General features: G+C 38.2%; 1 protein-coding gene and 1 pseudogene across 2 annotated transcripts; one reads left to right on the top strand and one right to left on the bottom strand.

Annotated features, from left to right (window-relative positions):
• Nucleotides 1-29,245: 29,245 nt before the first annotated feature.
• On the top strand, nt 29,246-45,260 carry LOC118578763 (interferon-induced very large GTPase 1-like). Of its 2 annotated transcripts, none has more exons than XM_036179964.1 (3): nt 29,246-29,326; nt 32,922-33,053; nt 37,586-45,260. In XM_036179964.1, exons 2-3 carry the CDS (start codon nt 33,050-33,052, stop codon nt 44,887-44,889), a joined length of 7,308 nt encoding a protein of 2,435 aa, XP_036035857.1. In that variant the 5' UTR covers nt 29,246-29,326; nt 32,922-33,049; the 3' UTR covers nt 44,890-45,260. The 2 variants fall into 2 exon arrangements, with proteins under 2 accessions (XP_036035857.1, XP_036035850.1); XM_036179957.1 differs by having other exon boundaries at nt 32,918-33,053.
• A 7,386-nt stretch (nt 45,261-52,646) lies between these two features.
• LOC118577054 lies at nt 52,647-59,479 on the bottom strand (annotated as a pseudogene).
• Between the last annotated feature and the right edge of the window lie 12,610 nt (nt 59,480-72,089).

Here is a 72,089-nt window from a genome sequence, read left to right as displayed (position 1 = left end):
GCAATGTGGCTGCTATTGCTACAACTTGATAGTAAGAGGGATCAACATCCATACATGCTCTGATGTAGTCAGAAATGCTCCCTGTTTTCCTTATTTATCTCAGTAGAGACTGGCAGGTCACAGTCATTTTCATAAGCCAGTTGTTTCAAGATTATATCTCTTGCTTCAGAGCTGGGGACTATTCTCTCCACAGCTTCCATCAGTCTGGCAACAAATTCTGTATATGGCTATTCTGGATTCTATGTTATATTAATAAGCCCTGTGGTATTAACATCAGCAGGGGGTAGGCATTTTCATGCTGTGAAGGCTGCTGTACTAATTGCTTTTAAGGCATCCTGTGATAATTTTAATTGTTCAACTGTATCAGCATATCTCCCTGTGGCCATGAACATCTCATAAGTTAATCCTCTCCTTGTTGGAGTTCTGTCTGTTTCCTGCCTGGCTATTTCCTCATATTCAGTCTGCCATAATAAGTAGGTACCCACTGCTAAACAGGCCTTGGCTACTTGGAACCAATCATAGGGAGTGAGCCATTGAGATGTTAGGCTGTCCTATATGGTGATGGTATATGAGGCAGTTGGCCATAAGTAGCTATTGCTTGTTTTATTTCTTTTAGCAATTTAAAAGGCAGGGGTTCCCATTGGGCTTTGTCCCCTGTGCCTAGATCTATCACAGGGAAACAAACATCCTAGTGTTTCCCCTAGGAGACAAGCCTGTCAGACCACTCCAGCAAAGCCCACTGGCACCTTTTTCTTTTTCTGTTTACTTCTTGTTGGGAGCTGAGTGGGGTGTATATTAAAACACCGTAGTGTGATGCTGTCAGGTGTTCGACAATGCATTGTTCCTTTTCCCTTTCTGTTTTCTCCCTCTTAGGTTGCTTCATCATTGCTAGAATTATCAGGTCTCCCCTCAGCTGTGTTCTCTAACTCATAGCAACTGGAATTATGTTGAGGTCTTTTATCCACTTGGACTTGAGTTTTATGCATGGTGATAGATATGGATCTCTTTGCATTCTTCTACATGCTGCCATCTAATTATGCCAGCATCATTTGTTGAAGATGCTTTCTTTCTCTCATTGTATATTTTTGGCATCCTTGTCAAAAATAGGTGTTCATAGGTATGTAGATTAACGTCAGGGTCTTCAATTCTATTCCATTGATTCATGTGTCTGTTTTTATGCCAATACAAAGCTGTTTTTTATTACTATAGCACTATAGTATAGCTTGAAGTCAGGGATGGTGATGCCTCTGGAAGTTGCTTTATTGTACAAGATTCTTTTGGCTATTCTGGATTTGTGTTTGTTTGCTTGTTTCATAGAAGTTGAGTATTGTTCTTTCAAGGTCTGTGAAGAATTATGTTGAGATTTTGATGGGAATTGCATTGAATTTGTAGATTGCTTTTGGTAAGGTTGCCATTTTTACTATGTTGATTCTACCTATCCAAGAACATGAAAGATCTTTCCATTTTCTGATATCTTCTTCGATTTCTTTCTTCAAAGACTTGAAGGTCTTGTCATAAAGGTCTTTTGCTTGTTTGATTAGAGTTACCCCAAGATTTTCATGTTATTTGTGGCTATTGTAAAGGGTAATATTTCCCTGATTTCTATTTCAGTCAGTTTATCATTTGTATATAGGAGGGATAATGTTTGTTTGTTTGTTTGTTTGTTTGTTTGTTTTTTAGTTAATCTTGTATCCTGCCACATTCCTGAAATTATTTATCAGCTATAGGAGTTCCTTGTTACAATTTTTGGGGTCACTTATGTATACTATCATATCACCTACAAATAGTGAAAGTTTGACTTGTTCCTTTCCTATTTGAATCTGCTTTATCTCATTTTCTTGTCTTATTGCTCTAGCTAGAACTTCAAGTACTATATTGAATAGATATGGAGAATGGAAAAACCTGTCCTGTTGCTGATTTTAGTGGAATCCCTTTGAGTTTCTCTCTGTTTAGTTTTATGTTGGCTGTTGGCTTGCTGTATGCTACCTTTATTATGTTTATGTATGTTTCTTGTATATCCTGATCTCTCCAAGACATTTATCCTGAAGGGGTGTGGGATTTTGTCAGAGGCTTTTTCAGCAATTAATGAGATGATCATGTGGTTTTTTTTCTTTCAGTTTATTTATAAGCTGAATTACATTGACATATTTTCATATGTTGAACCATCCTTGCAACTCTGGGATGAAGCCTACTTGATCATGGTGGATGATGTTTTTTATGTGTTCTAGGATTTAATTTGCCAGTATTTTATTGAGTATTTTTGCATCAATGTTCATGAGGGAGATTGGTCTATAATTCTCTTTCTTTGTTGCAACTTTTTGTGGTTAGCATATCAGGGTAACTGTAGCCTCATAAAAAGAGTTTGGCAATGTTCTTTCTGTTTCTATTGTTCAGAACAAATTGAGGAGTATTGGTATTAGTTCTTCTTTAAAATTCTGGTAGAATTTTGAATTAAAACCATCTGACCCTGGGCTTTTTTTGGGGGGGTGGTAGGGGTTATAGGTCTATTTAAGTTGTTTACCTGGTCTTGATTTAATTTTGGTAAGTGCTACCAATCCAGCAAATTGTCCATTTCTGTTAGGTTTTCCAATTGTGTGGATTACAGGTTTTTAAGTTATGATCTCATAATTCTCTAGATTTCCTCAGTGTCTTTTGTTATGTCCCCCTTTTCATTTCTGTTTTTTTTTTTTAATTTGGATGTTCTCTCTCTGCCTTTTGGTTAGTTTGGATAAGGGTTTGTCTATCTTGTCGATTGTCTCAAAGAACCAACTCTTTGTTTCATTGACTCTGTTCTCTATTCAATTTCTCTGTATTGTTCCCTGTTTCAGTTTAATAATTTCAGCCCCAAGTTTGATAATTTCTTCTCATCTACTCTGCCTGGGTAAGTTTGCTTCTTTTTGTTCTAGAGCTTTCAGGTGTGCTGTTAAGTCACTTTTGTGAGATTTCTCCAAATATGTTATATAGGTACTTAGTGCTATGAACTTTCCTCTTAGCATTGCTTTCATTGTGTCCCATAAGTTTGGGTATGTTGTGGATTCATTTTCATTGAGTTGAAGTCTTTAATCTTTCTCTTATTTCTTCCTTGACCCAGAGGTGGTTCACTTGAGAGTTGTTAAGTTTCCATTAGTTTGTAGGTCTTCTGTAGTTTGTGTTGTTGTTGAACTCTAACTTTAGCCCATGGTGGTCTGATAAGATACAAGGGGTTAGTCCAATTTTTTAATATCTATTGATATTTGTTTTTTTTAAAGCTGATGATTGTCAGTTTTTATCTCTTGAGCTTATAATTTATATTTCTATATTCCTGAATCCTTCAGATAGCTATACTATCTTGCTTTGTAGGTCCGTTTGGTTGGAAAATCTTTTCCCAACCCTTTATTCTGAGGTAATGTCTGTCTTTGAAGTTCAGGTATGTTTCTTCTATGCCTCAAAAAGATGGATCCTGTTTTCATATCCATTCTGTTACCATGTGTCTTTTACTGGAGAATTAAGTCCATTGATATTAAGAGATGTTATTGACCAGTGATTGTTAATTCATGTTATATCTTGGTTTATGTGGTGCTGATGATAGTGTGTGTTTCCCTTCTTTGGGTTTTACTGTAGTGTTTTTGTGGATGTAACTGAGTTCCTTGGATTGGAGTTTACCTTCTATAACTTTCTGTAGTTCTAGATTGTGGATATGTTTTGTCCTATCCGGTTTTGTCATGAAATATCTTGTTTTTTCTCTCTAGGTAGATTGAAAGTTTTTCTGGGTCTGGCAACCATGGTCCCTTAGTATCTACAAAACATCAGTCAGGACCTTCTTGGTTTTAAAGTCTCCATTGAGAAGTTGGGTGTACTTTTGATAGGTCTGCCTTTCTATGTTCCTTGGCCCTTTTTCCTTTGCAGCTCTTAAAATTCTTTCTTTATTCTGTATATTTAGTGTTTTGATTATTATGTGGCAAGGGGCCTTTTTTTTTTTTTTTTTTTGGTCCAGTCTATTTGGTGTTCTGTAAGCTTCTTGTATCTTTATAGGCATTTCCTTCTTTAGGTTGGGGAAGTTTTCTTCTATGATTTTGCTGAATATTCTATCTGTTCCTTTGAGCTGGAATTACTACACTCCTTCTTTTATCCCTATTTTTCTTTGTTTGGTCTTTTCATGGTGTCCCAGATTTTCTGGATGTTTTGTGTTAGGAATTTATTGGATTTAACACTTTATTTGACTGGATGAAACCATTTCCTCTATCATATCTTCAACATCTGAGAGTCTCTCTTCTATCTCTTGTATTCTGTTGATGATGCTTGCATCTGTAGTCCCTGTTCAGTTCCCAAGTTTTTCCATTTTCAGAATTCCCTCAGTTTATGTTTTCTTTATTGTTTATATTTCAGTTTTCAAGTCTTGAACTGTTTCCTTCACCTGTTTGATTGTTTTTTTCTTGGCTTTTCTTTGCTTTCTTTAAGGGATATATTGATTTCTTCCACTTTTTTGTTTGTCTTTTCCTTGACTTCTTTAAAGGAAGTTTTCACTTTCATTTCCTCTTTAAGAACCTCTATCATCTTCATCAAGTAATTTTTGAGTTTACTTTCTTGTGTTTCAGCTATATTGGAATGGTCAGGTTGTGCTGTTGTAGGATCATTGGGTTCTGGTGGTGCCATATTGCTCTTTCAGTTGTTGAATGTATTCTTACACCATCATTTACTCATCTGTTCTTCCACTGGTGTGGCTTGTTACCTGTGCCTGTTCTTCCAGCTGTTGTGGTTTGAACCTGTGCCTGTTTTTCCAGATGGTGTGGTTTGTGCCTGTGCCTCTGTAGTCTATTGGGGTTACAGAGAAAGGCTGGCCATGGGTAATGTGCTCTGGTGCTTGGAATTGGGTAGCAGGTTAGGTCTTGGTGGGATCCTGTACAGTGGATAGCAGGGGTAGGGGCACAGCTTGGAGGCAGGTATCTCACCTGCCTGCAGTCTGGTGGGGACTTCAGGAGTATTTCCTTCAAATAGAATTTTTGCTACTGCTAATATAGTGACTACCCAACCAGTGAATGTATTCCCTAATGGGAAAAGATACACACACAGCATTTATAAAACTTATGGGCACAGGTTTTAAATATCTAATTAAGCAAAAGGAAAAAAAATCCGTACCTTTCTAAGTCACTTTTTTTGTAGCTGCTACTGCCATCAGATCACTCTGTAGGGAAACACTGTGAAAAGAAAATCAGACGTCAGTTTCATCTTGGTGTATTGAATTGACTATAAAAATGTAATAGCCTTTAATTATAAATAATGTAGTTATGTCTATGTTTTCTTTCTCCATGTCTTAACTCTCACAACCATTTAAAAGCACACTTTAATCTTCTAATTTTGTCTACCTAATTAAACCACCATTGGACAAACTCTCCATACAAAACTCTTTTTCATATGGAGACATTTTCTTTTTCTTTAACTTTCTTTATCAAAAATAATACTTTATATCTATGTTTTATATGTTTTTTGTATTTGATGGATCATTTCTCTGTTGTTGTAGTTGTTGTTGTTACTGGTTTTTAAAAATTAGAAAGAACTGATTTCATTATAAGCATATTTTAAATGAAAATCCATACTGTGTCTGAAACATAAAACATGTGTTTTGGTATCTTAAATATCAATATTGCAAAACACCTGTTTAAATTAACCATTTATTAAAGATTTAAGTCATTTTAATTTTGGAAGTTTCTTGTTTGAAAGATTCTTTGCATCTGTGTTCACAAGGCAACCAAAAAGCAAGATCAAAGTCTGGCATGTCTGTCTTCATTTAGTGCCTGCCATCTTCCTATGGAGCTAACTCTATACTCCTGTAAGTTAGGTTAAATGTTAATTACTCACGGAAATCTGGACAGGCTTATTCCCCTGAAGGAGATGATTATCCATTAGAGAAATCTGTACCCTGGAGAAGAAACTATCCTCTCTGAAATCAGCCCATTTCTCAAACAATAGAAACTTCTTCCACCATCTTGAAGATCCAGATTTAAGACAAGGATCAAGGAGATAACATCCTGACCAGAACTGTTCAGCTATACGTACCCTTTAACTTTGTATCTATTTTATCTATTTCAATTAAAAACTTTTATCAGTACCCTAAAAGAAAGATGTTGGGCTAATGGACCTCTTATTTGCTCCCCCAGCATGGCTCCACTGATGAAATATTTTCACTCTATCCCACTCCATTTCTGTCTCCTTAATTATAATAATGGTAAAGGTGACAAAATGTAAATGGTTGGGGCTTTTAGAGCTGTTTCATCTTGTTAAATACTAGTTTTACTAAACAAAGCTAAGAAGATTTGTGGTTACAAATGGGAATTTTTAATGTAATATGTGATACCTTCTTCCCCTGGGTTTTATTTTAAGAGAGGCCAAAATAATCTTTTCCTTTTATATAGCATTTGTTCATTAGGAGATAAATAAGAGTCAAAGGCAGAGAAAGCCTAGGAAACTGAGGTTTAAAGCAGATTTCTCAGTTATTGGATGAGAGTTCTAGCACGACCATTAGGGTGTTTGGACATCCAATCACCAGACTAGGGTCAGTTCGGGCTTTCTCTCGACCATTGCGAGTAGTCTACAGTGGAGGTATCATTGTGGATTTCTGGGGACCTCTCTATCACTTTGCTTCCCAGGCCCCAGGTGGAGCTCCAGGAGTCCAATTGTCAAGAAAGAGGAGGGATTGTAAGAGTGTGAATTGTTGAGACCAAGATTGGAAAAAGCACAGGGACAAATAGCCAAACTAATGGAAACACATGAACTATGAACCAAAAGCTGTGGAGCCCCCAACTGGATCAGGCCCTCTGGATAAGTGAGACAATTGAATAGCTTGAAGTGTTTGGGAGGCACCCAGGCAGTGGAACCCAGACCTGTCCTTAGTGCATGAGCTGGCTGTTTGGAACCTGGAGTTTACACAGGGACACTTTGCTCAGCCTGGAAGGAGGGAACTGGACCTGCCTGTACTAAATCTACCAGGTTGAGCTGAATCCCCATGGGAGTCTTTGCCCTAGAGGAGATGGGAATGCGGGGGTGGGGGAGTGGGGGTTGGGGGGGCTGGAGGAGAGAGGACAGGGGAACCCATGGCTGATATGTAAAATTAAATTAAATTTTAAAAAGGCAGATTTCTCAAAATTATTCTTTCATTCTAACATAACCTGTAATTTTTAATTTCATTTTTTAGTGTTTAATACCCTTTTACATAACATTTATAGAGCTCCTGTTAAGTTCTGTAAATTATATATTTTTATCATTTCTGTTCTTTAGTTGTTTTAAATTTTTAATTAAAAGCAAAGTGTCCAGGTATGTTAGTCCAAGTATTTTAGTCTATTGCCTATGACTTCTTGTTGTGCCCACAAAAATAAACCAATTTAGAAATATTATGCTTCTCTATTGAGGGAGAAAGGATGAAGAAATGTTACATTTAGTAATGTCTCCATTTAAATAAAAATGCTTCACACTGGAATTCACATAATTAAAAAACATAAAACCAGTCTGAGAAGCAAAATACATGCCTTTTTTCTACACATTTCCCCTTTCTTGAATTAGATATTGTAATGGTATCCAGAGAAAAAGACTGAATGCTAGCAAATTAAAACTGAATAGTCAGAAACCAAAATGGCTTTCAAAACTAACAAAATGGACCTTAAACAAAATACTTTCAAAGCAAACCAATAGAAGCATCCAACAAATATGATTCTAAAACCAGATAGGAATAAACACATTGACCATTAGCTAACCAGGAGAGGTCTGAGCTACGAAAAGAACTCACCACCATCCATCTAAAGAGCCAACACTGGATAGTTGTGCACAAGAGACCTATGCTGACCTCAAAGGACATAAGAGATTGTTTATTTTGGAACCAAATATGAGTGTCAATTGCCTTGAACATAGGCATTTGGTTACCTTAAATTCTATGTTTCAATATGATAATAATTTCATTACTTTTTCTAGTAATAGAAAAAAATCTCAAGTCAACATATTTCTTAAATACATTGGTGGGTAGAGAAGTAGGCTGGTTACAGCAAAGCAGGAAAACCTATTATAGGTCTCAAATGCTATCTGATGACTTTTTTAGCTTTTGGATTTCTGAAAGCTAGTCACCTGATAAATGAATATATTCCAAAGTTTCCACCAGCAGACACACAGATATTAGATCAAATAGAGCACTTGACAATGAATAACTATTAAGGGAACCACAGACAGTGCAAAATAAATTTTAACCATGCCTTGGAACTGCAATAGTTCATTCTCTCCACAATCACTGAAGTTCTAGTCAGTTATCAGTCTTTATAGAAGGTTCAGGACAGGGTACAGCTTCTTTTCAAGGAAGGTTTTTTTCACACCAATGAAGCAACTGAAGATATTAATAGAATTAAGACGAAGCCTCCCCCACAAAGAAAAGACAAATAGATGTCCAGCTCCAAAGGGAAATAGTGTATACCCTCATGTAAAGAGCTGTGTCTGAGCTGCAGCTGGTGGTCAGGAGCCAGCAGCCTTGAGGAAGGAGCATCTCCCTAACCACCTGGTGACTAGAGCATGTTCTCAGGAGATAAGTAAGGAAAAAAGAAGGTGGGAAATGAGATACACAGTTAAGTACAATAGAATCTGACAGAAATGATTAAGGAAGCAGAAACACAAGAATTATGACATTCTAAAGCTACTGCACTAGTATGAATCAGTTGTAGACATGTTACTGGGATGCAAGGTATATACTGTTACCTTCTTTACACCAAACTCACGAGAAAATCTTAATGGAAGGAAATAGATTCCTTCAAGGTATGCCTTGAGGAAAATAAAAGAGAATTTTCTATTCCAAAGCTGTGGGGATCTGGAGACAAAATATACCTTTGAAGGGTTTGTTTCTAAGTGAACCATATCCTCCAGCTAGGCCTTACCCTAAAAATTACAACTCCAAGTACCAATATCAATGTATTCTAAGAGCCTCTTAGCAGATAGCCCTTTGGAGGCAGATTAGAGCAAACTGTAATATATATGTATGCATATATGCTCTATTTTATCTGGTGTTGTATCTAATGTGTTAGCTCTCTAACAAACTCATCAGGGTTTTATCTTATGTTTTCTTTAGAAGATTAGAGTTTTATGCTTTATATTTAATACATTTAATTAAAATTGTTTTTACACTGGCATATATTTTATTGATGGCAATGAATTTCATAAAGATAGTTTTATTATATTTTATTAAAGTGTATCATGAACCATAGCCACCATATTTACTCTCAGTATCATCCCCCATTTCCCACTCCACCTACCACTCACCTCTTTCATTCTCAAGCTTTGTTTCTTTTATGTCAAATACACATACATACATTTATGTATGTAAATATATATATATATATATATATATATATATAATTTGAGTTCAGTAATCTATAAAATCTAAAATCCACAACTGAGACAAAATTTGATTTTTTTTTTCGAGTCAGGGTTTCTATGTGTAGCTTTGTACCTTTCCTGGAACTCACTCTGTAGCCCAGGCTGGCCTTGAACTCACAGAGATCCGCTTGCCTCTGCCTCCTAAGTGCTGGGATTAAAGGCGTGTGCCACCACCACCCAGCAAAATTTGATTTTTGAGTATATCTCATTTAATTTGATATTATGACATTTAATCCTATCACACACACAACATACATATCATCTAGAGATCCAATGATAAGCAAACTATAATCTATAGAACCACAGAGGTTTGGTATAGTGTAAGGGACCAGGGGGGATGGATAGATCGTCCTAGGAATGGAAAATATAATAGATAGTTATGGACAAGCAAGGGCGTGGGAGGGGAGACAGGAACAGGAGGACCAAGCAGGGAATGGGAGGGAGACAAGGAAGGGTATACAAGGAGAGATAGCTAAAATTAAAGGTCATTTGAGGGGTAATATGGAAACCTAATACAGAAGAATCTTCCATATATATGAAGGTGACCTAACTGAAATCTCAAAATAATGGGGGAGATAGAGCCTCAACTGGATATCTTTTGTCCCCAATTGAAGCTTCTGGTACCAGAAGTATGTTACATCTAATTGAGTTGTCAGCCAACAGGGTCTGAGGGGAACTCCTAAACAACCCAGGTTATTGCCAAAGCTATAGTTTGCTCTCCACAAACTGACAGCAAGTCTCTACCAATGAAAAGATCACTTCCATAAGTTAATGAATATGGAAAAGTCAAGCTGGTGCCTACCTAGAGCCCCTACAGACTAGTGTTCTTGATACAAGAAGGTATTCTGCATGCCACCAAAGACGAAAGGTAAACACCAATCAGGCTACACACCCTTCAATATAAAGTGGTGTCCTGCCTGAAAGACATGCTGGTGCAGTAGTGGCACAAAGCTTGCAGGAATAGCCAACAAGAATCTGTTTTAAATTAAGGCCCACTCCACAAGGTGGAACCCATAAACAACACTGCTTAGAGGACCAAGAAGCTGAGACTAGATAGTTCAGAGATCTAGGGTAAAACCAAATATTCCTGTTCTACTGAAGGAAAGTAGGAGCAAAATGAGTCTTAATGATATTCTGCTATACTCATAGATCAGTGCCTTGCTCAGCCATCATCAGAGACGCTTCCTCCTACAACAAATGGAAACAAACATTATGCAGAGAGTGAGAGACCTTGAAACACTCAGTCCTGAACTGGATGTCTTCAGCAGGTTCCTTTCTTTGGAGCTCAGGGAACCCTATGGAAGAAGAGTAAAAAAGAGTGTCAGCCCAGAGGTAATGGAAGACTCCAAGGGAGTAAGGCCTTCTAAATCAACAGGATCAATGCACATAGGAATGCACAGAGACTAAGGCAGCATGCGCAGGGACAACATAGGTCTGCTCCACATGGGGCCTGAAGCTGAAAGAAGGGGAACCCAGAAGCTATTTCCGATCAATAACCACTTGCAAATGAAAATTTAGCTTTATCCAAGGGAGTACCACTGGGAAATCAAACTACTCTTAAGGGTGGATTGCATGCCCAGCAGCGGATGGCCAGCAGAAAATGAACTCAACAGTGTCTTTGAATGTTTCTTGTCTCATATTATTGTGTTACAGATATTTGTTTATTTATTTATCCTACAGGTCCTTTGTGTACATATTTTGGTTTCCTATTCTGGACTTTTATGGGATTCCTGAGTGTGTGAATGAGTAGGTACCTATGTCTATATCTGTTTCTCATGCCTTTTCTTGGGCCCTTTTCCTTCTGTTTGTTTTTTCCTGTTCTAATTTGTTCGTTGTTGTTTATCTTATTATATTTTATTTTATTTTGCTATTATCCCTTAGATGCCCAGTTGTTTTCTAAGACAGAAAGGGGATAGATCTGGATGGGAGGTGAGATAGGGAGGAATTGGGGGTAGTAAAAAGAGAAGATATTGTGATCAGGATATATTGTATGAAAAAAAGTCTATAACAAGAAGAAAAAATAGACTAGAAGCCATTCATGCTATATTCTGGTGATTAATATGGCTGTGTCATACTGTGCCCCGATAATTTGAGAAAGGTTGCAATGAATGAGAGTTTGGTGGGGGAATTTCAAGATTGCATGGCACCTAAACTGTGCAATGGTTACTAGTCACTGCTCTTAGGACGCTGTAAAGGGAAGAACAGAAAGAGAGGGGAAGTGTGTGGTTTGTCAAGGGATAGGGTGTCAGCAACTTTGTAGTTGTGGAGAAGATGTGCAGAGAAAACAACTGTAGTTGCTATATTAGTGCCATTAAGAACTCTCCCACTGTGCATGGAATGTGAATGTGTCCTGAAGACAAAACCTTACACATCCAAAGCTGCAACTCTTGGAAATGCAAATTCATTTGAAAGAAGAGATCCTGAACTCTGAATCAACCTTGAATGTGTTCAGCTCTCAAGGTTCACAGAAGCTATTACATACATGATAGAAGCAGGACAGACCATACCTCAGGCTGAGACCAGAATGAGGCAGCACTATCCCCATGGTACTGTCTTTATAAATGAAAGGCAAACTGAAAGAATTATACTTGTAGAAACTTTCTCCAAAGTTCTAGAAAGCTGCTAAGGCCAGGCAATGTGTGGCAGTGAAGGAATTCCTTCATAGAAAAGCTATGACTTGAAGCCGTGAAAGCAAAGGCCAAGCAGTAAACTAAAAGTGCACTCTTTCCTTCATCCTGTGATTTTTCGGTTGATAGTTCTTGAAAATCACATTTAGGTCCTTGCAAGGTGCTCTTGGTTCTTTCAACCTTTTCTCTGGATAAATTTAGTCCTTGCTCTAGAAAAATAGGTCTTTTGATGACTGTGGTGCTTCTCCTGAAAGAACTGGAAACGGGCCTTCATTCTTATAAAATGTGTAGTACTCAGTTCCTTGTGGTTGACTCATAAGAGATGTGGGACCTTTTTCAGGGGCTTAGGGGAGTTTATATTCCTTAAATATTTGCTGACATTCCAGGATGAAGGTCAAACACTGTTTATTCTATTAGCCCTTTTCCTTTCTTTGACTGTGCCCTGCAACTTTCAGTTACCAAAACAATAAGGAAGCCAACCATATGTGATTTGACGAATTAGTGATGAACCCAGACCTAAATAGCTAGGTTAGGCACTCATTTCTAATAAATCAATTAAAGGAGCACATTGATAATGGAAAGCAGAAAAGAAAACATTTTCAATGTGGCCTCATTGGGAAGGACAAAGAGATCCTGTGACTGTCTTAAGTCCACATTTAAGGTCTCAAGATGAGGGTAAGGTTAAGGACAACAGATAGCCATGACTAATCAGCCCTGTCAAGATCTGGTCTCAAATTCATCCCAGTCTCTCAACCCCAGTTCTTCCCATGAGGTCCTTTGACAATGTATAAATCCTTCTTGTAAATCCTTCTCCAGGGGACTAGTTCCTTCTCTGTCTGTCCTCAGGTCCTCAGCCTTTCCTTTTCCTACCATGAGATGGCTAGAGAAATTTCAATGTCTTGGGATCCATTGTTTAAATACTCTGATATCCAAAGAGCAGGTTCAAGTGTCTCTTTAAATTATTTTCAGTCCTGCAAAGATGGTTACACATTCAAACAAAAACAGCACACTGAAACATGAGTCAAACTTGCAAAAGATCTCATATCCGTCCTTTGTGGAATAAATGGCAAAAAATTCTCATATCCTCACACGGACAATTATTTTCTTCTTAAAGTTGCAATAAAAACTTAACACAGTATACTTTATCATGAAATTTTAAATCAACCAAAGTCTCATTGTCTCTCCAAAATTATATATATATATATATATATATATATTCCCACCTCCACAAAGAATAGATGAATTTTCAGCATGTTACCTATCTATGGTAAATTTATTTTATTCAGATGCAAAATACAATAAAGGACATAAATAGTATCCATCTCAATTTGCTATTATTATGTTTTCACTATTTTATAATAAAAATAAAATACTTTAAAAATGATCTTATTTTTGCTAGTGCTGTGAACTTACATGAAATTGTTAGAGACAGAGACAATAATTATATCTACTACACTTAGCCAAGGTTTCTGAATTCCACATCAAAAGAAAAGGCAAATTTGTATCTATAAAGAACTTGTGTAATTGTGATCCTGATTATTTGAGGATTACTTATACATTGTATGTTTGTGCTCCCTGAATATGTACTCTTTCTAAAAGCAAAACTTGTCTACTGTCTTCTAAGCTAAAATTGTTTGTGGTGGTATTGTGTTCCCCAAAATATTGTGCACGCTAATAAACTTATCTGGGGTCAGAGAAGAGAACAGTCCCAATATTAAACATAGAGGATAGGCAGTGGTAGCACACACCTTTAATCCTAGCATCCCAGAGGCAGAAATTCCTCTGGATCTCTGTGAGTTCAAGGCCACATTGGAAATAGCCAAGCATGGTGCCATACATACTGAAATGTTTTCCTGTGGGTGTGGTATACATGTGGGTGCAAACATCTTGAAAGTATTTTTCTGGCTACAATTCTAGGTTTGTTTCTTCCTTCTTGGATTCTTTCTTTTCCTGGTGTCTATATTAAGAAAAAAATATTATTTTTCAATGTTGGTACCTCAACAGACACTAACTGAAAAGCAGAACTAAGTTGAATTAATTGAATTAAACAGAATTGGGGCAGAGAGGGGAAAATGCATAAAGAAACACATTTTAGTAAAGCAAAGCCAAGATCCAGCTGCACAGACAGGAGAAAACATTGTGTCTCTTCCCTGTGGCTTCCAGGACTCTACCCATTCAGAGAAACTCTTCTAAAACAAATAATAGAAATTATTAGAAAGTTAATATTTAAAAATAATGTAATGCTGAAAGATATTTTAAAATTATAGTAGCAATAAGATTTGCTTAACACATACAACAAAACAAATTTAGAGTCTGATTACATAAACTGGTGATAATTTATTTCAGATCACAACTGGTTTCACTATGTCTTAAATGTGATTTGGCAACAAACAGTATTATACAACTTTGTCTTTAGAATTCACATATTCCTTAATTCTTAAAATACACTTGAAATCATGTTTGGGCTTATTAATATGTTTTGTGAAACAGTAGCATTCAGAAACATTTTTGTGCATTATTAAGAGACATCTAATCAAATAACATAAAAGCATGTATTTTAGAGGAACAAAACTATCCAAAATGAATGCTGTACTTAAAGTACATTTTCATCTAATATAGATTAGTGACATAGAGGAAATAATCTTTAAGCACTGGAGCCTTAAAATAATTAAGGATCATATTTTTGTGTGGATTTAAATACTTTGAAATGTTGGACATTAATCATTCTTTTCTTGAGTATTGCTGTGTTTTGCCTTCCCATGGTAGTTTATACATAAAATTCCTAAACAGAAATTTTATTAAGGCAGTTGTTTATGCAATATCATGAATATATGTGTGTTAAATTTTTTGCATTAAATTTATAAGGAAGAGATTTTTCTGTTCTTGATAAAACTACAAAATATGGCAGTCTCTATAAAAAACCAACATCCCGGAATCAAATAGCTTTTAAATTGCTCTGCATATAATAGACAAAAAGGAATATGTTGTTAAATGCTTTAATGAATAACAGCATGGTATGATTTTTTTCAATAAGTCTTAAATTTGGAAAGTGAGAACAATTATTTTAATGCAAAAAGCTAAAATGCTTAGAAAAAATAGTTTACAAAAATAGTGATTAATCAACAAATGTACTCTTGATTCCTGACTGAGAGCAATCAAATTTCTTGTGGTTTAAGAGAGAGAGACAGAAACCAAGAGAGAGAGTGAGGGGGGAGAGGGTGAAAGAGAGAGAGAGAGAGAGAGAGAGAGAGAGAGAGAGAGAGAGAGAGAAGCAAAAGCACTTCTGAGAATTGTGGTTTCACTGAGAAATGAAACTGAATGTCTCTTTGCAATACTGAGGTATGAGTCATGGAGGGATCTGTCAGCTGAAGTTCAAAGAAGAAAAGGCAAGTATTTTAAACAATGTTTAATGCTAAACATTAAACAATTTATAAGACTAATTAGAATTCCAACAATTGTAGATAGTTGGGATTATATCCCAAGGCCAAATCATCTTGGGATATTACAGTCTCTAAATAGCCAAATGCTGCCCACCTTTGTGCATATGACTGTTAGGCAAACCTGAACAGGTCAAAAGCCCCAGCAAACTAAGACTAAGAATTTTATCAGATGGTAGCTGAAGCCCATACCAGAAATTTTTCTGCTGTGCTGGAACACATTCAATTCTTCCACCAACGTGTTTGAAAGTGCCCTGATTTATATTTTTTTCTTTACTTTATTACAGAAACCTCATAAAACTAAGGAAACACAGTTTTTAGGATGGCATGACTCTTTGTTAATGGTCCTGGTCACTTATATTTGACTCTACAATAAATTATCTCATTCCCTTTGATCTGGGTATTATGTGATAGCTTTCCTGTTTTTTCATTAAAGGAGCTTTACTGTGGGAGGAAATCTTTAGCCATGTCAATAACATACATGTACTAAGATGACTCTGTGTATTGGTAGTGTGGCCTCACTGAGATGAAATCTCAAAGTCCATCAAACAAATGCTGTCATTTCTCATCTCATAGTATAGCAAGAAAGAGCACATGAGGCCTAACTCAAGAGATCGCAGAGTGAAACAGTCAAAACTTCATCAGAAACCAGGTAAGGATAAAAGGAGGGTGCTCCTGCTTTCTCAAAGTTCACTGGAATTAATTGGCAAAAATGCATAGGAGAAAATTAAGAGAAGGGAATTCATTTATGAACATTTATACAGGCCAAACACTAATGCAGGACCATGTGGAGAGGGGAAAGCCGACTCAACTTTGTGTGGAATAGAAAAGGGTGGGAGATTGGACTTCTGGGGAAGAAGCGTGAGTGACCCAGGCTCTAGAATGATGGGGACAGGTGATGCGCAAGAAATCATGTCCATCATCATACACAGAGGATTCCTGAAAAGCAGTAAATAAATGTATGGATTCCTAGATTGGTATCAGACCCATCTCTTCTACCTGTGTAAAGGTCTTTCAAGGAGGAAAAGGAAATATCAATTGAAAAACAACTACTTACAACTACTATTTATGTGTTTGTGTGTCTGTCTGTCTATCTTTGTGTTATGTCCATGTGTATGAAAGGATGGATGGCTTTTCAAAGTCTTTCCAATGAGATATGTGAATTTTCTGTTTCTCTGAATAACTAATCAAAAGTATGCCCCAGAAATATGTTCAAAATGATGACTTTTATCACCCTTGCTAGTAACATGACCTGTGATTCAAACTTATCTGTGACTACTATTAAAATTCTTGCTGTCTAGGACATATCTGCAGTCCCAGATGTTGAACAAAATAAGAGTTATTGGTAAGACCCTGTGTCAGAACACTTAAATTCTCTGCTCTCTTTTAGAGTTAAGATGTCACAAGTGTGTAGTGTGTGTGTGTGTGTGTGTGTGTGTGTGTGTGTGTGTGTGTGTGTATTTTGAGCACATCCGTTTTTGGTTTTTGTCTTTTTATTTCCTGAACACTGAGGCTTCTGATATTTTTCCTGAAGGAGATCATGTTACAAGTGACATAGTAGTGAGAATCCCTTTCAAACCTAGATGCCACTACTTGCTCCCTTTTCTCAATGATGGTCCTAACAATTTTCACCTATGATATCTGTTTTACAAAGAAAGAAACAAAACCTTTTTTTTAAAAGATTATTACCTGGAGCTCACCCTGGAGCCTGGCTGAGGATCTCTGCATCCACTTCCATCGGTTATTGGATGAGAGTTCCAAGACGACTGTAAGGGTGTTTCGTCATCTGATCACCAGACTAGGTCAGATCAGACTTTCTCTGTCGAGAAAGAGGAGGGACTGCAAGAGCGTGAATTGTTGAATCCAAGATTGCAAAAAGCACAGGGACAAATAGCCAATCGAAAGAAAGCACATGAATTATGAACCAACAGCTATGGAGCCCCCAGCTACATCAGGCCCTCTGGATAAGTGAGACAACTGAATAGCTTGATCTGTTTGGGAGGCACCCAGGCTGTGGGACCAGGACCTGTCCTTAGTGCATGAGCTGGCTGTTTGGAACCTTGAGCTTACACAGGGACACTTTGCTCAGCCTGGAAGGAGGGGACTGGACCTGCCTGTACTGAATCCACCAGGTTTAATTGAATCCCCAGGGGTGTCTTGGTCCTGGAGGACATGGGAATGGAGGGGAGGGTCTGGGGGGAAGGTGGGGGTGGGAGCGGGAGGGGGAAGGACAGGGGAACCCATGGCTAATGTATAAAATTAAAACACATAATAATAATTAATAATAATAATAATAATAAAGATTATTACCTCATTGTGTTCTAAATAAAATGCAGGTGTTCAAGAGAAACACTCTTTGGGTAATAAGGGAGAAAATATGAGGGAAAATGGTATCTTAAAATTCTGATAGCAAAGACCATTTGTTTAAAAATTACTAAACCAAAATAGGGTTTGGTTTTATGAACTGATATTAATTTGTTTCACTATATCACAAGTAAAATTTGTACTTAACTATCTAGCTAAGTATTCTTAATCCTTAAGACCTATTTGTAATTTTATACTTATGTCAATTATACTTATAAAACAGTATACAAAGCAAGTTTGTGCATCACTGACATATATCTAATGTAATAATATTTTAAACAAGTACTTTAAAGCCATAGTAATTACTAAAAATAAGGACTTTACTAAAAAGTACATTTTCATCTGATAGACACTAATAGCAGAAGAAATAGGCTTAAAGCATCAGACCTTTAAGATAACAAACAACTGGGTTGGTTTAACATGGTGAAAGACCAGGAAGCTAAAACTGAGCCCATGAGGCTGCACACACACACACACACACACACACACACACACACACACACACACACACACAAATAAATTAAATAAATAAATAAATAACAAATAAATGAAATAAAACAAGACAAAACAGAAAATCAGAGGCTATTAGGTGATTGAGGACCAAAGTAGAAGAAATTGGAGGAGAAATACATGAGGTAAAAAGGGAGAATGGGGTAATGTGAACAAGTAGACAAAGAGAGTGAGAATCAACCAAAATGTAGTTTGTGTGAAAATCCATCCCATATGGAAGCCAGTTACTTTGTTAGTTAATTATATTAACTATATATACTTACAATGTAATGTGTGGTGGCTCATTCCTGTAAAAACACACAAACACAGATTGGAAACTAAGACACAAGAATTGCTGTAAGTGAGTGTAGGAAATACAGAAGTGAGGCAGGAAGGAGGAAGGGAAGGAGGGAAAGAGGGAGGGAAGGAGGGAAGGAGGGAAGGAGAAAAGGAGAGAAATGAGGGGGAATAGCATAAATCTGCTCATTTACAAAATTTTTAAATTGTCTGTTGGTAACATAATTAGATGCAGTGGGCTCTTCTAGCTGCTGTTTCCCTTCCTGTATAGGACAGAGTTTTTAATGAGAAGCAAAGTTTGGCCTAGTAACTGAATATGTATAATGCAAGAGATTTTACATATATATATATGATTTTACATATATATGTATTTAAATACATACATACATACATGCATACATACATATATGTCCAAGAATGGAATTCTAATTATAACTCTGGCCCTGGGTAGACATAACATTCTAAACTATCTAAAACATTTTTAGGTCACAAAAACCTACTGATGTCCCTTATTTTAGAAGTTAATCCAAATGGACTTGTCAATGATTTAGGCAAGAATATCCTTCTCCAAAAAGCTGTGTGTTCCAGAAACATCAACAGATGTGATACTCCTCAAACAGAAAGAAGAATAATTATCCTTATATTAATATAATATAATCTTAATGATATATTTACTTATAAATCCCAAAAGTCTTTCATTTATGGAATTACTTATACTTCCTCACAGTTAAGCCTGCCTAGTTTTGAATCCTAATTAAGAAATATTAACATTTATGAGAACAGGAGATTAAAAACTGCCAGGGCAATTGTAGTGTAAGAACCCTGAAAGTGAGTAGTTTTTCTTGGTCAAAATCTGAAATGCTCTTGGTTCTAGGCCAGATTATGCTAAAAGTTGTAAATCTACCTGCCTTCTGAGTAATGAGATTGCAAGGATGTGTCATCATACCTGGCCTAGCTCTGTGTCTGTGCCATCTGTAATCCTAAAGGTGCTTTTGCTGTCACTCTGGACAGTCTCATTCTCTCTACTAAGACATGTAAGCACAAAGCATGGACATTTAGTTATTTAGACACTCATTTTAGAGCCTGCCAGATTATATAATGACATCTGACTCCAAGTGTCTGACTTTCTTTCTTCCTCTCTTCCATCCCCCTCCACCCACCAGATGCTAAGATCTCAATCTGCTCTGTTGATGGCTTTTTTTACTTACTTTTCTCAATTCCCAATAAAATTGACCTCATTTCCTACAGAGACCATTTTGAAATTATTTTATCAGGAAGACTAAGAACTTAGAAAAGTCTCCCTGTGTTTCCAAGTGACACAATTAAGTATTTCATGTGGAAAAAGAAAAACTTCCTGTAACAGCAAGTACAACTGGGAGGTATCTTGCTCTGACAGTCAATTTAGCCTCTGCCTTCATACAGAGAATGATATAGGAGTCATAGCTGACAATCAGCAGTCATCAGCTGATCTCCATGTACTTGTTTCTGGAGCAACAACTTGAAAGCAGGAGTTCATCCTCAAGATGACAAGTAAGTGAAAAAGAAGGTGGTGAATGTGTGGATAGTACAATAAACATGGGGGGGGGGGGAATCAATGATATGCTAACACCAAAAATATGACTGTGGCATTGTCATATTATTAGATTTTACTTTCATAGAGACTGGACTTTGCAAATTCAGAGGAAAATATGCCTTCCCTGAGCCTTCTAACATATTCCATAGAGAACCAGAACAAAGCCAGTGATAAATCAACCCTAGTTTAGTCTTGTCCCTCTGGCCAGGTGATCAGCCTTGTCTCTGCAGTTCTGTTTTTCCTTCATTATTAGATCTGTGTGCAGAGATCCAGGTTTTTCATATACCAAGGCACTAACTTGCATATTCTTGACCATAACATCTAATTAGAAGTTCAACATAGAAAAAAAAAAAAAAACCATTCAAACAAAGGACAAATAAACAACAAGAACAAAAACAAAAACCTCTAGCCATTTTGGATCTGCTGAACTGATTGATTACCAAGTTAATGTGGTAATTCCTCCCTATAAAATGAAGTGCAAGTGTGTTCTTATAATCTAGAATATAAATTGTGCTTTCATTCTTCACTGATATATATATATAGTGTTTTGGACATCTTCCATGGAAGCAAGCAGGCTGACTGCAGGTCTTCACTTTCTCCTCCATCCTTCTAGTCAAATCTTCCAGACTCATATCAGACTCTAGTATCCTTGAAGCCACCAAAACTACCAGCCTGAGAACAGGCTGTCATATGCTTCTAGATTCTTAAAAATTGAGTTATGGGGTTAATGAGTAAGATAAATCTGTCTATTAAGTCTATTAATGATGTCAAAACTTGAGGGAAAATGATTGGATATGATAACTCTATTATGTCATAGTTTATTAATGGTGACTAAAAGATGAGCAAAAGGAAGTGAAACGCATGTCCAAAAACAAAACTGATATGATCTATGTTTTAGAATATCATGAATGTATCCCTGCTTATTAACTTCTATATAAATAAAGAAGCATTCTGGTTGCTAGTCAGTCAAGCTGCAAGATTCTTCAGACCACCATGGCCTGGCTTACTTTCCTTTCCCTGCTGCTCTTTACATCCTCTGTTGGGACCTGTCTCACTAGGGATGACTCCCGAATATTTTCTCTCTGTCCATCTCTCCTAAAATGAAACTAAGAAGTATCCCATATCTGATTCCTTAGTCGCTGCTCTTGCATCCACCCATCTTCATATCCTGCCCTCACTGGAGCTGAACTCTGGCTCTTACCAAAGTTAAACAAAGATCAGATAAATAGTTTAAACAAATCTATATGCTATAATAAAATAGAAGCAGTCATTTAAAAAAAAAAAAAAAGCACAGAACCAGATGGTTTTAGTGCAAAATTCTAACAGACTTTCAACTAAGAGTTAATGTCAATACTCTTCAGATTATTCCGCAAAATAAAACAGAAGGAACATTGCTCAATTCATTTTATGAGGCCATTTTCTGGGAAACTGGGTATGGACCTGGCCAGAGCCCATCCACCTGGCTGGTATTTGATTAAAGCTGGCTTCAACTCTGGCTTTAAATTATGGTCGTGGTCTTATTCTCAACAAGTGGAATTAATACAAGGAAGGTCACCAGAGGCTATGGCTCCTTGATTCTTACCAGCATTTGGTCTGTCTATTTGCACAGCTGTCATCCAGTGGTCTTTGGGACCCAGCCCACCCTGGGATAGATGGAGGAAAGCACTTTTTCCTTTCATGCTGCCTGTACTACACATAACATGCCAGTATCCACAAACAACAGTGTTGAAGACTGGGTCAGCTTCCACAATGCTCTAAATATAACAGACAATGGACTGTGCTACCAAGACTTCTTACTTCAAAGTTTCAAATGGAGTATAAATTTGGGAAGTGATAGCAAGAGAAAAACAATGAAAGAAACAGGAAAGCGTGGAAAAAATAGCTTACCAAAAAAACCCAAAAAGCAAAAAACCTTGGTTAATTGGCAGACATCAAGCTGAACAACAACACTACTTTCACTTGTGGCTATAAATAAACATTTCTGAGAAATAGGCTTTAACTGAGAAATGAAACTGAATGTCTCTGTTCAGTATCAGGGCACAGGTGGCTTAATTGATAAGAGGAAATGTTAACTGAAGTTTCCAGTGTAAGGCAGGGTGGTGGAAAGCTGAACCTATATTAAGTATTCTCCAAGACTAACTGATTAGAACTCCAATTACTTTGGAGAGTTGGAATGCTATATATTAAGTTATCTTGGGCTATTTTAGCCCCTAAATAGTTATTTGTGTTCACTTCTGTATTTGACCTAACAATCTCGTAACTATGAGATAAATATTTCAGAAATTGCAAGCAAACATCTAGATTCTACCAACTCAAAGGTTATAAAAATGTCGTCACATAGGATCTGAGGCCCTAAGCAGAGATTTCCTCCCTTTGAGGTAGCCTGCCTCACTCATGTTTCTGCCACTGTGTTAAAAAGTGAATTGATTCATGATTTTCATTGTTCTGTGACTATGAAAACTTCATTGAAGTGCTACCATATTGGAACATAATATTTGAAACAAGTTGAGTCATCCCTGGGCCATGGTCACACAATACATTATCTTATTCCCCTTTGAGGTAAGAGCATTTGTTTTGTTGTTAGTTTAGTTGGGTTTGTTTGTTTGTTTTCCATCAGCAGAGCTGTACTGTGCAAAGAAGTCTTTCTCTACTTCATAAAGCACAATACTGTGATCCCCAGAGAGTGTTGTCTCACTCTCTGAAATCTCAGGTGTATAAGACAGATCCTAACTCTTCCTGGATCACAGCATGTGACTACTAAAGTGCAGGAGGACTAGGCAAGACTTGGCAGAAAGCAACAGGATAAATCATTCAAAAGGGAAAGAACATGGGAAGAGAACCTTTATTCGTTCAGGTTCACTTGTCCACTGGAATTATATGGGAAGAGTAAATAGAAAAAAAGCATACATATGTGTGTGTATATATATATACATATATATATATATATATATATATATATATATATATATATATATATATATATATACATATATGTGCAAATGAATGAACTACAGCATGGGTTTTTCATGCTGTGCCTTGTCCTGAAAGAGTCCATTGTACAAGCAACTTTGGACTCCGTTTTGATGAAGGAAGGGGCTTGCACTATTGGGAGGACAGGTAAACAATCAGAACAAACGGCTACCTGGGGTGCCTGTTTAACATAGCAAAGCAGACATGGCTGCCAGATTCTCACAGCAACCCCCAGAATCACAACTAACTCTTGCTGAGTTCTGGCTCTTCTCAGTTCTTCTGTCCCTGCCCCCATCCTGAACCGCTCCAACCCCTGATCTGGGTTTCTGTTCTCCTTCCCCAACTTCCCTTCCCTGAATAACCTCAGCCATTTTGGACACGCAGTCTTTCTGCCTCTTGTTCTCTAGGCTCACAGATGCGCTCTTTGCTCCCTCTCTCTTCTCTTCCTTTCTTTCCCACCCCTAACTATGGCCCAGTTCAGTCTGGACACTTCCAGATGCCTCTGTCTGTTTTCTCCCTCATACCTACAGTTTTTTCCTCATTCAATGAGCACCACCCACACAGCACAGACTGGGAAGTGACTGTTTCTGAGAGTGGGAAGGATGTCACCCTGTAGATTTATCAGGGTGAACTGAAACTGTAGCTATTAACAGTGATGTTGGGGTACCCTCTTGGGATTCTTTGTCTCATTAATAGAATAATTTAAAAATGGACTCAAGAGGAGGCTCAATTACAATTGAAAAGAGAAACCACAGGGCAGACTGTTGGTTAAAGCAGTGCTGCTCTTGCCTGGCCAACCACCCATGGTGGCCATGCCTACAGAAGAGAGTGCTGGAGGAGAGTCATGAGCCATAGTTACCTTTTTAGAGCTTTATTGACAGGGGAAGGGGGTATTGGAGAGGGAGAGAGAGACAGACAGACAGAGAGACAGAGAAATAGAGAGACCACGTGGAGGGAAGAGAGCAGAAAGAGAAAAGGGATGCACAGAGGGCCCGCATGCCTTTTAGGCTGGGCCACATCCTAGGCTGATGATGTAATTAGGACAGAACCCTTACATCCCAGACTTCCACTTATTATTAAAAAAAAAAAGAAAGAAAGAAAAAGAAAAAAAAAAGCAGGTAGATGGGAATAGGGGCATCGTTCCTCTCAAAAACTGCTTCCAGCTGATTTTGGGGCATTGGTTGGCTCTTGGGGGAATGGTAAAGAGAAGTCTTCCGAGGTAGACAGGCATTGTGGGATGCTGTCTGTCATCTGTTTGTTCTGGAGACATGTATCCCTCTTGGCTGTGGCTAGGAACCTTCTGTCTGACAAGATGCTGGTGACATAGAAAAAAGCTTAGAGAGAAAACAATCATTATTATTTTATGTTTTTGTAGATCCGGCCAGTCCAGATGGATTTTGAAACATGTTAAGTTTTATCAGAGACAGATTATTTTAAGGCACCTGTTTACTAATTCGGCATCCAGGAGACAGGTGATCAACTGTTAAAAGAATCTCACAGTAATAGATGTTGACATTAAAGTATTTTTGTAGCGCCCAGACACTTTTGGGTCTGGGGGTGTAAGTACCTTTTAGTTGTTACAGTTTCTTACTTGATGATCTTTGGACTCTGGCTTTGTGGTGGTCCTGTACCATTAGCTGAACAGTGAGTTAGAACATGGAACTGGAAAGAAAAAAGCTTATGGTACATGAGAATTTATTTATTTATTTATTTACTTACTTACTTACTTACTTACTTACTTATTTTTGGAATTAGGGACAAGGCAAAGATCAGGGACCTGTCTGTATGCACATAAGAAACACAGGCAGTAACTTTGAAGTGAGACAATAAGCTCTTATTTTAGTTGGAAATCTTTTTTCATTAAATAACTCTGAAAGTGCAATTAAATCTGGTGAGGTAAATAAGGCTGTCCTCTGTACCTGACAATAGAAAGGAGAAGTGACATCCCAAAACTCCTAGGACTGAGTCAGTGGGTCTGGTATCCAGAAGGAAAGAAGCAGATCGCTTCCCTGCTGCGTTCTTGGTTCCCTGCCATGTCTGTAGCCAAGCGTAGGTCTGTTGGAGGTCTTAGCTTTGTGTACCCATGCATCTTGGTGCCTGGGGGCAGTCAACTGACTGGTTGTCTTTCTAGGTGGCACTTTTAACAAGGCTGTGGATGGCCTGGCAGGGCATTCGATAGCCCGTGGCCTTTTTCTCACTTAAAACAGGGACCCAACAGCTTTTGGGAGTAAGCAAGTGCCAGCACTTGGCAATTTTGTTTTCGGGCTTTTATCTCTTCCCTGGCACACCTTAAATGTCACAGATGACTCTTTTGCCTATGGGGTCAGAAGCCTTCCTCTCCACATGCTTAAGTTTTAGTTGGGGAGGTCTGGGGAACAAGAGACAGATTTTATTCCATGTCTTGAATTTTTTTTTCTCATGATTAATGGCTTAAGGACAGCTTTTGGAAGATCTGCCAGTAGGCAGACTATAAACTGATCCTTTTGGAAGACTTGTCTGAGGCTATAAGCTGATTTTTTTTGGCTTAGGAGCCATCCTGACTACTGTAAACTTATTTGTATGAATCTTAGCCACTTTGAGACCTGTCTGTGCTTCTCAAGGCATTTGAGAATGAGTGGGTGGAGTTAAGGTGAATTAGAGCTAGAGTCAGTAGAAGCCACCCAAGCCCGCCCATTAGAGCCCTCCCACTGCCGACAGAAGTCAGACAGGAAAGGTTGCACGTGGCAAACGCAGAAGTAGAGGAGGGAGAAGGATTTAGAGCTTTAGCAGAAAGCTTGGGGATAAAGTAACTTTTTTATTTGCCCATTTGCTGGCAGAAGTTCCTGCAACTCTGTTATGTGGCCAGATTTACTGGTACCCGTCCCTATCCTCCAATGTAGGTGGTAAATGTATCTGCCCCTTTGTCCCATAGCTGTAGCCGAGAGAAAAATAAGAAATTTAAATAACAAATCAGGATCAGACTCCAATCTTGGGCATCCGCAAAGAGTGGAGAAAGATCTAAGAATCAGCTCAAGTTTGCCATCCTCTTCATCAAGGGATGGGAAAGGCTGCGACTGCACTGCAGTTGGCCCACCATTGGACCCTAGACAGCATTGACCCCCTCATCAGGGGCGAAAATGTACCTGCCATTGCCAGCACAGCCCGAGGACAACCCCCAGGGTGTCTGTCACAAAAAATATAGCTCAGACTACAGCCACAAGAGCGGCAGACTCACTGTGGTGAAGAATCATAGCAGTAGCAGGGTAGCTGTATAGGGGTCCAGCAGAGGCAGTGAGGACGCTCACATGCTCATGGTCTCAAGGTCTTGCTGCATGGGGGAGAAGGCGGCAAGCAGCAGCAGTCAGCAGGTCCTCAGTTGGTGTATCTGAGTCTGAACGGCACCAGATGTTGGTTAAATAGGTGCTGCTCATGGCTGGCCGCTTCCCATAGCGGCCATGCCAATGGAACGAGAGTGCTGGAGGAAAGTCATGAACCATTGGTTAAAATGTCAGCACTGGTGGCTGGACAGCACTTTTGGTTGGCCGCTGGTAGAGAGTGCTGGACAGAAGAGTCAGTGTAACATAGTTACCTTTTAGAGCTTTATTGGGAGAGAAAGGGAGAGAGAGAGAGAGAGAGAGAGAGAGAGAGAGAGAGAGAGAGAGAGAGAGAGAGAGAGAGAGAGAGAGAGAGAGAGAGACTGCCTTGGGACACCATCGCAGGCTGATGATGTAATTAAGGACAGAATCCTTACACAGGCAAGCTGTGAATCATGGAGCAGAGAGATAAAAAGCTTGGAACATATTGTTATGCTACATGGAGGTCAGCCACATGGTGGATAAGCAGTTACACAGCTTGAAGGACAGCTTTAGAAAACGCAGTAAATCAAAGGTGTCAGGGAAACTGTGGTTGCAAAGAGACAGAAAGAAGCAAAGGGAGAATTACACTTTTCTGAGTAATTCAGTAAAAGGGGCAGACTTAGGAAACTGTATAGTCTTGACTCTGTAAGCTACTGCACTAGAGGCAGGAATTCTGGGAAGGAAAAGAACATTGTCTCATTAAGGGATAATTATTCTACTTATCTCTAGCATGACTTAAGGTGGCTCCACTTTTCCTTGGATGAGGGAAGCGTTCCTTGGCCAGGTGATTAACTAGAGCCAGTGGTTAAATGAGCAAACGCTGACATATTTTCGCCGATGAGTAGAAGCCCTTCTTTACTGTAACATGGGCACATGTTTGTATTAAATTCTTACTGCAGGAACCAGGCTCAAAACTTGCCAAACAAAGGAAAAGGTACACCTCCTTCACCATAAAGAGCAGAAACCCGGGACTATGATGACAGTGGCCTCCAAATCAATCTATCATCTAACAACTGCTATGTGCACCAGAGACCAACCAGGCAGAGAATTTCTGACTCTTCCTGGGGATTGAGCTTGGCTTGATTCCCTGCTGTTAATGTGGCCCAATCACATGCTCACCTGATGGGCCTGAACACACCAGCCTGTTCCTTTCCCCTTGCAGCTAGACTTCCACCCAGAAGCTTGGCTGTGGACCATGGCTACTTCCCCATGGCTAGTTTTGGGTTCCTTATCTTATCAATACAGACTCTACTTGTATTTCTCAGTCCAGTTCTCAAACCTCTTGAACGCTACTATAACCTCTTTAACATAACTTCATTATGTAAATTGCATATATGAAAGAACATTTATTATGTGCTATGTGATACGTGATATGAAAGTTAATATTCAGTAGTTAAAATTAAGACAAAATAACCTATATTTTGCCACTATCAAATTACCAAAATAGGTGGGATTATCTGGGAAATTGCAGTCACTGAAAATGGAGAACCTTACAAAATTTTGTTATTTAATAAATTCTGATACTATGGAAAGATACAACTGTGTTTGTCTGTTTCTGGCATGGTGTGCTCCTGACAAGGAACTTGCAGGCAGAATCAGAGACTGCCTTTCAGAGAAAGATGTATAAGTTGTCAAGTGTTATATTTAGTCAGGATTCTGTAGAGGAACAGAACCAATAGAATGAATATGTATTAAAAGGTGGTTTACATGATACAGTCAGGCTCATCCAATAATGGCTGTCTCAGACTAGAAAGGCTAAGTATGTCAGTCCATAAGAATGAATGTCTCAACAGACCCAATATGGTGCTTGGGGCCTGGGGGCTTGCTGGCTTTCAGTTTGTGTTAGAAGATTGAAGAAGCTGGTTCTAATATCAGGAAAGTAACGGCACAGTAAGAGCAACAGAACAGACAAACTTCCAGCAAGAATGAAGGCAGGCAGCAGAAAGCCAAACTTTCCTTCTCTCATGTCTTTTGATGTGGGCTGCCAACCAAAGGTTGTTGGTGATGCCTAGGGTAGGTCTTAACATTTTAAACTGTCTGATTAAGAAGTCCTTCAGGACAGTGCCCAGTGGCTTGCCTTGCAGGTGGCCTTACAGGAGAAACCAGAGCTGAGACAGTGGTAGGCACTGGGCCCCACCTTGGCCAGACTGCTTAGTTATGCATCTCTTTCTTCTATTGAAAACTTACTTCCTTTAAGGACCACAAAGACAAACATGGAGGAGGTTGAAATATCTCTGAATCTCTTCATGCTTCTTCTCTATGTGCCCACATTGAATGAAACCTTTTCCTGCTTTTTGCTGTTAATTTGGCTCTTTTATTTGGCTTACTAAGGATGGGTGGTAGAACCTGGCTTGTTGGGGCATAGGATGTAACTACAAGCCTGTTAACACCATTGCTGAGGCTTCCTGCTTTTTTTTTTTTTTAATTTTCTTAAGCTCTGATTCTGAAAATATGACTCTCTTCCTCTTATCCACCTCCTCCTCTTGGTAGTTACTAAGTTCAACACCTGGGATGCCTTGTTTTTTTTTTTTCTCTAAAATCCAATAAATCTGTCCTTAAGTTTTTTCTTCAGACCATTATTGAGTTTTTATATTACAAGAATTTACACAAGGGACCCTGTTCTTGTGATGAAAGTAAAAATAGAAGCAGAAAGGAACAAAACCTCTCAACAGGAAGGAAAAGGGAGGTGCCTGGTCCTTAGGGGGAATTCAGCCCCAGCCCTCATAGAGCCCTATCTGAGCCTCAGCTGATGGTCAGCAGTTTTGCAGCCTTGAGCAAGGGGCATGATCTCCTCTCACTTCTCTCTGGAGCAACAAACAACCTGAAGACAGGTACTGGGCTTTCAGGAGACAAGTAAGTGAACAGGGGGCATTGGGTAGACAGATCAGTACAATAGACACAGAAACTAGAGTAGAATGAGCAATGATGAAAATTAGAGACACACAGTGATTGTGACATGCTAAAGCCACAGATGGGAATTTAACATTGTCATGTTACCAGAACCTAAGGCTCATAGCAAAATCAGACTTTGGTCCATGGCACCTCCAAGAATTAACAACAAAACAGAAATTGAATATTTAAACCATGCTATACTCAGACAGCTGGGAGCTAAAATCTGCCTCCCTTCAGCCTTCTTTTGTTGGCTCTTTTAATTTCTCTTTACATGTTGTGTCTTTTGTTGGGATGGGTCAGGGTACATTGACCATGGCTTTCCTTAGAAGCATTGAAAATTTTCCTTCTGTGATGATCCTCATCGTGTGGAGTGTGCACTGGTTACAGTCCCATCATGGAGATCTCTCTCCTTGTCCTCTATGATCAGGAAGACAGCTGATGTACTGGAGCTGTAAGACACTCTTAAAGGTGCCTTCTCCTCTGCTCCCTTGGTGATCTGTTTACCTGAAAGCAAAAGTCAATATATTGATTTTCCTTTTAGCCTCTGTATCCTCATTGATTTGGGCTTCTAGCTATGATTATTGAACACCGAGACTGTCAGTTATTGAACACCCAGACTGTCTATTACAACAGTACTGGAGAATGAATAAAGTTAGTTGTATAACATTAAGATAGAGCTTGACAAATAACTTTAAACAATTCTTTATTCTTTTCAGACTTAGTTTCTTTATTAGAAACCATACAGATATTCTAATAAAACATAAAAATACTTTCTCTTTAAGCAAGCTTTTTTAAATCAATATTTCATACTTTCTTAAGTGTGTGTGTGTGTGTGTGTGTGTGTGTGTGTGTGTGTGTGTGTGTTTTGGGGAGCCACAGCATACAAGTGGAAGTTCAGTGAATAACTTGGTGAAAGTCCATTTCTCCTGGCATGTGAGTTCTGTGGGTCATACTCATGCCCTTGCATGCCTTTATCCACTGAGCCATCTCACTGACTCAATATACTATTTTTAAGTTTTAACTTTTACAAACCATTTTATGATGCATGTTAACTTTCAGTTTTATTGTGCCTCTTTTTTATTTTTAATTTAGAACAATTTTTACCTTAAAATAAAATATACAAATCAAATCCTCTGTCATCTAAAATAATGTTTCTAATCTTAATACCAAGATACGTTTTGATTTCATAACACTTTATATCTTTCATTTTACTTGATATTCTTTATAATGTTGCATATTTTTGAGCAGATAGAATTTAGAAAACTCTTCTTCACAAGATATCTATATTTCAAGTAGATGCACGGGAAGCTGTATTTGAAACAAGCGAAACCTGTTAGCAATCCTGGAGACTGTTTTTCTTTTTATCCTTTTGTCTTTATAATCCTAAATTAGCCAAGAAAAGAAACTTGCAGAGAAAGCTGTTCTGCTTAGTATCTTTTAAGAGGGCAGAGCACAGGAATGTAGCAAATAGTTTTTACATATTAACAACACAATTGTCAGTTAAAATTTATTGTTAAAATGTAATATATTGTTTTAGCATCATTAAATAAATAACTTTTTAAAAGAAGTGTATGAAGTAAGTTTACCTACATTATCAATGTTACTGATGTGCGGTTCTCTTCTGAAATTTCAATTATAAAAAAGAAAAAGTAGCATAAACATTTTTGACAAATGTTTATGTAGGTGTATTTATCATTTTGTATGTATCACAACCTTTATGAAAATTTTAAATTTATCATTTGTCAATAGGGATTATTTTTGTAAAATGAATCCATGCCAATTAATTTAATCAAAGGATTTATATACATATCAAAGATATTTGATTAACATAAAGCATTTTATTTTTTTTTGTTTTACCATCCTTGGCTATTTTAAAAAATAAAATTTAACTCATTATTTTTTATGAACATGCTTAGAATATTAAGATTTATGTAGTCTTAAGTTGATAGCTTAAAGAAAGTTATTTTATGAATTAAGGAGAATTTTTATAAATGAACTATGTATTAAATAAAGTATTTTAGATGTTTATTAGCTCTTTAAAATCTTGCTTCAGGGGATAAGATATCTTCTAAGGTTGTACTTAAACCATTTTAGTAATTTATGAAATACTTTAAAATACCACTTTCTTAGGTTTATAGATATTAAGAGTACCAAAGGAGTATAGATGTATTAGATTTAGTAGTAGATGTATATATGTCATCTGTGATTTTTTTGATCCGATGTTCTTTGAGTTCATTGCTTAAAGAAGCATGTATATACCAAAACTTCTTAAATATATATGGATATGGATATGGACATTTCCAGGGCTATATGATGGAAAAAACTATCTTCCTCTGTGACAATGTGTTTGCTCCTTGGTCGAAGGTTACTTAATTCTATTTATGTCTTATACATTTGAATCCTATTGTTTTCCATTGATTTTTTAAAAGTCTCCATCAATACAATACGCCGTTGATTGATGTATCTTTTTTTTAATTTTATTTATTTATTTTTTTTTTTTTTTGAGACAGGTTTTCTCTGTGAAGTTTTGGTGCCTGTTCAGGATCGTGCTCTGTAGACCAGGCTGGCCTCAAACTCACAGAGATATGCCTGGCTCTGCCTCCCAAGTGCTGGGATTAAAGGCATGTACTACCACTGCCCAGCTGATGTATCTTTTTATTAAGCATTGAGATGTCAGTATTGTATTTTTCTCCTTTAATACTGTATACTGGTTTTTCTGTACCTTTTGTTCTTTCATATAAACTTTGGTTTATTATTCAGAAAGTAATTTGGTGGGAGTTTTGTTAAGATTATAGTGAATCTATAATGATCAAACTGTAAAGAGCTAGTGTGATAGTTCATCTGAAGAGACAACATAACTAAGTAGAAGATACCTAGAACTTATGCAATTCATCTGTATGGCTATGAAGACTTTTTCAGATAGGGTTGACATGTCAGGCAGTGAATATTGAGGAGGCACCTGCCCTGAATAAGGCTGAGATTATCAATGGAGTAGACTGCTCCAATGGCTAAGTGGGATGAAGACAACATACAGAGTGTCAAGTCTTACTTTTAACAGTGATTGCTTCTATAGCTGTTGCCACCTGCTGACATTAGAGTCCAGCTCTTCAGATATACAACATGGACTCAATTTCAGCAACTCTCCAAGGCTTTTAGCATTAGTTTGAGAGTGCAAAGGTATCATTCCTGGATTGGGAAATAGTTCTCAGGCTCTGTAGCATGTAGTTGAGCATTGCCCAACTGTCCTAACCATACCACATAAGCCAATGTAATGTTGCATGAATCCTAATTGATCTAATAATAAAAACCCAGAGCCATTTATCAGGATAAATACTGGAAGATCATAGAGACAAAGGAGCAAGTTACCAGAGAGACTTCTTTTCACAACCAAATCCTCAGGTCTAAAGGGGGGTGAGCTCCTGTCTCTACAAATCCTCAGACTGAATGGCTGAAATCCTATCTCCACTTTCCCTATATTCCTGCCTCCATCTCCCTAGTGCTGGCATTAAAGGTGTGAGCCACGACCACTACCTGACTCTGTTTTTCTTTTAGACAGGTTCAATCTCACATAGCCCATGGTGGTGGCCTTGAACTTCTTATCTTCCTGCTTTCTCTTCCCAAGTGCTGGGATTAAAGAAGTGTGTGCCCTCTGGCTATTCCTTCCTTCACATCTGGTATCCACTTATGAGTGAGTACATACTATGTTTGTGCTTCTGAGTCTGGGTTACTTCACTCAGGATGATATTTTCTAGTTCCATCCATTTGACTGCAAATTTCTTGATATCATTGGTTTTTACTGCTGAGTAGAGGCTAGCTAACAGGGAAAGACCCTAGGAGGAACACATGGATGACCCAGCAAAAGAGAAGTGGATGAGATCTACATGAGCAGACTGGGTGTTGGGGGTGGTGGTGGCAGAGGGTGAGGAGTGGGGAATGAGAACATAGGGAAATGGGAGGGTCAAGCTGGAACAGAGACAGAGTGGAAGGGCAAGGAGGGAAATACCATGATAGATGAGGACATCATGGGAAAAGGAAGAGGCAGGGTGCTGCGGAGACTCTCAGGAACCCACAAGGATGACACCACCTTGGACTGCTGGCAATGGTCCAGAGGGTGCCTGGACTGGTCTACTCTGGTGACCAGTCTAGCGAATATCCTAACTATCATCATAGAACCTTTATCCAGTGAATGATGGAGGCTGATGCAGAGATCCATGGCCAAGCACCAGGCTGAGCTCTGGGAATCCAATAAATGAGAGAGAGGAGGGATTCTGTAGGTGGGGAACATGGAGATCAGGATGGGAAGAAGTGCAGAGATGACAGGCCACACTAGTGGAAGCCCATGAACTGTAAACAAGTGGTTGTGAAGCCCCCTCAGGACTGGACTAGGCCCTCTGGAAACGGAAGATGGTTGTTTGGCTTAAATTGTTTGGGGAACACTCAGGCAGGGTGATCGGGATCCATCCCTGGTGCATGGGCAGGCTTTTGGGAATCTGGTGCCTGTGGTGTGGCGCCTTGTGAAGCCTTGGTACAGTGGAAGGGGTTTGGACCTGCCTAGGCTCATGGGAGACCTTGATTTGGGGGATGTGGGGTGGCTTGGAAGGGAGGGCTGGAGGGTGGGAGGAGGGAGAAGGTGGGAGGGATCTGTGGGTGGTATGTAGAGTGAGTAGAAAATTTCTTAATAAAGACAAAAAACGGAAAAAAAAGATGTGTATGCCACCACTGCCTGGCCTCTATGTTAACTAGTGGCTGTCTCTGCCCTCTGATCTTCAGGCAAGCTTTATTTGTTAGAGTGTAAATAAAATATCACCACAATGTAATAAATTTAGTTTTAAAATTTAGTTGTTTGTGCATTCTGTTGATTCTTTTCATCTAGGGAACCATAGGGCAATTGGAATTTCAAGAGCATAAATTAAGGAGTATGGTTTCATTAATTTACATACTCTTTAATCTGTCTATCAGAATTTTACAGTCTTCATTAAATTAGACTGTACATATTTTATTATGTTTACATTTAACTGTTTTTTGTTGGTATTCATGTAAATAGTAATGTGTTTTTAAATAGAAATACCACTCACTTATTCTTTGTTGATATACAAAGAACAACTTTTTTTATTTTAACCTTATAATGGGAGTTTTTTCTACATGCATGTTAGTTAAAGGTAGGTTTTATTATTCACTCTTCAGGATTTCTCTCATATTAAGTCATATTATCTGTGAATAAAGGTAGTTTCTTTTTTAGTTGTTACTTTCCTGTATATACATTGTATTTGCTTTTCTTACCTTGTTTGTTATCTAGGACTTCAGGTTGGCTATTGAATAAGAGTGATGGGAAGTTGGATCCTTGCTTTGTTATTGATCTTAACACAAAAATATCTGGTTTCTCAATATTAAATACGATATGACCTCTATTTTTTGCATATGCTTTTTACCAAATTAAAGCATTTTCCCTCTTTTCCTGTATGCTGAGATTTTAAAATCATGAGTGAGTGTTGTAACTGATAAAAATGCCTTTTTGACTGATGGATATAATCATGTGATTTTTCTTCTTTAGTGTACTGATATGATGTGTGTTAATTGTTCTTTACCTGTAAAGCCAGTTTGCCACATCTAGATAAATCCCAGTTGGCCATGCTGAAAATTCTATTATTTACTGTTGGATTTCATAAAATAATTGTTTCTGAGAGAAAAAAGATATTTGTTTATGTAATGTCTCAATCAGTATTTGGAAGTAAAGTAATGATGGCCAGAAAGAATCAATTAGGAGATATGATATGTTTTTATTTTTAGAGAAAAATTATTTTAAATTTGGTATCATAATTTCTTACATACTTCACATAATTCACTGGTGTAAACTAGGCCAAGTGTTTCTGTTTTTGAAAGTTTACTCATCATTGATTAATATAAAACATATAGGTAAATTCAAATAATCTCATATTTTTTCATTTTTTGTTTGTTAGGGGAATTAAACCTGGACCCTCTCCCATGTGCTCCAATGCTGAGCTCATTGCTGACTATATATAATCCTTGTATGGTCTTTGTCCTGTTCTTCTCTACTGACAACTGAGTGATACTAATGCCTCGTCATAAGATTGGCCTTACTTCTGGCTTCCAACCTTCATTCTTCATTTCAACCTGAGATTTCACAAGGCTGCATACAGCACATATATGTCTACCAATATGTGAATCATGACAAGTCAATTCATCTTCCAAAAGTTATAGATATTCTCATAGTTCTTCTCTTAGTCAGGGTTCTCACCAAAACTGCCCACAGCACTCTATTTGTTGTAATGTAGGCTTGATCCCCCATGTCCTTCCAAATTCTCTCCAATACTTATTTGTTATGCTGTTTCCACCTCATCAGGTGTTTATCAGAACACTTCAGCTCCCCAGGTGTTTAGCATAACACTTATGCTCCGCTCATCAGTTTCTGTCTTCTTCATTTAGTTCTATAACAGACCAGCTGAGAATAAAAATTTACAACAAACAGAATTTACGGCTTACAGTTCTGGATACTGGGAAATGTAAGATCATTACACAGGCACCTAGAGTGAGCCTTCTTGTATCTTCATTACACGCAGGCAGAAGAACAAAAAGGCAAAAAGCAGTTGAACTCATCGTTTGATGATGATGTTAATCTCTACTTTTGAGATAAGGATTTATTGGTGAGCAGAGAGGAGTAGGAGAGAAAATTAGAACTTAAACAATATAATCACTAGGCATGAGATTAATAATCACAAAACTGGGTCTTATAAGGAAATGAAACCAAAAACATGTCTAACATTCCTATCTACATTTTGATAAGACAAATAAATTAAATGGTTTTGTTATGTCACCCTACTCAAAATAACCTACAACCAAATATGTAGTAACCTAATTCACTATCCCCTGTAATTGATAAGAGGCACACAATAAAAAGGTCCTACAAATTAACTCCTACTCAAGAAACTTCCAGTAACTCTCCACTATGTAACTTTGAGAACAAATCCTCCTTTGCTTGGTACTCAGGGTTTGTTCCATGTCTGAATTCTTTTCTCATAGAGATGAGAACTTGGAAACACTGGTAAAAGACTCTCTGTCTGGTCTTTCTCTCCTTAATATTTCCACAAGTCTCACCACTGGCAGTACATATAGGGGCAATATATGGGTAAAGCAGCTTTACAAGGTATGACATATACACCCTAATAATAATGAATTATAATTGATTTCAAAATGCATCTTGCAGAGTAGAAAAGGAAGAAACATAAGATATGATGCCTGTTATAGCTAATAAATGCATATGAAGGCAAAATGTAAGAAAGACCTCATAGTGCTGAAAAGAAAACAATTTTAAAGAGAAATTAGAGAAGTCATTTGAAAGCCCTGGTGTACTAAATTTATATTAAGTAGAACACAGATAAATATAATAATCATTGGCCAATATAAGGGTGCCTCTGAATAGGACAGAAATTACAGGAAAATTAGAAGCATAAGTAACATATGAAATTGAAGTATGTACAACCTCATTTGTCTTATGGGTAAATGGCCTGAGAGAGAGAGAGAGAGAGAGAGAGAGAGAGAGAGAGAGAGAGAGAATAACACTGAGAAAATGAATTGGATAAAATAGTGGATTAGAATACACACACACACGCACACACACACACACACACACACACACACACAAATATGGATGGTACCTGTGCATTGGAAGCTGTACAATTAGTAGAAAGAGCAAAATGATAATCACAAATAAACAAACATTAACCAAGGCAGAGGTGCTTTTAGAAGCATGGGAGACAAAATTAATATTAAATGATTTAAGATGAACTGACAAAAACTAGGAATAGAATGAGTACATATAAGTTTCACAGAGACTAATACAGAAAAGCTAAAGAACTGAGGAAAAAGTCTTGTTTAAGAAATGAAAATCAAGTAATGTATTTTTGCATTTGAATCATTGCTTTGATTCTTGTCATACTCTAGAGTTTATGGAGGAGGAAGTGCTATAATACAGTCTATTACACTGCAATTCACAATAACAACTAGATACACAAGCTACATTTAGTACAAAGGTGGACAATAATGTGACAAAGATACTAATGAAAATACAAACTTCACAGGTAAAGGCAAAAATGAAAAGTTCCTGCAGACTTATAGACTTGTGACACTCATTCTATTAGCCAAGAAACTAACACTATCAAAAGATGGGACATAGACTAACTTAAGTGTCTGTTCTTTACACAGCCATGAACAACGAAGATAATTTTCCTGATAAACCTCAGCCCAGACTGAGAAGACAGCAAGATCTCCAGGGGATGCTGACAGAAGCGGGGTTGTCTGTTGACTACTGGCTGCCTAAGCTTCAGCAAGACCTGGGTGTGACCTGTACCCAAGCCTTGCAACACCTAGAAGAAAGAGACCTCCAGAAGCTGAAGTCCCAGACACAACATGCATGGGAGAAAAAGGCTCTGGAGAAGCTGCTTGACCTCTCAAAGCCAAAAAGTGTTACAGAGTTCCAGGAGACTCCAGGGCAGATGATAAAGAACAGGCAGAAGCAGGCAGGACAGGCACTGCAGGAACTGAGGGCCTTGCAGTCAGAAGGGAAGAACAGACAGGAAGAGGCAGTGAGGAGGAAAGAAGCAGAGCTGAGACAAGCAATGGAGATTCCTGAAGAGTGCTGGCCAATGCCCGAGGTGCCCCTGAAAGATGTCACTGAAACAATGGAGAGACAACTAAAGGATTTGGAGCAGAAACTGATCAACAGTGGAAACCTCCCTGATAGAGACCTGGTAAGATGGGCATCTGGAGGGCTGGCACTACAAGGAATTTATAAGACCTGCCACCAGAAGGACCTCGTAGCAAGAAGAGAAGAACTACTGAGGGTCCCCAAGGAATTCTTCCTCTTTGGACCTGAGCAAGGAAAAAGGATGGAAACAAAAGAATTCACATCATCTCAAGCAGAATCCATGTTCACCAAAACTGTAGAGAAGCTGGGATTTGGAGCAATGATATCAGCCAAGGGTGGACACTTGGGATTTAGTCTGGAAGGTGGTAGAGATCAAAGCAAACACTCAGAATCTGAGGATACCCACCAAACAAATTCAGAGCATTCTTATTTCTGTTCAGCCAAGTTCAGCTATGTGCCCCTAGCCTCCTTCCACTTTCGAGCTGATCAGCTTCAGTTGTCCACTGCTGCTCTCAAGGAACTGAAAATCATTGAAGAACAACTGGAACATACTGATGGACGAGACAGATTCCTTGTAGTGAGAAACAGGACTGAAAACTTCTTCAAGAGATTTGGCTCTCATGCTAATCAAGGACCTCTGCACCTTGGGGGAATCTACTGCTGGAAGGCCATTTCAGAGGGTTTCAACAGTGACCAGCTGGATCATGTGAAACAGCAGACAGCAGCAGCTTTGGATAGTTACATAAGAGGGAGCTCCAGTGGCTTTGGGATTGAAGTTGTTAGAAGGACAACAGCATCACACTCACATTATGTAAGGTCCTACAAAAATGCAACTAATCAACAGCTCCAAATCAAAGTCCAGTTGTCTGTGGCCCAGATAGGTGGACCAGCAGAAGCAAATGGAATTGTCCAGTGGACAACTGGCCTTCTTGCCAGCAACAAAACCTGGTCTGTCATTGACCAGGGACTTCAGTTGGTTCCTATTTGGGACATCATCCTCAGCAGCCACAGAAGTGATTTTAAGGAGGCCCTTCAAGTGGCTAAATGCCTAAAAGACAGCTACACTGCACTGGCTGGCCTTGCTGCTCAAATCCAGGATGAAGAATATTTCTACAATATGGGACGAGAAATTAGACTTTTTCAAACAAATATGAATTTCCAAGAGGTTTCTGATTATGAGGGGAAACTTAAGAGACTAATAGATTTCATGACAGCATTGAGTCAAAAAATTAAAAGTTATGACATTTGGACTTATATGTTTTCCACAGATTGGCAACTGCAGAATTTTCTACTTAACACAATCAACTTTCTCAAAGAAGCAGCCACTTATGTAACTCAGTTTATTAATGCTCAGCTGTGTAGACTTGTAGAACCTTGTGTCTACAAAGTGACAAACTTTCCACGGGCATCATCTACCATGGAGTCTATCTACCAGTCAGAGTCAGAGGAAGAAAAAGTCAAAATAACCTCATTTTCTGAATTCCTTAAGGTCTTAAAGGAAATTGAAAAAACACTAGTAGGAGGAAATATGAAAAATAAATCCTGGCAAACAGTGGAAGTGGCTCGAAAGGCTACATGTGACATCACCACAGCTCTGAGCTCCTTCTTGAATTTCCTCAGAGAAGCAGAGCAGCCAGACATGCAGCTGCTACTACTCTCCATTGCAGCTGGTGCAGGCTATCAGCTGGAAAGCAATGTTTTCCACCCTTTCCTGGGGTGTGCTGAGTTAAACTTCCTCCTGGATGAAATACAAACTGTCCAACATAAATACCAAGAGCTTAAAAATATTTGTAGTTACAGAGCCCAGGCATTCCTGGTCCTCCTAGCTCTGAGAGCCACTATTGGAACCACAGATATTTCTAAAGGGGAGAAAAGACAACGTTTGGCATTAGTAAGACAACATATAGGACAATTGTTGTCTGAAGAAGTTGCAAACATCCTCATAAAACATGAAACACATCATGATTGGAAAAATCTTGAGAATGATTTGAGATTACTCATTTATGGGGACTATAAAGCCACCACTGCTTCTTTGCAGATGGACATAGTGAAAAAAAAATTGCAAAGTCTCCGTAATGAAATTAAAGGGTCTTATAAACAACTAAGTATTGAAAACAATAAAAAGGGAGTGATGGACAATGAATCTTTCATACACTTACTCCAACGTCTAGGCCTAGATCATCACTATCCAAAAAAGATGAGCAGAGCTAACTTCCACCAGATCTACAAGAACTCTGTACACAAGTTCCAGGCAAGATCTGAACAGGAACTTCCTTTCTATTTCCTGCAAAAGCTACTGATGCTGGATTGCAGGTTGAGACAACTGATATTCAAAGATGATGGAAAAACAGAATACCAGGTCTCTAGAAGTTCCTGTAATATGGATAATGATGTTTTTGATCCATATGAAGAGTTATTTGAAGAGAGTGAAGATGTTGTGAAGTCATCTGCCAAAATGTCCCAGCCCCACATTCACCCAATGGACATCCAGATGGCTATTTTTCACTGTTCAGATGATCTTGCCAGGCAATATATATTGTCCAAACTTTCCATTTGTCAATTTGCACTCCCCCTTGTGGTGCCAAATCCCAACACTTCTCAGATGGAATTCTCTCTCTGGACTCTCAGACAAATTAGGAGAAGTTGGCAAGAGTCAAATAAATCATCACAGGACAAGAGCTACAGTCACAGGAATCAGCAGATGTGCTGTGTTTCTACCCCTATTGTGTCCTTCATTAGAGTTGGAAATGGCCTCTCTGCTTCCAAATCTCAGATCATGAACTCTCTCCTCAGTAAACGGAAACATGATGTATTTTTTCACAGACACTGCAGAGGAAGCAGCAAAAACTGTCTCCTGATGGAGGGAGTGGTGGAGATCTGCTGGTTCTGTCCTGGGGGCCAAGGGGAGGACAGATTTGACAAGTGTGTGGCTTTCACCAATCTTCATGGAGATGCCAAGGAGCATAGACAACAACTAAGCTTCCTGCAGGATGTGTCTTCTCTCTTGGTGATCCTCATGTCAGCTTCTGACGACAATAGAGAAAACCAAAACCTTGTCAGACACTTGTGTCAGTCATCAATACCTCTGATCTGCTTGTTGGATGATAAAAAAAATGTTTTGGGCAATAATTCTGGTAGAAGAGTGAGAATTGGCATCAGGAATAGAAATGAGGCAGAACTAACTGAGGAGCTCACAAACGCCATCAAACATTTGCTGGAACTCTCTGACACTTCTCTCAGCTTAGAAGACTGTTCACAGATAGCTCGGAGACAAGGATTCCTGGTTGATGAAGACCAGAAAGACTGCAAGGAAGCTAGAGAAAAGGCTGAGATTATAATGGCCCTACTAGCAAAACAGACATTATCAAAGATAAAGGGAAACTTATTACCTCTTCAGGGACAACTCTGGCATACTTGGTGTAAGAAAGATAAAGAACTCTATCATCTGAGAGAAAAGGGAAATCGGAGCATTGAACAACATAAAAGTGACATAGATACTCAGAAACAAAAAATACGATATCAACAATTAGAAAAAGCACTTCCTCTCAATGATGTAATGCGTTCTTTCCTTAAAATCCTTCAAGAACACAAAGGATCTCCTTCTATACATTATATCTTGCACTGGTTGAGTTTTTTTTTACACAACTTAACCAAAGGACATTTGGAAAAATTACAGCAGAAACAAAGGTCTTTGTGGTCAATGGTACAAGCAGAAAAACATAAGAAATATAAAAGCAACTCCCTGACAGTATTACAGAATCAGATAGAAGCCATCTTCACAGAGATTCATGACTGTACTTTTGGAATTGAGCACCTTCTCCGAGAAGTTGGCCAGATCTATGAAGCCCTGGAAGAAACTTCTTCCACTATAGATAAAAGTTTTCTCTCTTTCCCTGAGATTGCTGCAGACTTGATGGTAGCTGGTGTTCCCATTGAGCTGATGGATGGGGATGCTTCCTATGTACCCCTAAAATGGGTGGCAGCAGTTTTTGACAAGATCTCAGAGAAACTTGGAGACAAAAGGCTGTTTGTTCTCTCTATCCTCGGACTACAGAGCTCAGGGAAGTCCACGCTGCTAAATTCCCTGTTTGGGCTACAGTTCTCAGTCAGTGTGGGTCGGTGCACCAGGGGGGCCTATATGCAGCTTCTAAAGGTGGATGAGAAATTCACAAAAGAACTTGGCTTTGATTATATGCTAGCAGTAGACACAGAAGGCCTTCGAGCTCCAGAGATCAACAACAAATCCCAGAATCGGGACAATGAGTTGGCAACATTTGTCATTGGCCTTGGAAACTTGACTCTGATCAATATTTTTGGGGAAAATCCATCAGAGATGCAGGATATCCTACAAATAGTTGTCCAGGCCTTTCTGAGAATGAAACAAGTGAAAATCTCCCCCAGTTGCCTATTTGTTCATCAGAATGTAGGAGAAGTTACAGCAAAAGACCAAACTATGGAAGGACGAAGGAGACTGGAGCAGAGACTGGATGAAATGACAGCATTAGCTGCTGAACAGGAAGAGTGCTCCAACATAACCCGATTCAGTGATGTAATTAAATTTGATGCCAGTAGTCATGTCTACTACTTTGCTCACCTCTGGGATGGAAATCCCCCCATGGCTCCCCCTAATCCTCAATATAGCCACAATGTCCAGGAACTGAAGACTGGGATTCTTAGGATTGCCCAGGAGGAATCCAGGGGAAAGATCATGAAGATCTCAGATGTAAAATTCAGAGTTCAAGATTTGTGGAAAGCCCTTGTCAGTGAGAATTTCATTTTCAGTTTCAGAAACACAAAAGAGGTCATAGTCATGAGTAAACTGGAAACCATGTATAACCACTGGACCTGGGAGCTGAGGAGTCATGCGCTGGATTTACAGAATCAGCTAAACAATCTGATTCAGAATGGGAAAATCTTGACACTCACAACCAATGCATTGGAAGCTCCAGTTAACAACAAATATGAAACCATCCAGCAAGACTTTGACAAATATTTTGAAGAAGACCCAGATAGTGAGACATTGGTTCAATGGAAAGCAAATTTTGAACATAAGCTACTAATGCTTAAAGATGCACTTATTTCAGACATCAGAAGGAAGTGCAATGAACTAATCAGCCTTAAACAAAGCCAAGAAAGACTAGATAACCAAAAGTCACAATATGAAAAGAAATTATTAGAGAGGAGCCGAAAGTTGGCTTTAAGTGTGAAGGGTAAAGAATTAAGTGATAGAGAGTTGCATGAGAAATTTGATCAACTTTGGACAAATTGGATTGACAATGTGTCTGTGACTGCACCTTCTGTCAAAGAGCCTAATATTGATTTGGATTCTGAAAATATTCTATTGGAGTATTTCAAGAAAGAGAAAAGCATTGTTGAAAGACTAAAAGTAAAGTCTGGAGAGATGTTTGAAATCAATTATTCCAAACATGTCCAAATGAAAAAAAAATGTATTATATTTCCAAAGAGTTTAGAAACCTGCCATAAAGAGTCCATTAAGAAGACTACTATTAACATTGATTTAAGATTCAACGAAACATTAAAGAACATTTGGATTCAAAAGCGTGATTACAGTCAGAATGATTTTCATGAGATCCTGAGGATAATAGAAAATGAACTGAAATCTGTACCCCTTGAGGAAGACTATACATTTACCAGAGACTACATCATTGACTTTTCCTTATGCTTATTCCAAAGAGCATCTAAGAGTTTCAAGGAAATGCACAAGGCATTCAAGAAAGCAAATGATCCTGTGAACTACCTTGAGAGGAAGAAAGATGATTTCTTCATGAGTTTTAAGATCTCCTGCCAAGGTGCCACCTCCATCACATCCTTTGTTGACTTCCTGTGGCTAAAGCTCATTCCTGCTATCTCTGACACTATATGGGATAAAATGGGTCCTAAAATCGCTGGGGATATGAGAGCCACCTGTCCTGCATTCAATGGAAACAGGGCTAACCTGGAGAAGCATATTCTCTACTCTCTAGCTGAAGAAGAAAATTTTGATAAGTATTGGCAATACATTCATCATCCAGAATCCTTTTTCAGGGATTACATTAGTGACCACATTAGAAGATATTGTTTTGAAAAAAGAGGTGAAAAAATAACTGCCTTTTTAAAAATAAGTTTAGGTGACATCAAGAATGCCATCCTCACTGCTATTCATGAGTCCACAGCAGTAGCTAAAGATAAAGGCAGCAATGCTTCTGCCTGGTTGGATTTGTTCTGTGATCACCTAGGGAGCAACCTGATCTTTCCAAGAAGAGAGCTGATAAGCATTGAGCACCAGGAGATAAAGGATATTGAGTTTCTCAAAGAAGCCATGAGTGCAGCTTTGGATACTGCAGTAAGGAAAGTAAAAGAGAACTGCTCAAAGAAGCCCATAGTTGAAATGGTTCATGACATTGAGAAACTTCTCTCTGAACATCTCTGTGGCTGCTGGAAACAGTGTCCTTTTTGTAAAGCAATTTGTACCAACACCATTTCCCAACATGAAGGAGACCACAGTGTACCGTTCCACCGTCCTGCTGCTGTCAATGGATGGCATTGGTATAAAACAGACCACTTTGTTATTGACTGCTGTACTAGTTCAGTAGCAAGTGATTGTTCATTTATTTTAGATGACCTCCAGAAATTCCCATACAAGAAATATCGAGAAGCAGGAGGTAACTTTGCCACATGGAGCATCACCCCAGACTCATCTACCCAGCCATATTGGAAATGGTTTATCTATCACTTCAGATCAGAGCTAGAAGAGAAATATGGAAAAAATTTTACAAGTACAGGAACAATTCCAGATTCATGGACCAAAATCACAAAGCAAGAAGTACTTGATGACTTGAAAAATAATATTTGCCACAAATAGAACACTGGCACTAACATAATAATTTCACATTATCTAAAGGAGTCTAATATCAATTTCTAACACATCTTCATGCTTCTACCTTATAAATTGAATTACTAAAAAATAAATCAGTTACTATTTCAAGATTTGAAGATTTTTGACTAAAAGGACTTCATTTTTCTGGGACTTGATATCTTCTACTTTATACATAATGTACTAAATATGTTAATTTTTTGCTTGTTTACTTTGATTTTTATTCTTGGAGTTGGGAGTGTTGTGGTTCTCATATATTTCTTATTTTTGTTGTTTATGTGTGTGCTTGTTTGAAAGAGAGAGAAAAATAAAAATTGTGTGGGTAGACAATGGGGAGAACGTGCAAACAATTGGGGAAGGTGGAGAAACAATATCAAATATATAGTATATAAACAATATTTTCAATAAAATAAAGACTATAAAATGTTTTAAAAAAAACCTGGTGTTGCATGTAGGTCTGAGAAGGAATCATTCATGGAATTACATTATGGTGATCAGGTAACCAAGGCTGATGTTCAACAATGATCGTCAGTTTGACATTATCTAGAATCATCTAAGGGACAAGACTCCAGATCACCAGTAAAAGGTAATTTTAGATTACATTAGTCTATGCCTGGGAGAGATTTAAGGATTAGATTAATGGAGATGGGAAGATCTTCCCTAACTGGGAAGCACCTTTTCCTGAGCTGTGCAAAAAGGAGAAAGTTACCTGAGCACTGACCATACATTGCTCTCTGTTTGTTGACCAACAATGTGGTGAGACCATCTGGCTCAAGTTCCAGCCTCTGTAATTTCCCCCACTCTGAACTTAATCAATGAGCTGGAACTCTGCTTAAGTTGATTTTGTGCCAGTAATATGTGATACTACCATATTATATGAGGTTATTTTCCACTCTTGGGATAAAAATACCATAACCAAAAGCTACTTGCATAAGAAAAAGATTGTTTTGGCAAAGGTTCCAGAAGTCTAGGGGTTCATCTCTAGAAGCACAGCAGCTGGAAGCAGGAGTAAGGAACTGAGAGACCACATCTCAGTTGTACACAGGAAACAGAGAGTGTGAATTGTAAGAAGATAGAGCTACAAACTATCAAGCCTGGCTCTAGTGTTATACTTCTTAGAGCAGAGCTACATAGGCTAAAGAAAGAGGTATGTCTTAGAATTTTCATACCTCCCCCAACAGAGGCACCAACTACCAAACAAATGTTCAAATACATAAGCCTATGGACCATTTCTAATTCAAATCACAGTTTTCTAACTCAGACCACTGGAGGCTCATGGCTATACCATAACGCAAAACCCATTCAGTCCAACGGGAAAAATTTCCATAGTATCTAAAGGTCTCAAACATTCAACTTCAAAGTATAAGTAAATTCTGAGACTTTAGACAAACTCTTAACTTTGACCCAGTGAATAATAATAAAAAATAAAAATTTATAAAAGAACTACATATCTCCAACAGAGACACAGAATGTAAGTTCCCATTTCAAAATGGGGGGGGGGGACAGGGAAGTATAGTGAGGAAAGAGTAGAGCAAAGCAAGACAGAAATCGATCAGGGAAAATACCAAATCCTGTAGCTGTCTCTGGTGTGTGAGGCTTCAGACACAAAGGATTTTCTTGACTCCAGACCTCCAGCTTTGCTGCCTGTAACATCCGGTTCTCACTTACTGTTCCTTCCATTCTGTATATGCAGCTCCCTTGGCAGATGCCTAGTGCCTCAGACATCTCCAGTATCTTGAGGAAATGTGGTATATTTGTTTCTATCATTTTGAGGAAGATTCACATTGATCCCTATGGTTTGCAGCTATAGAGTGCAGCAGTCTGGACTCCCACTCTCAGTGGAAAAGTGTTCTTTCCCAAATTCCTCACCAGCATGTGTTGTGATTTGTATTTTTGACCTTGGCCATTCTGGCTGTTTTACAGTGAAGTCCAAAGTAGTTTTACTTTGCATTTTCCTGGTGGTTAAGGATATTGAACATTTTAAAGAATACATTTCTTGGTCATTTGTGTTTCTTTTTCTGAGAACTCTCTGTTTAGTTCCATGCCCTATTTTTATTGGGATTGTTTTCCTTGTGTTTAGTTTTTGTGCTTTATATATTCTAGACAGTAACTCTCTGTCATATTTAAATCTGGTAAAGACTTTTTTCCCATTCTTCCTCTTCACTGTGATGATGGTATTCTTTGCTATACAAAAGCTTTTTAGGCTCATGTGGTCCCATTTGTCAATTTTCATCTTAATGCCTGTGATACCAGAGTTCTTGTTCACAAAGTCTTCTCTTGTGGCAATAAATTGAAGTGTATTTCCTACTTTCTCCTGTACTGGATTCAGAGTATCAGGTTGTGCTGGTTAAATATTGTCCACTAGACACAAACTAGGGTCTTATGGGAGGAAGGAATCTCAATTTGAGGATTACCTCTACCATATTAGCCTGTGGGTTTGTGTCTATGGGGCCGTTTCTTGAATAATGATTCATATAGATGTGCCAATCCTATGGTTATCATTGTCACTCCTAGACTGGTGACCCTAGGATGCATAAGAACACAAGCTTAGCAAGTGTTGAAGAACAAGCCAATATGCAGCCAGGCTCCATGGTTCTGCTTCCGTTCCTGCCTCTAGGATCCTACTTAATTTGCCAGTGATAAATTGTGAACAGAAATCAGAAGACAAATAATTTAGTTCCTCTCCAAGTTGGTTTCATTTAGTGTTTTATTACAGCAATAGAAGCAAAGTAGGACATAGAATTGATGCTGAGGTCCTTGATCCATGTAGGATAGAATTTTGTGTAGAGGTGAAATAATGATCTAACTTCCTTCTTCTGCCTGGAACCATTTATTTAAGATGTAATCTTGTCTCCAGTGTTTATTTTTGGCCTCTTTGTCAAGAATCAGGAGGCTATAGGACAGTGGGCTTATATCTGCATTCTCAGTTTATTGCATTGATCAATATGTCTTTTTTATGGTGGTGCCATGCTGTTTTTATTTCTACAGCTCTATAGCATAACTAATGCTCACATTCCACGTCCTATGTGGATGCTAGCTTTGAATCTTCAAATGGGTATGATTACATTGAAGTACCCATAGAAGATAAAACACTAGTGAGGGGCTAGAAGGGTGAGCTTTGAAGGGAGGTGAGAAAGAACACAGGTAGTATGAAGAAGGGGTAAATGGTGTAGAGGAATAGGAAAGCAAGGTAGGGAAGGGAATATGAAAAAGATTGCTAACACCCTTTTACAATGCCTTATAGAAACTACCTATTGTAGAAGCATCCTAAAATGCATAGATGTGCACATATAAATCAGTTTAAATTATGTTACACTATAAGGGAGAGAGTGCTTCCCCAAACACCATAAGTTATCAATTATGAAGCCCAGTGCCAGGTATGAGCTATTTTTTCAAGCTGTTAGTCAGTAAGGCCATATAAAACCTCCTAAACATTAAAAGTTATTGTCATTACTCCTGATTACCCTCAAGAACTTCATGCTAAGACCCTATTGGTGAAGACACCAGATACTCGAGTCATAATTACATCAGAAGTCAAGCTGGTCCTGGCCTATCAGCAGAATCCTTAGTGGCTTGCTTTCACAGTACTAGGAGGTGCTGTGCTGATATAGAGGGAGAAAAATAAAACAACCTTACCCCACTGTGAATCCTGTCAGCTATAATAAAAAACTACCTTGGCCATATATGCTCACTGTTCAATGGCAACACTAATGTTTTGACACTAACCAACCACTTTCTGATTGGATTTAACACCCACTCCACAATATGGAACCTATACCTTGGTATTGGTAATTGGGCAAAAAAAAATCCTTAGTTCACTTTGTGATGCACTGTGGTCAGCAATTGTAAACCAAATAAACTGTTTCTTCCCTAAGTTAGATTTGGTCAGTGTTTGGTCTATAGAATCGACACAATAGTAAGCTGATCCCTGACCTCTTGTCTTTATACTAATATTAATGCATCTCTCAACCATCAGCAGAGAAGGTTCTAGTTGATGCAGATTTAGAGATCCAGAACCAGTCAACATGCAATGAATGAAAGAATGAGGAGTGCTGACCTCTAAATGGTGCATCTCTATTTCATCGGCCCACAAGGGTCAGGAACATTGTGGAAGAGGAGACAGAGATATTGTAAGAGTCACAGAAGGAGTTGTCTGCAGTGACACAGTACTTATTTGGCTACAACAGTGGAGTTGCACACGTGAAGTCAAAATGGCTGGGGCTACATGTGCCAGCCCTGGACAAAATTAAGCCATCAAAACTCTCATTGTGGAGGAGGAGGGGCTGAGGAAGTCCTATTTCCTTGTGAGAAGCTATCAGCAGTTGGGGGCTGGCTGCTGGGGTAGAGTTGCTTTTTTTAATCAGGTATGTGGGCTCTGAGAGGGTACCCAAGCTCCCACATCATTGCATTTAGAGGCAGAAAAATGGACTCAGTTTGTATGTAAAAGAAAAAAATAAGGCAATACATGAAGGTGATAGGAAAAGGTAGTAGGGGTTTGAAGAACTGGAGAGGAGAAAATGATGGAGTAGATTTGATAAAACACATTAGATACATATATGTATATCAAAAAATATGATTTTAGGTTTAACTGACAACTTTATTTCTTCATTTGAGGTCTATATCTTAGGTTCATTATTTCATTTAATACATGGTTGGAGTCTGAGGCATTTAATTTTTAAATTTTTTTAAATACATTCTCAATATGAATCAACTATATGAAGTATTTCTGACAAGGATTTCTCTCCCATTCATGGGTTGTCTTTTATTCTGGTGTTTATTTTCTTGCAAGGCAAAAGCATTTTAATTTCATGTTATCTCATATGTCAGTTTTATAGGTTATTTCCTGGATTAATCTAAGTGCTTTTCAAAAAGTCCTCTCTTTTGACTTTACCTACACTTACACCTGTTTACTTATGCACACATATACATTATAGGCTACTATATGCACTTGAGGGAGAGCTTTCTGAGAAATACTTCATGTTTTTGTTTTTCCAAGCAAGACCTAGTGAAACCTGGGTCATCACCCTAAAATCTTGCCATCACCACTGCCATTTCGGAGCCTTTATTTGAGAGACCTAACTTTTTTTTTTTTCAAATTTTATTCATTTATTTTTATGTGGATATTTGTGTTTTAATTTTTACATATCAGCCATGGGTTTCCCCTGTCCTCCTCCCTCCCCCCCCCCCCCCCCCCGCCTTCCACCCAGCCCCTCCCCCCATTCCCATCTCCTCCAGGAAAAGACTCCCCTGGGGATTCAGCCCAACCTGGTAGATTCAGTACAGGCAGGTCCAGTTCCCTCCTTCCAGGCTGAGCAAAGTGTCCCTGTGTAAGCCCAAGGTTCCAAACAGCCAGCTCATGCACTAAGGACAGGTCTGGGTTCCACTGCCTGGGTGCCTCCCAAACACTTCAAGCTATTCAATTGTCTCACTTATCCAGAGGGCCTGATCCAGTTGGGGGCTCCACAGCTTTTGGTTCATAATTCATGTGTTTCCATTAGTTTGGCTATTTGTCCCTGTGCTTTTTCCAATATTGGTCTCAACAATTCACACTCTTACAATCCCTCCTCTTTCTCGACAGTTGGACTCCTGAAGCTCCACCTGGGGCCTGGCAGAGGATCTCTGCATCCAGTTCCATCAGTTATTGGATGTGAGTTCTAGCATGACAGTTAGGGTGTTTGGCCATCTCATCACCAGACTAGGTCAGTTCGGGCTTTCTCTCGACCATTGCCAGTAGTCTATAGTGGATGTATCATTGTGGATTTCTGGGGACCTCTCTAGCACTTTGCTTCTTCCTGTTCTCATGTGGTCTTCATTTATCATGGAGACCTAACATCTTTATACCCTCATCCTAAAGCTAAACCTGGTTGGGAGCTGAATTAAAGAAACTTGGGAGAACTTATTTAACTTCAATGTATCAAGGCAAGGTCAGACCTTTAAAGCTTGGAAAATCAAAGTAAAGTTAAATTTAATAGAAACAAGAATACCAGAGAAGAGAAATGGACTGATTTCAACTTTTATGTACCTTTTTATTTTATTTTCTTGAAAAAAAAATTATATAGCATATTTTAATCATGATTTCCCCTTCCACAGTTTCTTCCAGGAACTTCCCAATTCCCTAATCACATAACTTTGTTATTTTTTCCTCTCTCTCTTTCAAACAAACAAACACACACACACACACACACACACACACACACACACACACACACACACAAGTAACTTACTGTAAAATGAGAAACACAGGACAACATTCCCAAAAAAACAAATCTCACAAAAAGTGAGAATAAAAATAAATAAGCAAAAAACAAATAAGACAATAAAATAGCCAAACAAATCAAAATGAGACAAAAATTCTAGAAAAATATAATTGAAATTGTTTTGTGTTAGCCAAATACTCCTAGGCATTGGGCCTGTCTTGCATTGTGGATAATATACCCAGTGGAACTCTTGATATTCCAGGAAACTGATATTTTGTCAGTATATATTACTTGCAGATAGTGTCTTAGTTATGGGTGGGACCCTGTGTAGAGTTTCCTCTTCATTGCTGGGACTGTATCAGGCTGGACCCTCTATATATCTTGTGCATGCTGCCACATTCTCTGTGAGTTCATATGTACATCCATCCTGTTATGTTTGTTATATACTGTTTTCTTGTTGTTATACATCACCTCTGGCTCTTACAATCTTTTCAGCCATTATGGAGTTTATGATCCCTGGGAAAAGACCTTAGATTCAATCCAATTTTAATTAAAAGTTTTATTGATTAGCCACTAGCATGATGACTATCTCTGATCCAAACTTGATATTGCTGTGAGAGAATTTTTTTTTTTTTTTTGGTTTTTTGAGACAGGTTTCTCTGTGTAGCTTTGGAGCCTGTCCTGGAACTCGCTCTGTAGCCCAGGCTGGCCTCAAACTCACAGAGATCCACCTGCCTCTGCCTCCCGAGTGCTGGGATTAAAGGCATGCGCCACCACAGCCCAGTGGGAAGAATTTTTAAAGGCAAAAACCTTAAGAAGACATCAGTATCTATTCATCAAAAATTTAAGTGGTCAAGGCAATCCAAAACAATCTTTGGTTATCTGCATGAGGAAGTTACAGAAGCAAAAAAAGCAGTTAGTTGATGAATATGGGGTGATACTCCACAGGGCATAATCATCTCCTGCTTCTAGATTTTTCTAGTATAGGAATCTCTTGTTATGGTGATATTTTATTTGTACTGAAATGTGATTTTATTTGTATGTTAATAAATAAAGTTGCCTGGGGGTTAAAGCTAATAGCAAGCCATAGCAGAAGCCAGGTGGTGGTGGCACATACCTTTAATCTTGATTACATGACAGGCAGATATCTGTGTGTTCAAGGATACAGCCAGCATGGAGACACATGCCTTTAATCTCAATACCAACCATAGAGACCTAGAGATCTGTATAGACAGGCAGTGACAAGGAGGTCATGTGGTTGGGTTTACAACCAATAAGAAGGCAGAGCAGAAAGTCAATAAAAGGACAGACACACAGGAAGTAGGCCTCTTTCTGAGGGGAAGGATGGCAGTGGCAGTAAAGGGTAAGAAAAGGTTTTTAGTATCAGATCTTAGCTACTGCTCTGACCTCTTGGGCTTTTAACTCTGCATTTGGCTCTGTGTTTCTTATTTAATAAGACTGTTACATCTACATCTTTGTCATCACTCAAAGCAAATAAATTATCACTCATGTTGAACTGCTACAGCAGTCATTGTCAAAGTAGTCTTTTTATGTTTTACATTCAAGTATAGCCTGACAATGGTGGAATGGCACACTCTGGTCTCTTTCATGTTGGGGAATGATGTTTGTACAAGTTGCTTTATAAAAAGGACACCGTTTCCAGCAGCCACAGAGATGTTCAGAGAGAATTTTCTCAATGTCAGGAACCATTTCATATATGGTTTGAGCAGTCCTCTTCTACTTTCCTCATTGCAGGATCCAAAGCTGCACTCATGGCTTCTTTGAGAAATTCTGTATCCTTTATTTCCTGGTTCTCAAAGCTCATCATGGAAAGGTCAAGTTGTTCTATAGCTTATCATAGAAGTAATTCAACCAGCCAGCTACAATGTTGCTTTCATCATTAGCTTCTATGAACTTATGAATGGCAATCTTGATATCAACTAAACTTACTTTTTAAAATGTGATTTTGTTTTTTCACCTTCATATTCTGAACAGTATCTTCCAATGTGGTCTCTACTGTAATTCCTGGAAAAGGATTCTGGCTGATAAATGTAATGCTATTAAAAGTTTTCTTCTGTCAGAGAAATGAGAACATGTTTCTCTAGGTTAGCCCTTTTCCTTTGAATGCAAGGCAGGTGGATCTCATGTCCCCAGCTACTTTAGGACCCATTTGCCACCATATGGTAGCAGAGACAGCAGCAGTGAGCTTGAGCCACAAGAAGTCAACCAAGGATGTGATGGAGGTGGCACCTTGGCAACAAATTTTAAAACTCATGAAGAAATCATCTTTCTTCCTCTCCAGGTAGTTCATAGGCTCATTTGAATTCTTGAATGCCTCATGTGTTTCCTTGAAACCCTTAGATGCTCTTTAGAATAAGCTCAGTGGTAAGACAGTGTTGTAGTCTCTAGTAAATATGTAATCTTCCTCAAGGGGTACAGATTTCAGTTCTTTTTCTATTATCCTCAGTATTTCATGAAAACCATTCTGACTGTAAATCATATTTTCACTTCCAAATGATTTTAACTGTTTCATTAAATCTTAAATCAATGTTAATAGTAGTCTTCTTAATGGACTCTTTGTGATAGGTTTCTAAACTCTTTGGAATTAAACCATATTGTTTTTTCATTTGAACATGTTTGGCATAACTGATTTCAAACTTCTCTCCAGAGTTCTTTTTTAGTCTTTCCACACTTTTTTTCTTTCTTGAAATACTCCAGAAGGATATTTTTAGTTCCAAATCAGTGTTAGGGTCTGTGACATTAGGGACAGTTGAAAATATATTGTAGATATATTATCCAAAGTTGATCAAATTTCTCATGCAACTATTCATCACTTAATTATTTACCCTTCCCTCATACAGCCAAGTCTTGGCACCTCTCTAACAGTTCATTTTCATATTGTGACTTTTGGTTATTAGTCCTTCTTGGCTTTCTTTAAGGTTGATAACTGAATTGTGTCTAAAATAAGTACATCTTTAAAGATTAGTAGCTTATGTGCAAAATTTGATTTCCATTGAACCAATGTTTCATTATCTGGGTTTTCTTCATTTATATGTCAAATTATTGCTTGATCGTTTCATATTTCTTGTTATGTGGACCCTCTAGTACATTGGTTGTGAGTGTCAGAATTTTCCTATTTTAAATCTGATTGTGCAGTTAGTTCTATAATTCCAGAATATGACTTCTCAGCTCACAGGGCCAGTGGTTATACAAGGGTTCCAAGTTGCTCATGGATATGACTTCCTTAGTGTTCCTGAAATTGAAAATGAAATTCTCATTGACCAGGGCTTTCCATGAGTCCTGAACTTGAAATTTTACATCTGGAGATCTTCATGATCCTTCCTCTGGACTCCTTCTGGGAAGTCCTCAGGATCCCATTCTTCAGTTCCTAGACATTGTGACTATCATCATAATTGGGAGAGGCATTGGGGGAACGCCATCCCAGAGTTGAGTAAAGTAGTAGAGATGATGATTGACACCAAATGTAATTGAATCACTGAAGTGGGTTATGTTTGATCACTCTTCCAACTCAGCAGCTATTGTTTTCATTTTATCCAGTCTTGGTTGCAGTCACTTCATCCTTGTATACTTTGATCTATTGTTGTAACTTCTTCTGCATTCTGATGGACAGAGATCTGGGGAAAAACTTCACTTGTTTAATTCTCAGAAAGGTCTGGACAACTTGTAGGATTTCCTTTATCTTTGCTAATTTTCCACCCAAAATATTGATCAGAGTCATGTTTCCAAGGCCAGTGATGAATGTTGCCAATTCATTGTCCCAATTCCGGAATTTGTTGTGGAGTTTTATAGCTCAAAGTCCTTCTGTATGTACAACCCATAGGGAGTAAAAGCCAAGTTCTTCTATGAATGTCTTATCTACTTCCAGTAGCTGCATGTAGGCCCACTTGGTACACCTGGCAATACTGACTATGAACTACAGCCTAATTAGAAAATTCAGCATGGTGAACTTTCCCAAGCTCTGCATGGCAAAGATAGAGAGAACAATCTTTTCTCCAAGTTTCTCTGAGATCTTGTCAAAAATAGCTACCACAGATGTAAGAGGCACACATGAAGATTTCCCCACCCATCAGCTCAGTGGAAACAGCAGACATCATCATATCTGCAGTAATTTGGGGGAGGCAGAGTCAAAAGCAGTCTTTAGTAGAGGAAGTACCTTCCAGGATTTCAAAGATCTGGTCAATTCCAAAAGGGCAGTCAAGAGTCTCTATGAACTTGACTTCTATCTGCTTCGGCCAGAGCATCAGGGAGTTTATCTTTTGTGACTGATGCTTTTCCATCTGTACCACTGACCACAAATATTGTTGCTTCTCATCTGAATTCTCCAAATGCCTTATGGTTAGATTTTCCAAAGCCACACTCAACCAGTTTAAGAAATAGAGGTTAAAGAATTTCTAAATCTTCTTTGAGAATTTGTAGGCCATATCACATTAAATAGTTGAGATCCAAAATCGTTTTAAACTGCTGCCATTGTATTTTTTGTTTTTCTGTCTCAGTCTCACTCTTGTATTGTTCAATGCTCCAATGCCCTTTTACTTGCAGATGGTAGAGTTCTTTGTATTTCTTACACCAAGGGTACAATAGTTGTCCCTGAATAGGCAGCAAGTTTTCTTTTATCTCAGATAACTTCTATTGTTTTATCAGCTCTTTTATACTTTACCCCTTTTCTTTAGCTTCCTGTCTGGTCTTCATCAATCAGAAACCCTTGTTTTCAAGCCATCTGTGAAGAGTCCTCTAAACTGAGAACAGTAATAGTGAGTTCTAGTAAGTGTTTGGTGTTAGTCATGAGTTCTTCTGTTAATTCCACCTGATTTCTTTTTCTGATGCCAACTCCTATCCTTCTTACCAGTATTATTAGCTGTGGTTTTTTCTTTGCCATCAAGTAAGCAGGTCAAAGGTCTTTATGATTGTTATAAGTCACAGACACATTTTTTGTTTTCTTTATTGTCATCAGAAGCTGACATGAAGATCACAATTAGAAAAGAAACATTCTGCAGGAAGCTGAGTTGTTCTGTATGTCCCTTGGCATTCCCATGAAGATTGGTAAAGGCCACTCACTTGTCAGCTATGACCTTGCCTTGTCTCCCAGGACAGAACCAGCAGATGTCCAAAATTCTCCATCAGGAGACAGTATTTGCTGCTTCCCCTGTAGTCCGAATGACATGTTTATGTCTACCTAGGAAGGAGCTCATGATCTGAGATTTAGCATCAGAGAGGCAATTTCTGACTCTAATGAAGGAAACATGGTGACAGAAAAACAGCACATCTGCTGACTCTTGTGACTGTACTCTTGAGCTTTGTTGAGTCACTTGCCTCTTGACAACTTTTCCTAATTTGTCTGAGATACCAGAGAGAAAATCCAATCTGAGAAGTGTTGGGATTTAGTTCCCCACAGGAGAGTTCAAATTACCCATGGAAAGTTTGGATAAAATATGTTGCATGGCAAGATCATCTGCACAGTGAAAGATGCCCATCAGAATGTCCATTGGGTGAGTGTGGGGCTAGACTCAGTGGCTGAAGAATCAGTAGGTTCATCTTTGTAGTCAACTAATTCTTCATATAGGTCAAGAGTACCATTTTCCTTAGTTGGAGGGACCTACAGAATCTTGGGTTTTTGCATTTTCAGCATTATTGAATCCTAGATAGTTCAACACACAATCTAGCATCAGTAGCTTTTGTAGGAAATAGAATGGAAGTTCCTGCTCAGGTCTTGGCTGTGTATTGTATACAGAAGTCTTATAGATCAGATGGAAGTTAACTCTGTTCATCTTCTTCAGGTAGTGATGTTCTAGACCTAGATATTGGAGTAAGTCTAGGAAAGGTCCTTTTTCTATCATTTCCTTTTTGTCATTTTCATGATTTTGCTGGATAAAAGTTTCTTTCTTTTCAGGGCAGAGACTTTGCAATTGTTTCTTCACCTCATCCACCTGCAAAGAAAAGATCGTGTCTTCATAGTTCCCATCAATGAGTAATCTCAACTTATGCTCTAGAGTCTCCCTTTCATGAGCTATGCCAAATTTTGTGAGGACATGTACAAGTTTTATAGACAATGATTGTTACATATGCTGACTTGTTAATGCCAAACATTGTGTTTTCTCTCCAGGAAAAGTCACTGTGATTCAAATCATGATTTTCAGAGCCTTGAGCACCAAGAATGCCCGTGTCCTCTCAGTACAAATAGTTTTGAGTTCCTGATATCTGTGTTGTACAGTTTATATTTCATCCAGGAGGAAATTTAACTTAGGAAATCCCAGGAGAAGATGAAAAACATTGTTTTCTGGCTATCCTTCACTAGCTGGAATGGAGAAGAATAGCAGCTGCATGTCTGGCTCCTCTGCTTCTCTGTGGTAACACAAGAAAAATCTGAGAGCTGTGCTGATGTCACATGTGGATGTTATTTGAGCTTCTTCCATTGTCTCTGGGGACTTTGGCATTTGTTTCTATGAGAGATTTTTACATTCCTTTTAAACATTTAAGGAATTTAGAAAATTCAGTGGTTTTAACTTGCTGTTTCTCTGACTCTGTCTGATAGATCCACTGTATGATGGACCTCACCTGAAGAAAGTTTTGGACTTTATAGACATGAGGTTCTAGAAGGCTTCAAAATTGAGTTCTAATAAAAAGTTTTTTAATTGGAGGGTTTTGCAAGAGTTAACAGTGTTTATGAGAAAAATTGTGCAGTTCCCAATCTGTGAGGCAATTGCTAGGCCAACAAAAAAAAAAAAAAAAAAAAACAAAAAAAAAAAACATAACTTTTTGTTTTCTGAGTCAATGTTTGCATCAATCCCATCAGATTCTGAAGCTTCTCTTCAGAGTCAGAGGTCCCACAGGATTCCACATCTCCTAGGAAAAATTCTTCTTCCTTTTTAGAATTCAACAACTCCTCTTGGATGTGGGCAGTGAGGCCATCAGAGCAGAATAGGTGTCTGGCAGACAATTTGCCACCAGAGAGGAGTAGTGAAAAAATCGCTTCTGTGATGTGATAGGATGATGTCCCAGATGGGTACTAGTGGAAATTTTCAGTCAATGGCAGACCAGGTTTTGTTGCTGATAAAAAGCCAATTATCCACTGACCAATTCCATTTGTTTCTAGTGGTGTACCTTTCTGGGCCACAGAAAATTGGGCTTTGATTTGGAGCTGTTGTGAGTCTGATGTTGTCATTTTCGCCCCAAATTCAACTCTAAAGCCACTGTAGGTCCCCCATATGCAATTATCTAAGACTCCTGCTGTCTGTTGCTTCACACAATCCAGCTGGTCACTTTTTAAACCCCATGAAATAGCCTTTTAGTAGTAGACTTCCCCAAGGTACAGAGGGCCTTGATTAACATTATAGCCAAATCTGTTCAAGAAGTTTTCTGTCCTGTTCCTCAGTATGAGGATTTTTTTTTGGTCCATCTCTGTGTTTAAGATTAGTGATTTTCAGTACCTTGAGAGCAATGGTGGGGAGCTAGATCTGATCAGCTCAAAAATGGAAGGAGGCTAGGGGCACATAGCTGAACTTGGCTGAACAGAAATAAGAATGCTCTGAATATGACTGCTGTGTGACCGGAGTTTTTGAATGTTTGCTTGGATCTCTACTGCCTTCTAAACTAAATCACCATCATCTCTCCTTGGCTGACATCATTGCTACAAATCCCAGCTTCTCTGCAGTTTTGGTCAACAGGGATTTTGCTAGAGAAGATGTGAATTCTTTTGCCTCCATCCTTTATCCTTGCTCAGGTCCAAAGAGGAAGAATTCCTTGGGGACCCTGAGTGGCTCTTCTCTCCTCATGACCAGCCCCTTTTACTTGCTTGTCTTATAAATTCCCTGTACAGCCCATCTTACCAGGTCTCTATCAGGGAGATTTCCAATGTAGGGAAGTTCCTGCTCCATGTTCTTTAGTTGTCTCTCAATTGTTTCAGTGACATCTTTCAGGGGCACTTCAGGCATTGGCCAGCACTCTTCAGGAATCTCCATTGCTTGTCTCAGCTCTGCTTCTTTCCTCCTCACTGCCTCTTCCTGTCTGCTCTTCCCTTCTGACTGCAAGGCCCTCAGTTCCTGCAGTGCCTGTCCTGCCTGACTTTGTCTGCTCTTTATCATCTCCCCTGGAGTCTCCTAGAACTCTGCAACACTTATTGGCTGTGAGAGGTCAAGCAGCTTCCCCAGAGCCTTTTTCTCCCATGTGTGTTGTATCTGGGACTTCAGCTTCTGGAGGTCTTTTTCTTCTAAGTGTTGTAGCGCCTGGGCACAGGTCACACCCGGGTCTTCCTGAAGCTTAGGCAGCCAGTAGTCAACAGTCAACCCCACTTTTGTCAGTGTCTCCTAGAGATCTTACCTCTTTCTAGGCTGAGGCTCATTAGTGGTGCACTCTGCTGTTGCCATGACTCTGTGAAGACCAAATACTTGTTTAGTCTGTGTCTAAAGTGTAAGAAATTTCTGCACATGATCCAATGTGTGAGTGTTCTAAAGAGGCAAGTCTCCAAGCTTTCTCATTTCCTTATCTCATTGTCTAATTTGTATATTTCTTTACCATCTTTGTCATATTTTTGTTTACTGAATATAATTTGTCTTTTTGTCTATTGTTATGAGTTTCAATGTAATAGTCTGATTTTTTTGGCATCTCCCCCTTCAATTATTCAACAAAACCAGTAAATTAATGAATGAAAGTTTAATACATAACTAGGTGACAGTTTACATTTTATTTTATAAATGAGAGTGATTCCATTTGCTGATTACCTTTTATGTATATATTTCTATGAAACCTGTGTTGACTGTTTCCATTCCTATCTCCCTAAATACATCTCAACATACATAATCCTGAATTGGTCTCCTATCCTTTAAATGTATTTCTGCTTTATTCATGCTTGTCACTCACTTTTAACTTTTCATCTTTCCCTAGGATATTATTTTAGAATCTTTTCTATAGATGTGATAAAATACCATGACCAAGACAATCTATAAAAGATGCGTTAAATTTGGGTTTCATCATGTCTGAGAGTTAGAGTCTATGACCATAATGGCACAGAGCATGGTAATAGTCAGGTAGCCATGACACTGGAGCAATAACTGAATTCTCACATCTTGAGACACAACCATACTATAGAGGGGGTAATGGCAATTGTTGGAGTATTTCAAATCCTCAAAGTCCATCCTAGTGATATACCTCCTCCAACAAGGATACACCTCCTAATCTTTCCCAAGGTGTTCTACCAAGTGGGGACCAAGCACTCAAATATGTGAGTCTATGGAGGCCATTCTCATTCAAAACACCACATTCCACTCCCAGATATGCATAAACTCATTGCTGTATCAAAATAAAAGTGCATTTTGTCAAACTTCAATAATTCTCACAGTGTTTCATTCTCAACATTGTCTAAAAGCCCAAATTCCAAAGTCTCTTCTGAGTCTAAAGACAAATTTTGAATTGTAACTCCTTGTAAAATCAAAAGGCAAATTTATATGATTCTGACATTCAATGGTATAGGCTATATATTATCATTCCAAAGGAGAGGAATGGGGACATAGTGAGAAAATACTCGAGGAAGGCAAGAACTAAATCCATCAGTCCACTGCCAAATCCCACAGCTTCATATCTGATGTCAAAGGGCTTAGTCAGCTCCATCTGTCAAGTTTTGCTGACTATAACACACTTCTCTCCTTTGGGATGCTTCCACTCCCTATCACAGCTCTATTTGGCAAATATCTTATGGTTCTTGCCAAAATCTTCAGTTCTCATGCACAGTCTAGGCCTTGCTTTCACAGTTCTACACAATGGCCTCTCAGGGCCTCTATGATCATCCTCCCATTCTACAACCCTGGCTTCAGTGGATCTCCTGTACCACACAGAATTACTCTACAACCCATTTACTCCTTTTTCCTGAATGATCAATCCTAGAGCCCCTACCAATGAGGACAATATCACCAAGTTTGACTACCAACTTGGTGTGAACTATTGCAACCTTCAACCACATTTGTAGATGTGCTGCTGCTTTTTATCAACAGAAAATGTTCTGAGGCCCATTCTTTCCCTAAGATGGAAGCTTAGGTGGGTGGTGTCTTGCCCTGAGGTCACCACTATTTTTATTCCATTTTGGATCAGGCAATATATTAATTTCTCATCTCTGTCAGCAGAAACCTATGCTGCAATATTGTTTCCTGATGCCCTTTTTACCACTTCAAGTTGTATATTTCATATTTCCTTTTGCCCCTCTTACTCTGTTTCATTGTAGACCTGCCTGCATAATAGTGATTAATAATAACCACATGATAAAGTCAATATTAGGCCTTCTTGAACTTTTCTCCTGCCAATGGAATTACTCCAATACTTTTCACTTTGGCCTTAGGAAGAGTCTTAGTACAAGGTAAGAAAGTGGCCACCATATCACAAGAATTGTCTTTAGCCCAATTGCTAATATTGTTTCCTTGTGAAACTTCTTGAGTTCTGCCTCCATAGTCCTCATTGAACTCAGTAGTATTATCTTTCAAGCTCCTGGTATGATAGCCTGTTAAGCTCCAATTACAGTGGTCAACTGCCTCATAGTTCAAAGTCCCAAATCCTTCCACATTTCTTCAAAATACGGCATGGTCAGTCCTGTCCTAGCAATTTCCCACCTCTGGTACCAGCTTCTATGTTAGTTATGATTTCATTGCTCTGATAAAATACCATGACCAAGGCAACTTATAAAAGAAAGCATATAATTTAAAGCTTACCATGTTAGAGGGTTAGAATCTATTCCATGACCATTATGATAGGGAGTATAGAAGCAGTCAGAAGTAGCAGATAATAGTTCTATATCTTGAGACATAACTATAAGATAGAGGTAGCAAGATATAGATAGATAGTTAGATAGATAGATAGATAGATAGATAGATAGATAGATAGATAGATGATAGGCAGATACATATAGATAGGCAGACAGACAGACAGACAGATGGTAGATAGATTGATAGACAGATAGGCACTGGAAATGTGCTGTGGGATGCCTTTCTATATTCTGTGAATGTATGTTGCTCTCCTTGGCTAATAAATAAGTTACTTGGCCAATGGCAAAGCAGCTTCAGGTGGGAAATCCAAGCAGAGATAGAGGAAAGAAACAAGTGGGAAAAGGAAACACCAGCCTGCTACACAAACTGCAACAAGATGCCAGCAGACCAGTAATGCCATGGCCATGTGGCAACATATAGATTACTAGAAATGGGTTAATTTAAGATGAAAGAGCTAGCAAGCAAGAAGCCTGAGCCATAGGCCCTACAGTTTGTAATATTAATATTAAGCCTCTGAATAATTATTTTATAAGCAACTGTGGACCACAGGTGGGAGAGATTTGTCCAGGCCTCAGGGCTAGGTAGGACATGAGAAACTTCCCCCTACCTTTGGCACCCAGATGTGGTGGCAAGAGTTTCCACCTAAACCTGAGGGATCTTAAGAAGAGTTTATAAATGTAGCTAAAAGCAGCATCCTAGTTTGTGTCTCTTATGCATGCTGGGGTACAGACACTGTGGCATTTGAGCTTGAGTACAGCATGGCAGATTCCCATTATAGTTCACAGAGGCATCTCCAAACGACACAGTGCACTGCATGGTGCATTTAGCTTTTGCTAGTACAGAAAAAAAAAAAAAAAAAAAAAAAAAAAAAAGGTTTCTGGGACACTCTGTTTGATAGAGGCATAGACCCACTGCTTCCCAGTGTTGATGGTGAGCATGGGTCCCAGAGCTGGCAGTAAACATACCTCTACCATATTAAAAAGCCAAGAGGGGCAGAGCCAGCAGTGGCCAAGGCTGCTGCTTTTGTCCTAGCCACACAGCTTGGCAGTTTAAAAATCTCTCCTGGTCAAAAAATAATTACAGATACACAATAGGACAGATTCAGAAGGAAAAAAGTTCCAGATGGTTTACAATATGTGTAAAAATATACATAGGCTTAGGAGAGTAAAGAGTGATATGGACAGTCATAAAAAAGAAATATCTAGTTTTAAAGTAAGTAAATAAGGGGTTGGGGATTTAACTCAGTGGTAGAGCACTTACCTAGCAAGCACAATACCCTGGGTTCGATCCTCAGCTCCAAAAAGAAAAAAAAATTAAATAAAGTCCTTAGAAAGGAGAGTGAAAAATAAAGATAAAGAAAATGATCCGTGTGAAGATGGAAAATGCACAGAAAGTCTGGATTATGCATATTTTTGTGTTGTATTTAACATTTTTGACTGCTATGAAATATTTGATTATTAAAGCTACTGGATTAAACCAACCTACATATTTTAAAAATATCTTGACTCCAAAACTTAAGTCAAACGGTGGGCTACTTTGGGAGAAAGGTAATGTTTTTGTTTCTACAAAAAAAAAAAAAAAAAATTAGAGGCCATGCACTCATTCAAAATTAAAGATGATCAGATTTGACTGAGGAAGACCCCTCTGAAATCCTGACAACAGACATAAAAACATAAACCTAAAAGAACTGCAAGACACATAATGTATATTTCACCTGCTCAAACACATAGCAAGAAATTATCTCTGGCTGACATACACAAGGCACAATCTGCACTTGTATATATATATATATATATATATATATATATATGTGTGTGTGTGTGTGTGTGTGTGTGTGTGTGTGTGTGTGTGTGTGTATATTTTGTATGTATGTATTTTTCCAGGCAGTGGTGGCACATGCCTTTAATTCCAGCACTCAGGAGGCAGAGGCAGGCGGATCTCTGTGAGTTCAAGGCCAGCCTGGTCTACAGAGTGAGATCCAGGACAGGCACCAAAACTACACAGAGAAACTCTTTCGAAAAAAAAAAATTATGTATTTTTAGGATGAAGGAACCAGACACCAATGAAAACAGGTGGTCCACATGATCCAGTGTTTCAAAGTGCCTCTGTTGTGGTTTCCTCTGCATTCTGTATCCAGAAAGGCTTCAAGGCTGCTGGCTGAGATGATCCAGCCTCACAGACTATTCTAGTTAGGACTTGACCATAATCTTAAATTTTATCAGGGTCCCAATAAGATTAACAGCACCCCCAATTAGCAGGAAATTGTCTAGAACACTATGTCCACATTCCCCCAAAATGGATAATGGATGTCTGTCTTTGTTTAGGGAGTTGGTTACAAATTGTTATTAGTCATGATCAATCCCTTTTAAAAAAGAAGAAATGAAGATATTATATAGAAATGTATGATATAGAAATGATATGATAAAAGGGTAGATTATTAAATCTACTTTAATTAAATAACAACTATTAATCTTACACAGTTTACATTAGTCTGCTCCTAGCAGCACCAATCTACTTCAGAGAAGATGATGGGCATCAAGGAAACTCCAAATGGAGTTTGTTTTTTTTAATGGCAAAAGTTAGCCATTTGGGCAAGAAATTGTTCTTGCCTGGACTGCTGACAAAATGTTGTATTAACTGAACATGTAGGAGCCATGGAAAAATGACCACTAAATTTTGTCAAAACAAGGCAAGATGGTCCTTCAGATTCCTGTTTCACAGAGAAGACTGCCAGATATTCTGTAGGACACAGGGAGAAGCAACTGAGAAACTCTAGATCTATAGGCTGAAGATGGATGCCCCAATGTTGCAAAGGAACTCTGGGTGACTAGGTAGACAGCTGTCTCTGTCATTCTAGATTTTTGGAAGTTGCTTACAAAGCACCAGTTTACTGAGGTAATATTATTATATCCTCCTGGGGTCTTTGATGTAGTTGAACACTAGATAGTTATAATTATAATTTCCTTGGTTATGATAAAAGATAAATTAGATATGAAACTTTAGACTCACAAATGCAGGACAGATGGTAAAATATTTTCTTTAATTTCACCAAATATAAATAGACTAGATATTGTAACTGTAGTTCTTGCTTAATAGCTGTTATATTATATGTAATTTTACTATATTAAAATTAAAATCTTCCTTTTTGATTAAATAGAAAAGAGGAAATGCAGTGGGATGCCTTTCTGTATGCTGTGAATATGTGTTGTTCCAATTAGTTAATAAATAAAGCTACATTGGCCTATGACAATGCAACTTACAGGTAGGCAGGAAATCTAAACAGATATATGGAGAAAAAGAAAGAAGAGGAGAGGGAGATAGCAGCCTGCCGCCCATGGATCTAATGCCAGCAGACTAGTAAGCCATGGAACATGTGGCAAAACATAGATTAATAGAAATGGTTTAATTTAAGATATAAGAGCTAGCTAGCAAGAGGTCTGTCATAGGCCATACACTTTATAAATAAAAAAAAAAAAAAACCTCTGTGTGACTACTTTGGTTCAAGTTGCTATGGGACCACAGGTAAAAGAGATTTGTCTGGACCATGATGGGGCAGGCAGAACCTGAGAACTCTTATGACTACAAGATGAGATTATATTATTCAATTACATACATTTTCATGTTTTTCTTTGTCCTGTAATTCCTGTCATATTGCATCTTGGTGTCATACTTGGCCAATGATTGCCATCATTACCTGCTTTCTTAGGGTTTTAACACTGTGAAAAGACACCATGACCAAAGCATCTTTATATGGGATAGCTTACAGTTTCAGAGATTTAGTCCATTATCATCATGGGTGAAAAGCATGGTGGCATGTAGGTAGACATGGTGCTGGAGAAGGAGCTGAGGGATCTACATCTTGATTTGCAGGTAGGAGAAGGAGATTATGTACAACACTGAGTGTAACTTGAGCATATGAGACTTCAAAACCCACCCCTACATTAACGTACTTCTTTCAACAAAGTCACACCTACTCCAACAAGGCCACATCTCCTAATAGTGCCACTCCCTATGGGCCAAGCACACATGAGTCTATGAGGGCCTTACCTATTCAAACCACCACACCTGCTTTCCACTAAATGCAAATTTTGAAATGATCTCTTGATTTTTTTCTCTTTTCTTGTTTCTTTTCACTATTACCAGATATTCTTTAGATTTTTGCCCCCATCTGAATTTTTGGGTTGCTATAATTGATACTGCATCTGGTATTGTTTATGGGTTTTCTCTTTCCAGTACTCATGTTGGAATTCATTTGCCATTTGCCATTATAATGAATATTATTAATGAGGGATTCTTTGGAAAGTTGTTTCACACCAACATGTATTGCTAGTGGTGTATTGCTTGGGACATGTCATGTAGGAGAAGACTTTATAAAGAGATATCTACCCAGTGATTCTTGGCACTTACCACTAATAGAGCAAGAACTGAGAGATGAGACAAATAAGGAGTACAAAGAAAGCATATTCTTATTTTCATTATTATGTACAAAACAAGAATGATGACACAGGTTAGGAATTGAAACAGAGTATCTGATTCTCAATAGAGAGTTAAACTGTGTAGGTATTTTCTCTTGTTGGATATCAATTCAAAAGGATATTAAAAGAAGCTACATATTTCATATTCATATTGGGGTATTTTGACAAGAAACACTTCATTTCTTCATCATATCAAAATAGATTTAGGAGGTTAGATATGATGTCTGAAGGTTAAAAATGTTTAAACAAAATCCAATTTTGTGATTATTGATCCCATACCTAGAAACTGTTAGCTTTGTAGGATATAACTTATTTACCCCAATACCCTTCATGTTTTTTCTTTGTTTTCTTCCCTTCGATTGTTTTCTACTCCATCACTCTTCTAGTTTCAGTTGTGTTGCTGTGACAAAGGACACTGACAAAAATAATTTAGAGAAACAAGAGTTTACTTAGCTAACAATTCTACCAGTCAGAGGATTCACAGAGGCAGGAGCTTGTGAGAGCTAGTCATACCAAATCAAGAGCACAGAGAAACAAATGCACTCTGCATAACTATTGCTTTACTACCTTTCTTCAATCATATATGGTTCAGGGGCAAGCTCAACTTATGGTAATACCCACAGTGCATTAAGTGTACATAAGTTAATAAGCAAGGTAATAACATACAGACACGCCTACCAGCCAGCATGATTTAGAAAGTTTCTCATAAATACCCTTCTCATAGAATTCTAAGTTGTGTCAAGTTAACAATTAACTAACCAGCCTGCTAGTCAATCCATATCTCAATTGGTAGGGTTAATGCTAATACAGAAGAATGATTTCAATTCCCTTTTGCATATTTGTCTTTCTGCCTTCTGTATATAATGTTTCAGTAAGACTTGAGCTTTACTGGAGGCCATACTGGATCTAAGGACCCCAGTAAGACACCATACACCATCTGCTAACAATCCTCAAAGTCTGCCTGATATTTCCCAACAGCACTTTGACCCCTGGGCTCCATACCTCAGCCCACAGCTCTGGTAGCTCTACTGGAGACCAGGATGGTTCTTGAGACCAAGGTAAGACCCCACCCTTTAACACTCCTTGAAGCCTGCGCAACAACCCCAGACTACACCCCTTCCCTGAATATTCCAATGTAGCTGAAGTACAAGAAAATGGCCTTAAAAATAACTTTATGAATATGATGGAGAGCCTTAAAGAGGAAATGAAAAAGTTCCTTAAAGAAATTGAGGAAAAGACAAACAAAAAAATGGAGTAAATCAATAAATCCCTTAAAGAATGCCAAGTAAACCAAGAGAAAACAAACAAGTGAAGGAAATGGTTCAAGACTTGAAAATGGAAATTGAAGCAATAAAAGAAAACACAAACTGAGAAATTCTGAAACTGAAAAATCTGGATAAGAGAACAGGAACTACAGAAGCAAGCATCACAACAAAATAAAGGACACAGAAGAGAGAACCTCAGAAACTGAAGATGTGATAGAGGAAATAGACTCATTGATAAAAGAAAATGTTAAATATAAAAAATTTCTAACACAAACTATCCTTGAAATCTGGGAGACTTTGAAAAAACCAAACCTAAGAATAACAAGAATAGAAGGAGAAGAACCTCAGTTCAAATGCCAGAAAATATGTTCAACAAAATCTTAGAAAAAAATTTCCCAAACTACAAAAGGACATCAAGGTACAAGAAGCTTGCAGAACACCAATAGACTGAACCCTCACCACATAATAATCAAAACACTAACCATACAGAACAAAGACCGAATATTAAAAGCTGAAAAGGAAAAAGGCCAAGTAAAATGTAAAGGCAGACCTATTAGAATTACACACAAATGCTCAATGGAGATTCTAGAAGTTAGAAAGGCCTGGACAGGCCATTACTTAGCAAATTAAGCAGTAACCTAGAGATAAGGACTGAAGCAGAACCATGGAAAAGTACTGCTTATTAGACTGTTCATCTGGGCTTCCTCAGCTTGTTTTCTTATACAATCTAGGATCACTAGTCCAGAAGTGGCACTTAAGAGTAGTGGGGTGGCCCCTTCTATATCAATCATTTCATTACTCAAGAAAATGACCCATAGTCACACACACCCACAGGGTAATCTGATAGTGACAATTCCCAAATTAAAATTCCCTCCTCCCATAAGACCCTAGTTTGTGCCAAGTGGGACAATACTTCACCAACACAACTAGATATTCTAAATCCAACAGAGGAGAAAGTAGAAAATACACCTCAATTCACACACACAAGAGAGGTCTTTCTGAACAAAGATTCTGATATCACAGACATTAAGACCAAAACTGACAAATGGAACCACATGAGACTAAAAAGCTTCTGTATAACAAAGAACACCATCATGATGATAAAGAGGACAAATGGGAAAAAGGTCTTTACCAGCTTTATATCTGACAGAAGGTTATTGTCTAGAACAATATAGAAAGTACCAAAAAACTAAACATCAGGAAATCAACCCCATTACAGAAAGGATTCATGGAACTAAACAGAGTCCTTGGAAGAAAAAAATTCAAATGACCATAAATATAGTGTCTAAAATGCTCAATATCCTTAACCATCAGGGAAATGCAAAGTAGAATCATGTTGGATTTACTTTAAAGACATTCAGAAAGTCTAATGTCAAAAATACAAATCATAAGAAACACTGGTGAGTATTTGGGGGAAAGGGAGCACTTCACTTGTGGGTTGGAGTACACACTGTTGCAGCCACTATAGGAATAGTAAAGCTTCCCCAAAAAGATAAAAATAGATCCACCACAGGTTCTCAAGATGTTGGTGTTGTCTGAGCCATGAGATATTTGCCAAGGGGAGCTGAATACAGAGAGTGGAAAAAGCAACAGTGATAATTCTACGTTGCAGGGAGCAAAAATGGAGAGCTGGAGCCATTCAAGTCCTTGGAGACTAGAGACTCATATACCAGTCATAGAGCTACAGTGTGGCATTTTCCCTGATGTATTTGTGTCTTGCTTTGCTTTACTTTTTCCTCACTATATCTCCATCCTTCCATTTCAAAATGGGAAGGTATATTCTGTACTATTTGGGGGAAGATATCATTATTTTTAAAATTTTTACATTTTTTTTATTATTGTTCAAGTGGTCTCAGTAAAGAAGAGTTAGTCTTATGTCTCAGAATTAACTTTAGACTTTTGATCAGTGTTGAGGCTATTAAATAATATGGGAATTTTTGGTGTTGGACTAAATGGGTTTTGGACTATGATATGGTCATGAGTCTTTGAGAGTCAGGAGTAGAATAATTTGATTTGAATGAGAAATGACCCATAGGCTTATATATTTGAACATTTGGTCCCCAGGTGGAAAAACAATTTGGGGAGATATGAATGTTCTTGGACACACCTCATTTCTTTTCAGCCTATGTAGTTTTGCTGTAGGAAGTATAACATTGGAGTTAGGCCTGAGAGTTTATAGGCCTGCCAGTTGGCTTACAGTTTACTCTCTCTGTTTTCTGTGTACAGTGGAGATCTCTCAGTCTCTTGTTCCTACTTCATGTTGCTGTGTTTCCTCACAGTGACAGACTCTTATAATTCTGAAACCTCAGACAAAAGAATCTTTTTCATCTGCAAGTAGCTTTTTATTATGATATTTTATCCCAAGAACAGAAAAGTACCTAATATGATTGTAGAACATTACAAATTACTGGGCCAAAATACAACTTTAACAAATTCAACTTAAGTGGAGTTTCAGCTCAGTTAAAATTCAGAGTTGGGGAATTTACAGAGTCAGAAACTCAACCCAGATGTTTTTACCACATTGCTCATCAACAAACAGAAAGCAGTGAATGCTCTGTGTTTAAGTAACTTTATCCTTTTTATGCAGTCTAGGACTGCAGCCCAGGAAATGGGACTTACCTGTTAGAGAAGGTCTTTCTACCTCCATTAATCTAATCCTTATCATTTCTCATGGCATAATCTAATCTAACCTAAAAACACCTTTCACAATTATACATGGAGGCTTGTCTCCTAGTATATGTCAAATATTCTAGAATATGTCAAATTAACAATCATTTTGAAATATCATAGACCCTTTTCATGTGAGCACCATAATATAATTCCAGGAATGATTATTTCTTAGACCTACATACAATATCAGGTTTTTAATTTTTTTATAGTCTTTATTTTTTTTGAAAAACATTTTTATACCTTACAGTGTGATCATCTTTTTCCCACTTACTCCTAGGTCCTGCCCATCTCCCTACCCATACTGTTTTGATATCTCTCTCTCTCTCTCTCTCTCTCTCTCTCTCTCTCTCTCTCAAACACAGAAACAAACCCCCACCAAAATCCAAAAACATCAAAATAAAGTGAAGTAAACCACACAACAACAATAGAAAACATTAACATATTTAGTACATTATGTATACAGCAGGAAATATCAAGTCAGAGAGAAATGAAACCATTTTAGCAGAAAATCTTCAAATCTTGAAATAGTAACTGGTTTACTTTTTACTTACTCCACTTATAAGACAGAAGCATGAAGATGAAACCTTAATTGATATTGGGATTCCTTGGATAATGTCAAATTTATGAGGCAGTATTAGTATTCTATTTGTGGCAAATATTATTTTTCAAGTCATCAAGTACTTCTTGCTTTGTGACTTTGGTCCATGAATCTGGTATTGTTTCGGTATTTATACTTTTTTTCCATATTTTTTGTGTATCTCTGATCTGAAGTGTCAAACCATTTCTAAATATGCCTGGATAGATGCGTCTGGGATGATGGTCCACGTGGCAAAATCACTTCCTGCTTCTCTTTATTTCTTGTATGGGAATTTCCGGAGTTCACTTAAAACAAATATTCAATCACTTGCTACTGAAATAATGCAGATGTCAGTGACAAAGTAGTCCACTTTAAGCTTTGGCCATCCATTGACAGCCTGGGGACCATGAATATAGGACACTGAGTTTTGAATGTGTAAGATGCCAGTACAGATGGTAAAAAGGTCCTTGTAAACACAGATAAGCCCTAGAGAAACCAGGAAAATTAAACATTCAGGCTTGTTTCTTCAAAGGAAAATGTTTGCTTGTCTTCCATTCAGATTGCTGGGAAAGGATGTAGTTTATAATCTGGTGGTTCTTTGCTACCTACAGAGCCGAGCTTCATCCAAATTCCCCGGAATGTTATGTTCATTTATCCAAAAACCTTACCCAAAAAATCTCGAGCATTGCTTCTAAAATCCATAAAATCCATCCTTATGAAAGATGTCACTTGTACTTTACAACAGCCTGACTAAATTCTGTGTTACCTTAGATCCCTGCCAATTGGAACTCCTACAGGCATTATGTTTACCTTAATGATTCTCCCTAGGCCCTTATCTTGAGCATTGTTTCTGAGTCAACAGAACCCGTCTTTATGGAAGAAGGCATACATACTTTGTAAAGAGTTTTGGTGTAAATATGTCTTAAACTTTGCTGTATGCTTATGACAGTGTTAATTGTTATCAAGCCTGTTTGCAAAAAAACTGTGCTGTGCTTAAATATGGCTAAAATAAAACATATGGTATCACATTCCAGAAGTTTGGCCCCTGACATGACAGGAGGTTCTAAATCTAATGATCAAATAAACTTCACTCTGCAAGTTTTGGCAAGCATGATGACTCTTTCCTTGGAAATCACCAATGCCAAGGAAAAGTTACACTTTGCCTGAATATATGCAAAGTTGAAACATCTAGAACATATAGAAGAGAGATAGAAATGGAGATGAGAGAGAGAAGAGAGATT

Source organism: Onychomys torridus, chromosome 1 (assembly GCF_903995425.1).
Source record: "Onychomys torridus chromosome 1, mOncTor1.1, whole genome shotgun sequence".
In the NCBI taxonomy this organism is placed as follows: domain Eukaryota; kingdom Metazoa; phylum Chordata; class Mammalia; order Rodentia; family Cricetidae; genus Onychomys; species Onychomys torridus.
This window is presented reverse-complemented; position numbering and strand designations above follow the sequence as displayed.